This window comes from Akebia trifoliata, chromosome 3, assembly GCF_017979445.1.
Source record: "Akebia trifoliata isolate Shusen 1 chromosome 3, ASM1797944v1, whole genome shotgun sequence".
Classification (NCBI taxonomy): Eukaryota; Viridiplantae; Streptophyta; class Magnoliopsida; order Ranunculales; family Lardizabalaceae; genus Akebia; species Akebia trifoliata.
In genome coordinates this window covers 23,425,290-23,497,378 of record NC_141377.1, presented here as the reverse complement: position 1 = coordinate 23,497,378, position 72,089 = coordinate 23,425,290, and the positions used below count along the sequence as shown (strand labels likewise).

The window sequence follows — 72,089 nt, the reverse complement described above, 5'->3', positions numbered from 1 at the left end:
AACCAGATAAAAATGGCAGAAGAAGACTAGGAAATGACTGCATTTATCACGCCATGGGGTACTTTCCACTATAAAGTCATGCCATTCGGGCTGAAGAACGCAGGGGCGACTTACCAACGGGTAATGACCGCACTATTTCACGATATGATCCACAAGAAAATGGAGGTCTACGTAGACGACATGATTGCTAAATCCAGCATTGAAGAAGATCATCTGGTAAATCTAAAGAAGTTGTTCGACAGACTGAGGAAATACAGTTTAAGGCTAAATCCTGCAAAATATGTATTCGGGGCAACATCAGGCAAACTACTGGGTTTCATCGTCAGCAGAAGAGGCATCGAGATAGATCCGGCAAAAACCAAGTATATCCTCGAGATGAAAGCACCCGTTTCAGAGAGAGATGTTCGGGCATTCTTGGGAAGAATACAGTATATTAGCCGTTTCATTGCACAGCTTACGATCTGTGAGCCAGTCTTCAAACTACTCAGGAAAGACACACCGAAGAAATGGAACAAGGACTGTCAGGAAGCGTTCGACAAGATTAAGCAATATCTGCTCAATCCACCAGTCCTAGTCCCTCCTACTCTAGGGCGACCTTTGCTGATGTACATCTCGGTGCAAGAAACGTCAATGGGGTGCGTGCTAGGGCAACACGATGAATCAGGAAGGAAAGAACAGGCCATCTACTATCTCAGCAAGAAATTTACCGAATACGAAGCAAAATATTCAACGCTTGAGAAGACTTGCTGCGCATTAGTCTGGGCATCTCAACGATTACGTCACTATTTGCTGAGTTACTCGACTATGCTAATAGCAAGGATGGACCCCCTGAAATACCTATTCGAAAAACCAGCATTAACAGGTCGCACGGCAAAATGGCAACTATTGTTATCTGAGTTTGACATCACCTATATCACTCAAAAGGCCATCAAGGGGCAAGCAATCGCGGACCACCTAGCCGGGCACCCGTTGCCTGACTACGAGCCATTAAAAATGAACTTTCCTGATGAAGCCATACTGATCATTGAGGTTGAAGATGATAATGATGAACCAGACTGAAAAATGTACTTCGACGGAGCAGCCAATTAGAAAGAAAATGGAATAGGGGTAGTTCTGATCAAGCCAGGTGGATCCCACGTGTCAATCGCAATCAGACTAAAATTTCAATGTTCCAACAATGAGGCTGAATACGAAGCATGCATAGCAGGGTTGAAGGCAGCACTGGATCTCGAGGTAGATGAAATCGATGTTTTCGGAGATTCAAGCTTGGTAGTCTATTAGACGATTGGAGAATGGAAGACCCGAGAGCAAAGACTGGTCCCTTACCACGAGTATCTGGAAGAACTAAGCTCACGCTTCGATAGGATTTCATTCACGTACATGCCGAGAGCTAAGAATCAGTTTGCAGATGCACTAGCTACACTGGCCTCTATGATCAACATCTCGGAAGATTTAATCATCGACCCTATTGTGATTGGAATTCAAGATGAGCCAGCCTATTGCTTACCCGTCGAAGTAGAAGAAGCTGAAGAAAAGCCATGGTATTCTGACATCAAGGCATATCTTGAAGATCGAACACTCCCCTCAGACGCAACGCCAAATGATAGAAGGACCATTCAGAAACTAGCAGGACAATTTTTTTTGAGCAACGGTATTCTGTACAAGAAGTCGCACCATGAGATCTTACTTAGGTGTGTGGCAGAAACAGAAGCGAAACGACTAATTGAGACTGTACATGGAGGAGTCTGCGGACCTCACATGAAAGGTCATATGCTTGCTAAGAAGATCATGAGGATGGGATACTATTGGTCGACAATGGAGAGTGACTGCTATCATATGTCCGCAAATGTCACCTATGTCAGATCTACGCCAACAAGATTAATGCCCCACCTTCAGAACTACATAATATGACACTACTCCTTGGCCCTTTTCTCACTCTGGGGCATGGACGTCATTGGGCAGATCTCGCCAAAAGCTGCAAACGAGCATCGCTTCATCCTTGTCGCTATCGATTACTTCACCAAGTGGGTAGAAGCTGCATCATATGCCAATGTCACCAAAAGCAACGTCATGAAGTTTGTCAAGAGCAACATCATTTGCCAGTATGGACTTCCAAGCGGATTGGTAACTGACAATGCCAAGAACTTCAAGAACAAAGATATGATCAAAATGTGCGAAGACTTCCAGATCACCCATCACAACTCTGTACCCTACAGACCTAAGATGAATGGAGCAGTCGAGGCAGCCAACAAGAACATCAAGAAAATAATCGAGAAGATGGCAGTTACATACAAAGATTGGCACGACATGTTGCCCTTTGCGCTACACGCGCCTACTTAACCTCGTCAGAACTTCGATGGGGCAACTCCGTATTCATTGGTCTACGGAATGGAAGGAGTCTTGCCCGTAGAGGTTGAGATTCCTTCCCTCCGAATCTTAAAAGAAGCAGAGTTAGATGAAACTGAATGGATTCAAGCCCGGTTTGATCAGTTGAATCTGATTGAAGAGAAACACCTTGCAGCCATTTGCCATGGACAGATCTATCAACGACGAATAGCTCGTGCCTATAACAAGAAAGTTAAGCCTAGGGATTTCTCGCCAGGAGACCTGGTCTTAAAGAAGATTCTACCAATTCAAGAAGACGCCAGAGGAAAGTTCAGACCAAACTATGAGGGACCATTCATCGTACAGAAGGTAATGATGGGAGGAGTTCTGATTCTCACAGAAATGGACGGACAAGTCTTCCTGCCACCGATCAATGCTGACACTATTAAGAAATATTACGCTTAAGACCTGACCCTAAGATGACGAAAGGCCATTTTTGTTATCCCAAACAAACCATCACACCCTAGTCAACCCTTTTGAGCCATCACGTTCATTTGTTAACCTAAGACTGGGGCAAGTTAACAACTACCAAAAAAAAAAAAAGATCAGAAAAAATAGAAAAATCAAAAGCATCAAAAGTATTCCTGGCCCGCATGAGGATAAACTGTGAACGGCTAAAAATACAAAAAAATCAAGAAAGTCAAAAACTCGAACACTTGATCTTGGCTCGACCCAAATCTCCAGCCTAAACAAGTTCGAGAGACGCTGGGAGGAGACTTAGATCACTTTTCCGAAATAAAAATAGACGAACCCCATGTTTATTCCACTTTAGATAAACTAAGACCCAGACCTTAATCTTTTTGTAACCTTCCACTACCATAAGCCTAAACCAACGTTTTGTCCTACTTAAAGTCCTTTTTGATCAGGAAATGTTCTAAGGCAACATAATGACAGTGGCAGCACCAATGATCTTGCAACTTGGTCCGGACCTCAAAGTCTTGTTAGTCGTTGGAAGACTTGAGAGGGGAATCCAGATCGGATATTCGAAAAAAAAAAAAGAATACTCGAAGTGTAGACTAGTCGATCTAGCGGCTCAACTGGAGTTGTCGAACCACGAATAGTCGTCAGCAAGCTCGGGAGGAGAATTTAGATCTATTACTCAAGAAAAAGTGCCACTACAAGAGTAGAGTCGTCGATCTTGCAGCTCAACTTAAGTCACCAAGCCACAAAGACACAGAGACTCCGAACAAAATTGTAATGAAAAATCTAGAAAAATACAAGCATGGTCTGAAAGGGCATAGTGAAAACCTGAAAGGGCGCTATGAGTAAAAGAATCAGACTATGGCAAGATCAAAGCCACCAGCACGATGAAAATCCCAAAAAGGATGTCAATGCGTAAAAATGTGGAAACCGGGTTTGATGAAAATCGTAATTGGCATCAGGGGCAATAAAGGTTAAAAAAAAAAAAAAACTCCTGGCCCGCAAGAGTATAAACTGTGAACGGTAAAATCTTTCCAAAATCCTGAGACCCAAACAGATAATAGTCTTCCAATACCAGGGCACTGGGAATGACTCTAAAGGAATCAAAAGAGTAATTGACGTTTATATCCTCTATGATTGGTAAAAACACCAAGATCGTCTCAACCAAAGATTTTACAAACTTTGAATTTATCGTACTCATTTGATAAAGATATTTCATAAAATTTCAAAAAAGAAAAACTACTATTTTGACCGATGATGAAGATTCTAGGACTTATTCAAACTTCAAGTTTTCAAAGCATTAGATACACCTGAGGCCAAGTAATTACAAAACCTATTTTCTTTGTATTTAATCTTTCAAATATTTTGTAATAAAAAGAAAATACAAAAAGAGTTAATACAACGCAGTCGATCAAACATCATAAAAAAAAGAGTCAAGGCGTTCCTCCAAAGCACGGATCCGGGCAGCATGACTCATCATCACTTTTCCAACGTCCAAAACATTACGACTCACTAGACAAGACGCGAAGGCATCGAAGAAGGGACCGCAGGCAAGCCCCTCCTAAGATCACTCTCCGGGCCTACTGAGGTAGATAAACCATTGATCATCGAACTTACAGTTGCAGTAATGGAAGAGTTTATAAGAATGACCTAACTAGGGAAACCTTTATGGATGCGTGGCCTTAACGATGCTTATGAGATTCTAAGTGAAGATGAGTACATACAAACATTCCCGAGGGGAATTGGACTAAAACTATGTGGATTGAAATCAGAAGCTTCTCGAGAAACTGCCGTTGTTATCATGAATCACATTAACCTTGTTGAGATCCTTATGGATGTGAATCAGTGGTCCACCGTGTTTTCTAACATTGTTTCAAAAGCAACAACTCTTGAAGTCGTATCAATAGGCGTAGCAGAAAACTACAATGGAACCTTCCAAGTGATGACAACAGAATTTCAAGTCCCTTCACCTCTTGTTCCGACTCGAGAGAGTTTCTTTGTAAGGTATTGTAAAAAACATGCTGAGGGAATTTGGGTGGTGGTCGATGTTTCCTTGGATCATTTGCGTCCTAGCCTGATATCGAGATGTCGAAGAAGACCATCAGGTTGTTTAAATCCAAGAACTGCCAACTGGTTACTCTAAGGTTATATGGGTCGAACACGTAGAAGTGGATGATAAAGCAGTTCATAGTATATATAAAACACTGGTTAACTCCAGCCTTGGGTTTGGCGCAAAGCGTTGGATTGCTACCCTAGATCAACAATGTGAACGCCTTGCAAGTGTTATGGCTAGTAACATACCCGCTGGAGATGTTGGTGTGATCACAAGTCAAGAAGGGCGAAAGAGTATGTTGAAGTTACCTGAAAGAATGGTGATGAGTTTTTGTTCTGGTGTAAGTGCTTCTACTGTTCACACATGGACAACATTATCGGGAAGTGGCGCTGAAGATGTAAGGGCCATGATTGGAAAAAGCATAGATGATCCCGGTAGGCCTCCTGGTATTGTGCTAAGTGCAGCTACTTCTTTCTGGCTTCCAGTCCCACCAGAGGGAGTTTTCAATTTCCTTCGCGATGGGAACTTTAGAAGTGAGTGGGACATTCTTTCTAATGGCGGTGCTGTTCAAGAAATGGCACATATTGCTAATGGTAGAGATCCTGGTAACTGTGCTTCTCTACTGCGAGTTAATACTCCAAATTCCAGTTAGAACAACATGTTGATATTACAAGAGAGTAGCACCGATGCAACGGACTCTTTTGTAATCTATGCTCCTGTTGATATTGTTGCAATGAACGTGGTTCAAAATGGGGGAGACCCAGACTATGTAGCACTCATTCCCCCCCCCCCCCCTGATTTTGCTATACTCCCCGATGGGCTAACAGTAAATAGAGGTAGAATTACTGAAGTTGGGTCTGGTGGATCCCTATGGACTGTCGTATCCAGATCTTGGTCAACTGTGCTCCAACTGCAAAACTTTCTCTTGGATTGTGGCAACTGCTAACAACCTCAGTGCTTGCACCATTGAAAGGGTCAAAAGTATCAAGGACAATGCACGAATTGAGAGGTTTAGCTTATGATAGAAATCGGGCAAGATCAACAAAAGAAGGCAATGAAAAAAAAAAAATTTCAAAAACCTTTCGAGTTACACTCAACTTCGATTTGTCAAAACACGATCGAAGAAATAGTCGGATTTCAAAACTTATCAAATTTTTATCAAATCAAAGATCTCACACGAGCTCCGCACCATCGAGATCAATGAATTAATAAGGCAAAACTCTGTCAGACCCCGTGCTTGAGTAACCATTTTCCACAAAAATCTTCAGTACAATAGATAATTCAAGATCGTGTTTTTACAGAATTTTTCTGGCCCATACAAATAGGGGTTTAGTCTATTCTTTGCAGTTCTTTGCATGCAATTCCTGCAAAGAAGGCAGCTGTAGACACCTCAATTTGAACGGGCCACTTCTCGAAAGGGCCCAAAAATATCGATTTTCCAATAAATGGGCCAACGGGCCTTAAGGGCCCAAGTCATTGAAAAGTGACATTTTTACCAAATCGAGGCCCCTAAGACCTCTCAATGGTTTAGGAGGCCCACCAAAAGGACTCGGCCTACCTTACGCTTTCCCAATATTCACCGCTCCGCTTCCAAAATAAAAAACGCCAAATTTTCGATAAATTTCACCAACGGCCCTAAAAAGCCCGATTCGCCAACACGTGGCATTTTTGATCAAACTAATGATTGCAAAAATCTAAAAAAATTAAAAAATTAAAAATGTGAGACTTGGGATGCCTACCCCTCCTCTACTACCACCGCTCCGCTTCAACCAATCCCTAAAACCCAACACCATTTATAAAACCCAAGCCCAACACTACAAAGCCCACAAATCATTAACCATATCCAATTCATTATCCAACCCACAACCCTAACCCATAAACCACAATCCACATCAACCAATCACTCTTTTATCATCAAAAGATGACACATGTCATCACCCCATCTCACCTCCCTCACCCAACTACCTACCCCATTAATTTGCTTTAAATCCCATCTACCCACACATCAACCCATCACCTTTTCTCTCAAATCAAACACATCTACCCATACCCCTAACCTATACCTCCCCTAATCTACCCTCATCATTCTCTACAAAACCCACATCTACAACCTAAACCTACACCATCCTCTCAAGTCAACACTCAACTCTCCCATCAACTTATCTCAACCCTTCATTTCCAACCACTTTGACACATGGCATCATCTCCCTCACCCTCCCAAAATATCATCAACCACCTCTTAAATCCTCCATTCTCTTAAATCAAATACTATTTAATCACAACCACCATCTTAAACTCACCTCACCAAACACTCCACCCAAATGGGTGGGTAGGAACCAAACCTTTTGGGTCAAAACTCACCCATTTAACCCCCCTTCTCTAAATACCCTCCAATCTCCTCTAAATTACACCCACTTCTCTCTTAAACTCATAACCATTCTACCATTTTTCTTCACTTCACCCCATTATATTCCTAAAATAACTCCTCAACATCTATAAATACCCTCCTCCTCTTCCCAAAAATGGCTCCCAACTTTCACTACAAAATTATTTCCAACTCTCACTACTAACAACCATCACCAATCCTCCTCAAGTCTCATATAAAAAAAAATATTATACTCCACTCATCTCTCTCATCATCTCTTCTCTACTCCTTCAACCATACAAGAATTGTATTTTCATAAAATACTAAGGACTCAAGAAGAAGAAAAGAAGAAAAGAAGATACAAGGTGGGTTCAAGGCAATCACCCCCCTCTCTCTTCTACACCCTCTCCTCCTCCCTCTTCTATCACCCTCTCCCCTTCATTTTATTTTTTAGGATGAATGGACCCCAAGGCTAAAGGTCTATAAGGGTCTTTTCCATCAATGGAATGACCCTATGATCAAGCCGAAAATGAACCCCTATCTAGGGTACAAATGCACAACACATGGCACATCATTTTTCGTATTTTTTTTAATCAAAATGACCGAGTTGAATTGAGGTTACCACTATCTAATGGGGAGAAAAGGGTGCCTAAGACCTTCCCTTTTCTCCAACCGAGCCGCTTACCCGAATCTCAAGGGTTGATTCATCTTTATCCATCGAGAGTCACCAAATACCAAAAATGTCACATTTTCTAAAAAAAATGCACATCGGGTGACCATTCACACCCACTTACAAAAATGAATGGTGGCGACTCCAAACCATTGTAGATGTGGTCATCGTAATGGCGAAATCCCGTGTCTACACTAACTAAAATATAACTCTACCTAAAATAATTCTAATTAAAATACAACTTTACCTAAAATAATTCTAAGTAAAATACAACTCTAACTAAAAGAATTCTAATTAAACACTAATTCTATCTAAATCAACTCTTAAAAAAAATCTATAAATAGGGGTCCTCACACCCTATTTTCGTATAAAAAAAAACCCTAAGAGAAGTAAGTCAAAAAGCTTCCCTAGACTCCCATAAACCCTAATTTTGAAGCCCCAACTCCTTACCTAACACCCATACTTTGATTTTAGCTTGAAAAACACCTAGAAACCCTTCAAAAACACCCCAAAATTCATAAAACAATTTGAAGAATCCAGATTTAAGAAAGAGATATCTTACCTCGAAACTCAGAGATCAGATCCGGAGATAGAACAGAGCGAAGAATATTATACGAGGAGCTATTCTATCAGATCTGAGGGAACAAAATCGTTACGTTCAGAAAAGGTGAGTATTTATATTTTTTTTATTATTATTTAGGTCTTATTAGCAATGTAGTTTTAGCTGGGAATTAGTTGAGACCGGCGTTTGTCGGGCGGGGTTGGTGCCTGACACCTTCTAACCCCGTAACGTGATCCCCAGACTCATTATTTTTTAGTAGATTAGTCGTTTTCATCCGTTTTGAGTCTATATTCGGTTCTTAGACCGTAATAACTAGGTGGCGACTCCCAAACCTCAAAGGTGAAAAGCGGATCTGCGCACCCCATGGATCGAGGGCGCTTTTAACTAGTCATCCAATCAAATTAATTAAAATCAATTAGACTTAACTATAGGGCCCACGAGCTCAATAGAGAAATTTTACTTCAAGTTGTGTCAATTGCGCTTCGTGGTCATCTTTGGTATCTAGTAAGATTTTGCCCTTTGAGGGGATAGACTTAGTCTATTCAAGAAAGGAAGGTGATTTAAGAGTGCCCTTGCTTGTGCATTGTGCACCACCTCCGATATGAAGATCCGAATGATTTAAAATTGACTTCATAGAATCGAGTTGGAAGGCTAGTTGCGTTATTTCTACCCAGTTAGGAGCTGTCTAGCTTTAGGCAACCTATCTAGGTCCACTCTTTTCTTTTCGTGATTGTTTAATCGATTGTGTGATTTGCATGCTTGGTAGACGTTCACAGAACAACGTGTTAGAACCATTTGATCTTGAGAACGAATGTGCCATTAGTAGGATAACCAAGATACCATCAATAGTTATGATGGATGATCAAGAGCGACCTCTCAATAAACTCTTCACTCTAGCTTCCGCATCTCCTCCTATATTCATTGTGTTACCATTGAACAATGCACCTCAGTTTGAAATTAGGGCTGTCACCATCAATATGCTCCCTAAGTTCCACGATTTAGAGTGTGAACAACCTTACACCCATCTTAATCAATTCTTGACTATATGTCAAACTTTTAGAAATCAGAATCTAGATGAGGAGAGTGTCAAGCTTATTCTATTCCCATTATCCTTGGAAGACCACGCAGCTACGTGGTTGAACTCCCTAACACCCAATTCCATATCTACTTGAGATGTTTTATCCAAGAAATTTATGGTCAAATTCTACCCCGTGGCCAAAACTGAGAAAATGAAGGACTCCATTAGAAATTTTAGAGCCCGTCATGATGATGAGTTTTTCTAAACTTGGGAAATATTCAATGATTTATTGGTCAAGTGCCCACACCATGGCATTGACAAAGCACAGTTGGTACAAAGCTTTTATAGAGGATTAAGAATGAATCAACGTACCTTAGTCGAGTCAATGCATAAAGGTCAGTTCATGAATCAGACTCCCAACCAAGTGTACAATTTCCTCTTAGATTTAGTCGAGAGTGCTCAAAATTGGAGTACTAACCAGGAAGAGTTTGATAGAAATGATCCAGTTAGGAAGACAGGTATGTATGAGATGAAGGCAGACCCTAATATCAAAAATGTCATGTCTAGTCTCGTGAGTGGGATGAATAATCACACGAAGAAGTTAGATACATTTACCATCTCAGCATCCAAATCTCACCTAGACCATCATACAATTTCGCAAATGACTGTCGAATCGAGTTCTTTGTGCATCATATGCGACGGTAACGACCATTTGGTCGAGTGTTGTCCCACCTTGCCTCAAATCAAAGCTGAACAAGCATATGCAATTAATGGTTATAGTACTTTTAGGAAGCCAACTCCGAACTCTTTTAGCCAAACGTATCACCCAGATAATAGGTTCCATAATAGGTTCCATCATAATTTCTCATACAGACAGAACGAACTTATTCAATCTAGTGGTTCATCAGGTTACAATAGGAGTTTTCCTAAGCAATCTGGTTCTTCCACAAATCAAGCCATTGTTCCTCAAGTCCATTATCAACCCAAACAATCTACAGATTGTAGAGCCATCATACCAGATCCCATGACCAATTACCAGCAGCCTGCCCAACAACAGTCGTCCTTAGAATCAATGATTGTCGAGTTGATGAGGCAGCAACAACAGTTCATCCAAACTCAACAACAAGCCCATCTAAATCAAACTCAGATTAACCAAGTCACTGCGTAATCCATAGTTAAGATGGAAGTTCAGTTGGGGTAGTTAGCTCTCTCCTTGAGTAAGAGAGAGAAGGGTCAATTTTCTAGTCAAACTATCTCTAACCCTAGAGGTCAACCTTTGATTCCAAACAGATCGAAAGGTCAATACGAAGTAGGAAGCCATTCTAGAGCTCCACAAGACTCAGTCCAGGCCATCCATACTTTGCGATCAAAAAGAGGGTAGATAATAAGGTCCAACCTATTGACAAGGGAGAAAAAGTCTTAGAGAAGGACAAAGTTCAAAAAGAAGTCGTAGAGTTTCCAAAAGATAAGGATAAAGATTTGGAAAATCCTCCCATTATTTTGTCGATTCCAAAAGCTCCATTTTTCAATCGTCTTAGATATTTTTAAAAAGGTAAGCAGTTTGAGGGTGTCTTAGAAGTATTCCAACATGTGCATATTAATATCCCATTCCTAGATGCCATTAAGCAGATACCTTCTTATGCAAAATTCCTTAAGGATTTGACCACAACTAAAAGGAAGACACCGTTTCCTCGGGAAGCCATCATGGCAGCCCAAGCTTCATCACTCATCTAACAAACGATTACACCAAAATTTAAGGATCCTGGATATCCGACAATTTCCATTCATATTGGAAATCAAGTGATCGAAAAATATCTCTTAGACTTAGGGGCCAGTGTGAACCTTTTACCATATTCGATTTATAAACAATTAGGTTTGGGAGTTTTGAAACCCACTGATATCACGTTGAATCTAGCCGATAGGTTCATAAAAATTTCAAAGGGTATAGTTGAGGACGTGATAGTTAAAGTCAAATATTTTTATTTCCCTGTTGACTTTGTTGTCTTAGACACATAGCCAGTCATCAATTCGAACAGTTATATTCCTATCATCTTAGGACGTCCATTCTTAACCACGTCTGACACAGTCATTCATTGTAGAAATGGGATTATGACTTTAGTATTTGGGGATATGAAAGTGAAACTGAATGTCTTCCACAATTTCTAAGGAATTGATGTAGATGATGGTATGGAGGAAGTGAACATGATAGATACGTTAGTCAATCAAACGTATCAAGAGTTAGGGTACTCTGATCCCCTAACAAAATGTTTGGCTCACTTTGACTTTGACTTGGACGTAGAAGAGTCTATAAGCGAAGTCAATGCTTTGCTTGAATTGTTCTACTCTTAGATTCTGTGCGGTGGCACGTAAAAGCTGAAAGTCTTCCTATGCGCACATCCAATCTTGTTCTTTCTCATGTCGAGCCTCCAAAATTAGAACTCAAATCACTTCCAGAGAACTTGAGATATGCATTTCTTGGTAAGAATCAAACCTTGCCCGAGATCATTTCCTCTCACCTTAATGAAGTTCAAAAGGGAAAGTTGTTAGGAGTTTTAAGAGAACATCAAGAAGCTATTAGTTGGAGCATAGCTGACATCAAGGGAATTAGTCCATCTGTGGTGATGCACCATATTCTTTTGGAGGATTTTGCTAAACCTTCCTTAGAACCTCAGAGACGATTAAATCCTATCATAAAAGACGTGGTTCGGATTGAAGTGATGAAATTGCTAGATGCGGGTATTATCTATCCTATTTCTGATAGTCGTTAGGTGAGTCCTGTACAAGTAGTTCATAAGAAATCTGGTATCACTATGGTAGTGAACCAAGACAACAAATTAATCCCCACTCGAATCCAAAATGGATGGAGAGTGTGTATCGATTATAGGAAACTCAACTCGATAACTCCTAAGGATCATTTTCCCTTACCTTTCATTGATTAAATGTTAGAGCGTCTAGCAAGACACTCTTGCTATTGCTTCTTAGATGGTTATTCCAGGTACAATCAGATACCCGTTGCTCCAATCAATTAAGAGAAAAAAACTTTCTCCTGTCCTTTCAGAACTTTCACGTATCATCGCAAGCCTTTTGGATTGTGCAATGCACCCGCTACTTTTCAATGGTGCATGATGAGTATATTTTCTGACATGCTAGAAAAATATCTCGATGTGTTCATGGACGATTTTTCAATTTTCGGACCAAGTTTTGAGGAATGTCTCCATCACTTGACTTTGGTTTTTGTACGTTGCAAAGAGGTCAATCTAGTCCTCAATTGGAAAAAATGCTATTTCATGATAACATCGAGGATTGTGCTAGGGCATATTGTTTCTACTAAGGGGATTGAGGTAGATAAAGCGAAGGTAGGTCTAATCGAAAAATTACCACCTCCTAGATCGATCAAAGAAATTAGGTCATTCCTAGGCCATGCGGGTTTCTATCGTAGATTCATTAAAGATTTCAAAAAAATCTCGAAGCCTTTATGTGAGCTATTGGGAAAGGATGTTTCTTTCGACTTTTCAGAGTCATGTCTCTCTGCGTTCAACAAGTTCAAGTCAGAGTTAACCTCGGCACCCATTATTCAACCTCCAAACTGGAGCATTCCATTCGAAGTTATGTGCGATGCTTCGGATTATGCAATAGGCACTGTTTTGGGTCAACGAATTGAAAAAAAACCTCATGTTATCCAATATGCTAGTAAAACCCTTAACGATGCTCAGCTTAAGTACTCTACAATATAGAAGAAAATGCTAGTAGTGGTCTATGCCATTGAAAAATTTCACCCCTACCTCATAGGATCTAAAGTCGTGATCTACACAGACCACGCAACATTGAAATACCTTCTATCAAAGAAAGATGTTAAAGTAAGGTTAATTCGTTAGATTCTACTTCTACAAGAGTTTGATCTTGAGATCCGAGATAAAAAAGTGGTGAGAAAATGTCGTAATTGATCACTTGTCTAGGATAGTTAACAAGCCATCCAAGGAGTCCTTACCCATCTCTGAATCCTTTCCAGATGAGCAACTTATGCAAATCTCTCAAGCTAATGCTCCATGGTATGCAGACATTGTCAACTACCTAGTTACAGGTCAATTCCCAGTCGAAATAACTAATCAAGAGAAACTCCGTCTTCTGTCAAAAATAAAATGATATTTCTAGGATGAGCTATACTTATTTAAGCATTGTCCCGATCAAATCATTAGACGTTGTCTTTCAACCTGTGAGCAAGTCAATATCCTAGAGTTTTGCCATAATCATGCCTGCTGAAAGCACTTCAGTGGTAAGAAGACCGCTATGAAAATCTTATAATGCGATTTTTTCTGGCCTAGTATTTTTCGTGATGCCCATGAGTTTAGCAAATCTTGTGATAGATGTCAAAGATTAGGAAAATTCTCCAAGAGAAATGAAATGCCTCAAAATCCTATCTTGATCATCGAAATTTTTGACGTGTGGGGTATAGACTTCATGGGACCCTTTCCTATCTCCCAGGGTTACCATACATCCTAGTTGTCGTTGACTATGTGTCAAAATGGGTCAAAGCTGTGGCATGTAGAACTAATGATCACAAGGTTGTGATAAAATTCATCAAGGAGACGATTTTTTCAAGATTCGATACTCCGTGATCTATCATAAGTGATGGTGGCTCGCATTTTTGCAACAAAATCTTTGCTGCGTTGGTGAAGAAATACCTCATAACGCATAAGGTTGTCACACCTTACCACCCACAAACAAGTGGTCAAGTGGAGATTTCTTACAGGGAAATAAAGACTATCTTAGAAAAAAAAACATCATTCTTTAAGGAAAGATTGGTCTTTGAGATTGAATGATTCACTCTAGGCCTATAAGACTGTATTCAAGACAACCATAGGGATGTCTCCTTACCGGTTAGTTTTTGGTAAGTCCTGTCATCTCCCTGTAAAACTCGAGCATCGTGCATATTGGGTGATCAAGCACCTCAACTTTGATTTTGATAAAATCGGTGAGAAGAGAAAGTTACAACTAGATGAGTTAGAAGAGAATAGAAATGACTCGTATGATTGTGTGAAAAAGTACAGAGAGCGTACCAAATTATTTCACGATAGGCACATTCTTAGGAGGAATTTCATTCTTAATCAAAGAGTTTTGTTGTATGATAACAGACTCCACCTTTTTCTAAGAAAACTTAAGTCTCGATGGACTGACCCATATATTTTCCAAACAGTCTACCCCCATGGTGCTGTTGAAATCCTTAATCCTAAGGACGAATCCACTTTCAAAGTGAATGGCCAACGTTTCAAACATTTTCTTGAGTATGTTTCGCAGAAGGAAGTTCTTCTCCTCGATGACCCCGTATATCAAAATTAACTATATTTTCGTCTGGCTAAAGACGTTAAACTTAGCGCTTCTGGAAGGCAACCCACGCGCGGTTCAAGGGATATTGTGTTAAATATCAACAGGATTGTAAGGTTTTTCTCAGGTGCTATCTAACCCATTTCATTTCATTTTGTCAATTTTAATTTTACCTTTGCATATACATGTTGAAATATTGAGGATAATATAATGTTTAAGTTTGGGGGTGTATGGGTCGGATTTCCACTTATTATTTTTTTCTTTTATACAAAAAAAAAATTGAAAAATATTTGGTTGGCGACTTTGTTGTATTTTGCTCAAAATCTTAGCTTGTATCTTTAAGCACTTAGTTAAAAATATTTAATCAGTCTTTCATTGGAAGCTATGATCTGGAGTCCCCATTTGTGTTTCTTTTAGGCAAAAGTTAGAGCAAAGTTATCTTTTTGTTTATAAGCACTTCTAATAAGGTTATCAAGAGTCTAGATTATATTAAGAAAGCTTGTTACCTTCTTTTTACCTAGAGTTTAAGGAAAAACTAGGTTTGATGAGCTTTGACTTCCTTGTTGAATTGGTTGGCTGATTAGAAGAAAAACAGAACTGGTTTGTATACATCTTGTACAGCAACCATTGAATTAGACTGGGTACCTTGAAAATGGTTGTATACTTTTCTTAGAAAAAGAGTGAAGAGGTAATAGAAAAAAAGAGACTTTTCAGAAAAAAAAATTAAAAATCCAAAAGTTTTGTAAAGTTTTAGTAAGGTGAAAGCCATCAAGTGTAAATTGTGAGTATACTGGAATATCACAGATAAAGTCTCTTAGAGGTATTAAAATGAATATCCACGCTTCTCACTACCCTAGACAGGATGCTAAGTTTTGAATTAAACTCTAAGTTACTCCAGCTATTCTTGAGTAGTTAGAAGGTTGAAACTCATTTTAGGAAATCGAATCTCTTAAATTTCTGAGTTAGAATCACTATCGCTCAAAAGTCAATTGAAGTCTAAGTTTTGTCGTAGAGAAATAAGGGTTGGGACTCTATACTAAGCAGTACTTCCATTTGATTGACAAAAAAAAATAGACTTGTGCTTTTCAATATAAGTTTTGATTTTGACTATTTTTACTTCAAAGTTGTTCTCAAATTTTGTAGGTATATTTTTTACAAATCCTCACGAATCAAACTCGTCCACTAGGGGTAACCTAACGGTTCAAGGGCTTGCTGCATTCGCTAAATGCAGTCGAGGTGCCTGTGAAAGTGACCATTTTATTTTCTAGGGACTAGAAAAAAGTAAGTTTGGGGTTGTGATGAGTGTCTCCAAACACTCAATTATACGCATATTTTCTGAACATTTATCTTAATCTTTGTCCCTATTTCTCTATAATAAGGTAATAATCATGATAAGCCTCAAAGCACCATGTTGCATGTTAATTAGGCTTAATTATATATAAATAAATTCATTTACTAGATAAATCTAATTACGTGTATTTCTTGTGCAGAAAATCAACAATTTGGAATGCCTTAATCCTTAACTCATGTTCTCCTCTTTTGTCTTTTTGTGCAAAGAAAAGTGGAGGCTACTTTTAGACTCTTCTACAAACATTTTTCTCTATAAATAGAGCCTCAATCTCTAGAGAAGGGGTCCCATCTTGGTTCTTTTATCAAAGACTCCTTTAATCTAAGGCTCTTAGCCTATTCTCTTATTTTTTGTATTTTTATTTTTTAGTTATTTTCTTTTGGCTAAATAGTCTTGTAAGAAATAGAAGAAGAAGAAGTTGTAAGTTTCTCCATTAAATGAAAAAAAGTTATTTCATCTCTTATCTTCCCTCTTTTGCAATGACATTAGGCTAAGTTCCCCTCCATTGGAGAGTAGAAAAGCCTAGAGCAAGTTTTTGTATTGTTTCTAATTTCATGCCTTTCTTTTATATAAAATGCTTATGAGTTCTTTTTAAGATTTCTTACACCTTTTATTCTTAATATAGATACTTTATGCTTAGATTAGATCAAGATAAAGTATGCTTAAACTAGATAATTGGTAGTAGGAAGTTTTCAAAGAATTCTATTTTGTTTATGTACCCTCGTTTGATTTAATTTGCAAAACTTTCCGATCTAAGGAGCTAGCACCAAATCCTTACAATTGAGTTATAAAAAGGCTAGAGATTAGGAATTGCTCATCAACATGTTCTAGGTAGATCTACCTCTAATGGTGCTTTAATTTCATAGGTTTACTTGCTTTTAATTTCATTTACTTTAGTTCATTTTCTAGCAATTTTACATCTTCTTATAAGTTCAAAAATACAAAGAAAAAATAGTTTTAATTCCTTTTAGTTAATTTGAATTTTATCATCTTAGCTTAATTCTACTCCTCCTTTCTCTTGGGTTTGATCCCCTACTTACACCACAAGTAAGGTAAAAGTAAGATTATTATTAACTCCGGTAAGAAGAACAACGATAGTCTCATAAGGACGGAAACTTTATCATAGCCTGAAGAGGATGGGATTCTACTGGCCTATTATGGTGAAAAATTCTTTAGACCATGCAAAAACGTGTAAAGCTTACCAATTTCATGGGGATTACATTCGTCAACCATCGGAGCCATTGCATCCTACAATCGTATCTTGGCCCTTTGACGAGTGGGGACTTGATGTTGTTGGACCACTCACAAAATCTTCATGACAACATCTTTATATCTTCGTCGCAATAGATTACTTTTCTAAGTGGACTGAAGCAGTTCCCCTTCGGAAGGTCAAGAAAGAAATGGTAGTCGACTTTATTAAAAATAATATCATCTTCCGTTATGGCATTCCACGATATATCATGACAGATAATAAGAAGTCTTTTAGCAATATGCTGATGGGTCAATTCTGCATGAAGTTTGATATCAAGCAAAAATGCTCTATAATATACAATGTTGTAGTAAATGGACTTGCCGAAGCCTACAACAAAATGCTTTGCAAGCTTCTTGAGAAGGTTATTTCAAAATCAAAAAAAGATTGGCGTGAACAAATTGGGGAAGCACTATGGGTATACAAAACCTCATACTGCACCCCTACTCAAGCAACACTTTACTCATTGGTTTATAGAGTTGGGCTATCCTCCCTTTGGAACGTTAGATACATTCACTAAGGATTACAATCCAAGAAGGTATAACTTGTGCGAGAATACCTAATTACGTCTAGCTGAATTCGATGCATTTGATGAAAAGAGATTGGAAGCACAATAATGACTAGAGTATTATCAAGCCCGTCTATCACGTGCATTTAATAATAAAGTTCAACCACGTTCTTTTCAAGTTGGTGATTTAGTCATCGTCGTACAACAATGAATCATCCTCTCACAACATTTTGGAAAGAAGTTTGATCCAAAATAGAATAGACCTCACGTAGTAAAAGATGTATACACTAATAATACGTACCTTCTTATAACACCAGAAGGATTACGTCTTGGTCCAATCAACGACAAATTCCTCAAATGACACTATGCTTAAAAGAATGTTGCTTCTCGACACGAGCCTAAACTGTTTGACAATACTCCTCGACACGAGCCTAAACTATTTGACAATGCTCCTCGATACGAGCCTAAACTATTTGATAATGCTCATCTACACTAGTCTAAACTGTTTGACAGTGCTCCTTAGCACGAGCCTAAACTGTTTGATAATGCTTTTCAACACGAGTCTAAACTGTTTGATAATGCTTCTTAACACGAGCCTAAATTATTTGACGATGCTCATTATTATACGAGTTTAAACTACATAATACTCCTAACCCGTATGAGTTAAAATTGTGAACGGTCCAAATTTTTTTTAAGAGCACGCTAGATTGAAAACCCAAAAGGGCAATCTAGGCAAAACTTAGAACATTATCCATTTGAACTATGCTATACTTTGATCCCATTTTGGGTACGTAGGCAGACTGTAAAGTTACTTCAGGTTCAACCACAGAAAAAAAATATATATACTTGTATAAGAAAATAAGGGAATTTTATTAATTTCAAATGAAATAAACATTGTCAAAATTTCCTAAGTCCTATACAATGAAAATAAATAAATAAGCTTAATATAAAGAAGTAAGGTTCCAAAACTTCTTCTTCAAAGACTCCTTCTCTGTTTCGCAAGCAGCTACTTTATCATCATCATCAGTGATTGAAACATTAGATAAAGGAGTGCATTCCATCTCAACAGTAAGTAGAGCCTCCCTCTCTTCTCAAACTTGGGTACTACGAGACTCTTCATAAGCAGTGGCTTGTGGTAGTAGTTCTTTGATTTGAGTCAACTCAATTTCTAACTCAGCTTCTCGTTTAGTCAGTTCAACTCTTTTCTCCTTAACTTTAGTCAGTTGTGTGCGTAAACTATCCACTGATTGACGTTTTAATTGAGCTTCCTGATATAAGATGGATAACTGAAGATCTCTATCATTTCTTGACAAATATGATAAAACTCTCTCTTGTCTCAAATGCCTCTACTCCAGTTATAAGCAACTCGAAGAAATTTACAAATATGTAATGTTTGTTGAATGCATAAGTCGATATCATTATCATGCAAGGAAGCTTGTCGAGTTTGGGTAGAAACAATAAGCATTCCACGCAACTTCGAGGCAATCACAGATGAATCAACTAATTTATTAGAAGTAGGTAATGCCAATCCGATAGGATCCGTATGTGTAGTAGAAGTTGATGGAGTGCCATGAGAACTTAGACGATGACAGGAAGAAACCTTGTCCCCATCACTCTTTGAAGGGTCTTTAGTACCAACCAATTTTGAAATCCCTCTACTAAGATGGTTGACATTTCAAAAATCTCCCATACCTAAGAAAGTAGGGAAGTTTACAAAATCCTCTAGGGCAAACAAATCGGCAATAGAGTGTTTATTGGTTGATGATCATGTAGAACAATTAAATCATAAAAAATTATATATATATATATATATACACATAAGAATATGAAATTTCCAACAAAGAGAAAGTGTGTAAAATTACCTTTCCTAGGAGACACATCATTTTCAGCTTCAGCTTCTTACCTATCCAAAGTCACACCCGTATTATTAGGCTCAGTCTGAACAACATGCTTCAAAGAATCCACGGGGCTTGATCTATGAACAACTTGTTTTGCATCTACCCCAAGAATGTTGGCATGCTCCGTTTGAGTAGTCACTGGAGTCGGTAGTATTTTTTTGAAACGTAATTTCAATCCAGGCTTCGTGATAATCTTTTGCGTATATTCTATTCTTCTTTTTCTAGAAGGTTTTGGCGTGGCAAACAAAGTACGATGCGCCTTACGATCTTCAACTCCTTTCCTTTCTTTAAAATTAAAGTTCGAAACGGAGATGTTATCCTCAAAAAGACGAAAATCAAGGGCATCCAAGTGAGGCACTACGTCTTGAACCCACCAATATTTGTAACTCTTATCAAATTATAGACTCATGTCTTGCACTTTCAGAAGAATAAAAAAGTTGACTCGACTCTTGGTCTGGGTCAAAGACAACTACAAACTGTATAACTCTATCACATCCACAAATCTTATAAAAGGAATCGAGTTCCAGGGATACGTTGACGAGCAAACCTGTGAGGACTATACATTTTCACCTCGCAAGCATTACCACATGGAAATACGAAAAATCCAAGACGACAACTTATCATGAAAGCTTGAATCTTAGAAGGGTCATCATTATTATCAGTCCGTATCCTTCTATGACCTTTTGGAGGTCAAATCTCCTCAGGATTCCATTTAAAATCACTAGAACTCTGGTGATGGTTAAATCCCTCGCATCCTTAGCACTATCTTCCCAACAAAAGTACGAGTTGGAAATACTAAATATGTGAATCAAATACAGAGGTCCAAAGTCAACATCAAGGTCACCAAATACTCCTAAGAAAAATGAAATCCAACCCAACCAAACAAATAATGAAGGGGATAATAACTCTTAGGAGCACTTACAACTACCTATGTTTTCAATAGGTCTAAGTTAAATCTTTGTACAAACAACATAGAAGTCGAGGTACCAAGCTAAATGTAGTACCTCGGGTCATCAATGCTGCTACCTTGAAAGTGCCTAGAAGAAGAACATCACCATTCTCGCAAGGGAGAACAAAGTGACACAACCACAAGGAGAGATATGCAATTATCATAGCTTCATCTTCAACATTCTGATTTACAGGAAAATCGAACCTGATAAATGGACTTTCTCCCTCTTTACGATTCCCCTTAGTTAAAGTAACTCGAGAAGAAAATGGTCTTCGTAATTTTATTCTAGAATGCTGACGGCCAATACGATCAAAGTAAAATGATTTTACCCTTTCTTTATACTCTACTGTAAGACGATGATTAAAAATCCATTCAGTTTTGGTATATCAGAAATCAAGCCATTCACTATAGCTAACGCAGTCACTTCCTTTTTAAAAAATCAGTAAAGCATATGCCTTAGACAGATACTAATAAGAAAGAGGAAGTCCTGAAACACTGTTGTGACCTATAAGTTGATCAAAACTAGGTACCACTTCTTCATAATACTCACTCGTGATAGAAAGCCCATAAATCTTCTGCATTTCCCATAAAGAAATGTCAATTTTCCTACGACCCATCACAAAAGTATTGATTTTGGGACACAAAAATTCATATAAAGCCTGATACATGCCATTAGGACAACTGTACCCCTTACTAGCTACAAATATAACTTCACCAAGGAAATCTATCGACTTTTTGCTCTATAGTTTATGGCTCACATCCGAATTTCAATCTCAAAAACCATTGAATATTGAATGTTGCTTCGAGGTTCAATATTCAAATCCCATTGATCGAAAAAGTTGCATGATTTTCTGTGTCAAAATAGCCTATGGACAATTGTGAGTTTAATCATGATGTGGATAATGACATAAAGATGGTTGACGTTCTGTATCAATTTCATCTCCAGGGAGTACGTCAGCTATTGAAGGATATTAACTCAAAGCTGTCATCTTAAGTGATGTGTCCCTTTATGTATCTTGTACCTTCAAAGAACTAGTCATCGATGTATGCACAACAACCTTCAGCTCTACAAATGAAGTGTTTCCTCCTCTTGAATGGTCAGTTGTTATAACATGGAGAAAACAAAGTCATTTTCCTTTCTAAGAAAGATCTGTAGGGTCATTTACCCAACCTTCACGTGGTAAGCTCTATTTGAAACGATTCTTATTCCTTGAACTTTTGGAAAGAATGTCCCTAGTCATTTCTGCAGGATTCAAAAAAAAAGAATAAACACACTTATTAAAAAATAGCATGTCTCACTAAGTACTAGTGTCACATTGATTAAAGATATATATAAAAGTATGAATAAAAAAGCCATCATGTTTAATAATGCTCTGATGTTAAAGATTGGCCAACCGAACGTACAAATAATTCGTCGCATGGTTCTTCTTGCCAGTTGACGTTGTGCACTCCTAAGCATTACTGATAAACAGTTGCTTTAAAGATTGGCCAATTGGTTGGACAAATAATTTGTCACATGGTTCTTCTAACCAGTTGACTTTTGTTAGTCAGTTGATGTTATGCATTTTGAAGCACTACTGATAAACAGTTACTTTAGAGATCGGCCAACTGGCTGGACAAATAATTCGTCTTATGGTTCTTCTAGCTAGTTGACACTGTCCACTCCTAAACACTACTAATAAACAATTACTTTATAGATTGGCCAACTGGCTGGATAGATAATTCGTCGCATAGTTTTTCTGCGTGTACAAATCTTGCATCCTGTGATGCTGCTAACTAGTTGACGTTTATCAACCAGTTGATGTTGTCCACTCCTAAGCACTATTGATGAATAGTTACTTTAGAGATTGATCAACTAGCTGAACAAATAATTCATCGCATGGTTCTTCTACGTGTACAAATCTTGCATCTTGTGATTCTACTAGCCAGTTGACGTTGTCCACTCCTAAGTACTACTGATAAATAGTTACTTTAGAGATTAGCTAACTGGTTGGACAAATAATTCGTCTCATCGTTTTTTTGCTTATACAAATCTTGCGTCTTGTGATTCTTCTAACCAGTTGACGTTGTCTACTCTTAAGCATTACTGACAAACAGTTGCTTTAGAAATTGGCCAACTGGCTGAAAAAAAATTTCGTTGTATGGTTCTTCTACATGTACAAATCTTGCGTCATGTGATACTTCTAGCCAGCTGACATTGTCCACTCCGAAGCACTATTGATGAACAGTTGCTTTGGAGATTGGCCAACTGACTGGACAAATTTTTCGTCACATGGTTCTTCTACAGGTACATCTCTCATCACACAACTCTTCTGACAAGTTCCTGATTTATAATTCTTGGTACAATTTATCATAAAAAAAGAAGAAATATGCGAAGATGATAAAATTTAAAAAAAATGAGAGGAATGACTAAAGTCTATACCTTCCTATGATTTCAAAGATGTAGTCGAGTTGCAATCGGTTCAAAAGAATTAGATCTTTATATCATTGCTATCGATAGTTTTAGATCTGTAAGAAAAAGAGAAGTCATAAAGAAATTTTAGTGGTAGATAGATTAAGCTGTAATACACAATGTTCAAGTATTTGTTGGTGAATAAATTGATGAAAAAGAAGTTGAATGTTATTTTCAATAACCATGTTCTAGTGACCAACATCTTATAAGTCTCAATTTCAAAACTCAATCACTAACTTATATCAATATCAAAGATGATTAGTTTGAGGTCCTGATGTTATAAGTAAAAAAAACCCATCTGGTAGCATGTACTTATACTTCTACATATTAGTGAGTATGACATGGGCCTCGTCTTGTTGTCATTAACTGGATGAAAACATATATCAGAAGAGAGATAAAGGGAGAGATAAAAAAAATCATTCATCATGAAATTGCCGATGTCCCAATTACCATGATAGACATGACTCATGCGAGGGATGAGTTCTACTAAAAACTACATTTTTGTATTTCGGTTGAAATTGAAAAGTGGTAATTGTTTTGTTTTGGGATTCTCTGAGTTTGGGATGCCTACCCAAATCCTCGTCTAAATCTTTGTCTTATCCTCAACTACACTTGTTTGACCAACGAGGTGTCTCATACGGGCTCTCTTGTGGGTCTAAACTTTTAAAAGTAGGAGTTTCCTGACTCTTCCTTTCTCTCTCTCTCTCTCTCTCTTCAAAACAAAATAAAAGAGGCAACTCTCTTACTTGGTCTCTTTTACTCTATAATAGAGAAACGTACTTGTAAGCTCTATTTCAAAAGCTTATCTGATGTAGAGCTTTGGGTAGTCACATGAGGCCTCATATGCTCATCCTTCAACCTTCTCCCCTATACACCCAACTAACTCACCAATTCAAAGACCAAATCGAAACAAAAATCGAGTTCGTTTCCTCTTCATCCTCGTATTCTTCATTAGAAGAAGAAAACAAGAGTTTGTGTTATGGGTTGAGAAAGAATCCAAAGAAGAGTTTTCGATTAAAAGATCTCTAGTTTTCTTCGCTGTTGATGCTGGGTCTGTCGTACAAAACAGAGAAAACAAAACCAAGTTGTGTAAAAAAAGTCCATTTTGAAGATGATTGAAACAGACTTGTAAAGTTGAGTCTCGATAGATTAAAAAAAGAGGCAAAGAAAAAGGAAAGAGAAAGAAGATGAAGAGGTAAGAGGACATACCTGTTGATGTTCCTTTCTCAAAATCTGAAATGAATTGTCGAAAGTGAACCTGCTGCAACCATCTTGCATTGATTATGAAGAAAAGATACATGGAGTTATACAACTCTACGCTAGTGTTTGGGTTGAAGTAGAAGAACATAATCAAAGTTGGACTCTTTGATATGTTGGAAAGCAAAGGAAACTTGGGTTCTTCAAGTAGATAATTTTCTAAATTTAAAAACCCAATCTTCCGACGTAAACAATGGCGATCTCAACTACGATTTCATTAAAATAGAGCCTTAAATGAGTTGAACTCTCTTTAAAATCTAGTTTTAAATGAGTTGAATTTACTGTCGAGGTAGATTTATTTCGATCGGACTGACCACCAACAACAGCCATGCGCTATGTTAGTATAAGGAGAATCTTTCTTGGAATCGTTGTTGGTATTTAAGACGGAATGAAAAATATTTAGTGGATGTTATAAAAAAAAAGTTTCATCTAGATTCTTTATGAATAAGACTAGCCTCACTGAAAGCGCCCTCGATCCGCGGGGTGCGCGGATCCGCTTTTGACCCTTGAGGTTTGGGAGTCGCCACCTAGTTATTACGGTCTAGGAACCGATCAATGACTCTAAACGGATAAAAACTAATCTAAAACCAAAAAAAACTGAATTCGGGGATCATGTTACGGGATTGGAAGGTGTTAGGCACCAACCCCGCCCGGCCAAAGCCGGTCTCTACTAAATTTCCAAGTAAATTACATTGCTAAAACCTAGATAAAAAAAAAATAAAAAAAAAATACCTTTCCGATGCAAGGACTTGGTTCCCTCAGATCTGACAAAAAGAGCTCCTTGTACCGTGCTCCCTTGCTTCGTTCTGCTTCCGGATTTGACTTCGGATCTCCGAGGCAAGGTATCTTCTTGTTTTTGAATCTAAACTCTTCAAGTTCGTTGAGGATTTGGGGGTGTTTTTAGAAGGCTTTTAGGTGTTTTCTAGACTAAAATTGAAGGAGGGATGTTAGATAAGGAGTTGGGGCTCCAAAACTAGGGTTTATGGGGGGCTAGGGGAGCTTCTAGACCTACTTCTCTTAGGGTTTATGATTTGATACGAAAATAGGGTGTGAGCACCTCTATTTATAGAATTTTTTTAAGGTTGATTTGGATAGAGTTAGTGTTTAATTAGAGATCTTTTAATTAGAGTTGTGTTTTAGTTAAAATTGTTTTAGGTAGAATTGTGTTTTAATTAGAATTTTTTTAGGTAGAATTGTTTTTAAGTTAGAACTCTATTAGATAGAGTTATTATTTAATTAGAATTCTATTATGACTTTTGGTCTTATTTGATTGACTTTTAATGTTTTGACTTTAGTCTTAATTGATTGACTTTTAATATCTTGACTTCAGTCTTGTTTAATTGACTTTAATTTTGACTTCAGTCTCACTTAATTGACTTTACTACCTTGACTTCAGTCTTGCTTGATTTACTTTTAATTTTTGGAGAACCCCCCTCTATTCTTTCTTTAATTCTTTGGACCCCCAAATGGAGGGGTCCTTAAAGAAATATCCCACGAACCCTCAACAATTTTGCCTGAGAGTCCGATTAATCAATTTTTTAGGTTCAACTTTTTAAATTAATTTCATTAATGTTTAAATTTAATTATTTAATGTTTTATTTATTAATTTCGGAATTTTTTATCATGAAAATTGTGAAATTACCGTTTTACCCCCGGCGAGGACTTTTCACGTTTTAAGTCGATTTTTAATGTTCTAGGATGTTTTAGAATCGGTTTTTCATAAGGAATTCAATGGAAATATTAGTTTTTGTTATTTATGAAATTTTTTGTGTGAAATGGTTGTGAACTTTATGAGGGGCATTTTCGTAATTTTGTCAAATTCTGTTAAAATTGGTGAAATGATTTATTTGATTCCGATTTGTCATTTTATGTGTTCGAATGGGTTTTCCTAAGCGTAACGTAGGCTCTAGGGTTGTTTTGAGGTTAGGGGTATTTCGGTAATTTGATAATTTTTAATGATTTTTATCGTGAAGCTTCTTTTTAGTCTGCAAGATGATGATTTCTATGTTTCTGGGGTCGTACTTTCCTAGCGTAGCGTGGTTTCTAAGGTTTTGTCAATTCGAGATACCTCATCTGGATTTCTGAAACAAATCTGGTAACAAAGTAAAGCAATGGAATACACATCCATCATTGGGAATCCTTGCGATCGGGTTGACGAGTTGATTAATCAGGCGGATGTAAAAATGGGGTGTCTACACTCACCCATCAAATGAGTTGTTAATTCTTACTAAGGGTGTTGGCTCTCACATAAATTACCACGTTGGACAATTTAACAGAGTATCATGTAGTTTAAGCTCGTACGATAATGAGCATTGCTAAACAGTTTAGATTTATGCCGAGGAGCATTATCAAACAGTTTAGGCTCGTGCTGGGGAGTAACATTTTTTTAAGCATAGTATCTTTTGAGGAATTTGCTGTTGATTGGACCAAGACATAATCCTTCTGGTATTACAAGAAGGTATGCACCATTAGTGTATACTTCTTTCACTACATGAGGCCCATCCCATTTTGGATCAAACTTCTTTCCAGAACGGTGTGAGAGGATGATTGGTTGTTGTACAGCGAGAACTAAATCGTCAACTTGAAAAGAATGTGGTCAAACTTTCTTATTAAGTGCACGTGACAGACGGGCTTGGTAACATTCTAGCCGTTGTTGTGCTTCCAATCTCTTTTCGTCCAATGCTTCAAGTTCAACTACACGTAATTTGGCATTCTCTTCGTAAGTTAGATCTTCTTGGATTGCAATTCTTAATGAAGGTATCTGACATTCCAAAGGGAGAATAGCTTCAACTACATAAACCAATGAGTAAAGTGTGGCTTGTGTGGATGTGTAGTATGAGGTTTTGTATGCCCACAATACTTCCCCAATTCGTTCATGCTAATCATTTTTCAATTTTGAAACCACCTTCTCAAGAAGCTTACAAAGAGTTTTGTTGAATGCTTCGGCCAGTCCATTTGCTGCAGCGTTGTACATTGTAGAACATCTCTACTTAATGTTAAACTTCATGCAGAATTGATCCATCAGCGTATTGCTAAAAGATATGCCATTATCTATCATGATATATCGTGGAATGCCGTAACGGAAAACGATATTATTTTTGATGAAGTCGACTACCGTTTCTTTCTTGACCTCTCGAAGGGGAACTGCTTCAGTCCGCTTAAAAAAGTTATCAGTTGCAATAAGGATATAAAGATGTTGTCTTGAGAATTTTGGGAGTGGTCCAACGACATCAAGTCCACACCCGTCAAAGGGCCAAGATGCGATTGTAGGATGCAATGGCTCTGGTAGTTGACGAATGTAATCTCCATGAAATTGACAAGCTTTACACCTCTTTGCATGGTTTAAAGAATCTTTCACCATAATAGGCCAGTAAAATTCCATCTTCTTCAGACTGTGATGGAGTTTCGGCCCTGACTGATGTGAACCGCATACTCCAGAGTGTGCTTCTTCTAAAGTATCTTGGATTTCATCATCTCCGAGATATCTCATTAAAATATTATCGAAAGAGCGACGATATAACTTATCGTTGAAATATAAAAATTGAGGTACCCTACGACATATTTCGATTTTTTGCTTTAGGTCGTCTGGTAGCTTCCCATGATGTAGATAGTCAATAAGTGGCTGTCTCCAATCTTTGACTTCGACTATTTCGACAGCGTTTGCTTCGTGAGACTCACAATTTTCATCTATTAAAGGAGGTAATACCCACCTATGGCAGATAAGGATACTCATTGTCTCTCCTTCTAGCATAGCCAAATTTGTAGTAAGATTAGCTAAAGCGTCAGTCTACTTGTTTTCAACTCTTGGTATATGCCTAATGATGACGTTTTCGAATTGTTTTACTAGTTATACAACATAGTAGTGATAAGGCACTAATTCATGCTTTCGAACGTCATACTTTGTTGAGAGTTGGTTAATGACAAGTTGTGAGTCCCCATACACATAGAGTTGGTGTAACTTCATCTCTAGCCCGAGTTCTAAACCAATGATCAGAGATTGGTATTCTGCAACATTGTTTGAACATAGCTTTGTCAAGACAAACGAGAATGGCAATACTTCATTTTGTGGGGTGATAAAAATTACACCTACTCCCATTCCATTTTTTCTAGTAGTCCCATCAAAGAACATTCTCTAAGCTGGAAGTATATCAATAGAGAATAGATCTTCGTCGGGTAAGTCGTGAGACAATTCCCATTCAGTCGGAATAGGATGATCAACAAGAAAATCGGCTAACGCTTGCCCTTTTACAGCCTTTTGAGGGATGTAAATAATCTCGAATTCTGATCAGAGAAGGGCCCATTTAGCTAGTCTTCCGGACAAGACTGGCCTTGTCATGATATACTTGAGTGGATCAGCTCGCGCAGTGAGTCGGATTGTGTGTGATAACATGTAATATCGGAGTTTCTTTGTGGCAAAGATGAGCGCTAAACATGTCTTTTCGATGGGTGAATAATTTATTTCTACCCCAACAAGAGTTCGACTCAAGTAGTAGAATGCACCTTCTTTTCTTTCGTCATTTTCTTGAGCCAACAATGCTCCTAGTAACATTTCTTGTGCACTAATATAAAGAATCAGTGACTTTTTAGGAATTGGTGTAGAAAGAACATGAGGCTTGACAAGATACTCCTTGATACTTTTCAAAGTATTCTCACAAGCTTCATCCTATTCAAATGATGTATTTTTCTTCATCAATCGACTAAAAGGATGACAACGCCGAGCTAAGTTTGAAATGAACCTACGAATGTAAGTAAGTCAGCCTTGTAGACTTTTGAGTTTATGAATGTTCTTTGGTGCCGATATCTTTTGAATGGCTTCAATCTTGTTTCGATGGATTTCAATACCACGATGCCGAATCACGAATCCCAAAAATTTACCCGAGGTAACTCCAAAAACGTATTTTAATGGATTCATCTTGAGCTGGTACTATCGTAATCTGTCGAAGGTATCACGTAGATGTTGTAAGTGATCTTCTCTTTTCCTGGACTTTACTACTAGGTCATCAACGTAACATTCCACCTTGTCATGTAGCATGTCATCAATGATTTTCTACATAGCTCGCTGGTAAGTGGCATCAACATTCTTAAGTTTAAACGGTATAACATTGTAACAATATATACCTTTTAGGATACGAAAGGCTGTAAGTTCCTTATCTTTTGGAGAAATTCGAATTTGATTGTAACCAGAAGATCCATCCATGAAAGACAAGGCTTCATGTCCTGTAGTCGCAACAACCATAAAATCTATGATTGGGAGCGAAAAATCGTCTTTTGGACATGCATTATTCAAGTCGCGAAAATCAACACATACTCGAATCTGTCCATTCTTTTTTCTTACCGGAACTATGTTGGAAATCCTAGTTGGATACTTTACTTCTCGGATGAATCTAGCTTCTATCAACTTGTTGACATCTGTCTCAATCTGTGGTATCAACTCTGGCCGAAAATGACGTTGTGCCTGTTTTATTGGACGAACTCCATGTTTAACTGCGAGTTGATGAACAACGATCTTTGGGTCAAGTCCTGGTATTTTTTTGTAAGTCTAAGCAAATACATCTTTGTATTCTTGTAGCAACTTGAGGTACTCAGATTCTTCATGCTGGTTTAGAAGAGTGCTGACAAATGTGGGTCGCGGCTCTTAGATTGTCCTAAGATTTATTTCTTTCAAGTCGTCGACAGTAACTTGTCCACTTTCTTCAAAGATCGATGGAGCATTTTCGAGCTTTTCATTTGACGACATAGAACCTTCTTCAAGGAATTCCTCAATGGTAATATGATTTATAGAAACAATATCTTCAGAATTGTTTGTTCCAACAGTTGAAGCTCGGCTGTTGCTCGTTTGGTTTGTGAGGATGATGATGCGTCGCTTCACAACCAATGCATCTGATATCTAGACCTCTAAAATTGCTTGTCGTTTCATGCAAGATGGAATAGTGCTATGCAAGTTACTACTATCTTTATGCTCCACATGTTTATTTCTTTGCTTAGGTTGACGTCGTGATTTTCTTCTTATTTTTACTCCAACATTCTGACCAAGTCTAGATAGAGCAGACACACGAGGTTTATGAATTTGTACATCATAATAATCATCTAAAGCACCCAATCAGTCAAATACTGACGTGGTCGAGATGTGGCCACCAATTCGATCAAAGATCGATGTTCGTGAAACTGGTGTTTCTTTTACAGACTCATCGATGACTTCTATTGTAGTATGTTGTGAAGAAGTCGTCTCCATTTTAGAAATTTTGATTGGAGCCTCTAGCGTATACCCTAGCCCTACTCGTGTGAATGAAACTCTTTCTCCAACTCGAACGAGTTTGACTTGTGTTGCAGTTAAACCATGAATTTGATCAGTTTGTGGTAATTCACCCAACTGCACAGGTTCACCTTTTTCATAACCGACAATCTTGAATAACTTTGAAATTTTAGGACCGAACCAACTTTTGGACTCTACTTTTGCAAGGTTGTCTTCATGGTTCTTCGCGATTGACGTAGTTGGGACAACGTTTTCCACGGGTGTCCTTACTATGTATGATTTTTGGAGAGGTGTAACCGGAAAGGTTAACTCTTCTTTCAACATCTCCAATTCGATTTTAGAGACAGAAGGCTTGGTCTTTGAAGAAATCTCTTCGAAAAGTGATTGTCTTAGCTTCCATTTTGATTGCGATACGTAACGAAGCATTGGGGTTGACAACACAATTGTCGATGTCATGTCCACCATTGATTGACCCACCTTGATCTGTCGACTTTTTGGTTATTGTTTTTTACTACGTTTTTTCTGAAGCAGAGGACCAAGAGAAATCTCCTCGGCATCATTCATAGTATGTTTTCCTTTGTTGGATTTTTACTTACTAGAATGAGGTACCGAAACTGGAAGTGCTTCTTGAATGACGTCCCCTCCAAAATAAAATTTCGCATCTGTAAAATATGTTTCTGCCTTGTCAAACGGTTGATCTTCAGTTAGTACACGTTTTTTAACACCATTTTGGTAATACTTGAAGCATTGATGTAACGTGGATGGTACTACTCCAGTTTCATGTAGTCATGGTCGACCGAGAAGCAAGTGATATGAAGTTTACAATCAATCACGTGAAAGAGCGTTGTTGACTCCAAATCTGTGATAGAAAGCTTGACTCTTATCATGCCGATAGCTCTCTGACCACCCAAGTTGAAACCTTGGATCATCAACGTACTACGAGCAAGTTGATCCGACGAGATCCCAACTTGTTTCATGGTACGAATTGTCATGATATTGACCGTAAAATCATAATCTAGGAGAATTCTTTGAACTTTATTCTCCCTCACATAACCTGTGACGTATAACGGCCTATTGTGAGGTCGAGACCCCAATTGGAGATCCTCATCAGTGAAGGTAATTGTGGCCATACACATACTGTCTTGTTGTGAATCTATGTCAGGTTGAACTTCCTATTTTGAATCAGTTGAGCTTTGCTTTGAAGTAAGCTAAACTTTTTGGAATTCATTGGACAAATCCAAGTCAACCTGTGAATCTTCTATTTTCAAGGTGATATTGTCTTTCTCAAGTCGTTGATCTCCATCATTGGAAGTAGTAGGATGTTCTTTGGACCTATCATCAATATTATCTTCTAGCATTTTCGCTTCCACTTGATGACATGACACCGTGCAGACTTCCTTCAAGAGCTTCTTGGTTAAGAATTCTATAAGAGTAACCAGCACACGGGGCGGTTGCTGAAGGATGTCTTCAAGTTCTACGGGCGGAACTCGAAAAGCCTTCTTTTTTGTTGCTCTCTTTCGTTTCTTTGATCCTGTACTTGGTTTTGACTTTCTTATCTTTTTCTTTAACTTCGAAATAGAAGGAGTTGGCACATATGTAAGGCATCTTTTTCGACAAGTGACAACTGTCCACCCTTCATCATCAACTGAAGTAGACTCTGAGATGTCTGACTTTGAATTTGAAGCCGAATGTAATGATTTTTCTTTGATTTGGCCTTGCCCCAACGTGAGATGGGCCTTTTCAACATCGGAATGTACGGATATGAGTTGTGATGGTTTAGGTAAAACTTTGGTGATCGGAGGAGATAGAGTTTGCGTAGCATACTGACTTGCCAAGAGTATTAGATCAAAATATCCAAAAGTGAGAGGTCATGTTGGAAGTAGAAACATTTTCAACACAATCAAGTTCAATTTTTCCTTGATATGCCAAATCCATAATCTTCTCTTTGAAGACGAAGCATTTTTCAATCGGGTGACTAATCATCCTATGATAGCGACAATATTTCGGATCATTGTCGCGACCTGCTTCCTCGGGTCGTTTGGGCACTAGAAGTTCAATGAGCTTTAATTTCAACAACTCTTCGAACATGCCTAAGACGTTAGCATCATGAAAAAGGTACTCTTTTGCCTCAAGCTCTTTGAGAGTTTTCCAAGCTTTTCCTTTTTCTTATGTTGAATCAGCTTGTGACTGATCTTCTCTTCTTTTACCTGTGATCTTGACAGGTTTGCTGGTGGTGGTAGACAAGACTTCTTTAATTTTGAAGGACTTGCCATCCTTCTTTTCCTGTCTTCTAGGCTCGCCTGGTCGTGGAGTCTGATGCACAGCTATACTCTGCTCCATGTTGTGGGCTCGAGTAGCTAGATCTTCGAAAGTATGTGGTTTAATTCCTTTCAAGATGTAAAAAAGTTGCTAGTGCATCCCTTGAACACATATTTCGAAAGCAGAAGATTGGGAAAGTTGATACATGTAGTTGAGGGAAAGATTTCTCCATCGCTCGATGTACTCGATAACTGATTCATCCTTCCATTGTTTGACGGCGACGAGTTCCACCATATTCACTGTTCTTCTAGTGCTATAGAAACGATCAAGGAACACTCTTTCTAGTTGATCCCAACTGTCTATTGAGTTGGGTTCCAAGTCAGTGTACCAATCGAATGCATTGCCGTGGAGGGAGCGAATGAATTGTTTCACCATGAAATCACCGAATGTACCAGTATTATTGCAAGTTTCGATGAAGTAGGCAATATGCTGCTTTGGATTGCCTTTTCCTTCGAACTGTTGGAATTTTAGTGGTTGATATCCTGCCGGAAGATGTATTTGTTTGATGCGTTGAGTGTAGGATTTGGAGTAGACCAATAAGGACTGTGGCATGCCCCCATACTGAACACGAATGGTGTCAGTAATCATTGCTTGCAACTGCTGAACGGAAAGTAAAGCAACAAATCCCTGTGGTGGGTCTCGCGTAGCTTTATGTGAACCAGCATACTCTTCTCGTTCTTCTTCATGCGGAGTCATGTACGCTTCAGGAGTAAATCCTGGAGGATGTGAGGGTCCAGCGCTTGATTCATTCTCCTTGTCTTTATGCTCTAAATGACTAACAAGGGTTGCGATCAGAATGTCTTTGTCTTCCATTATTTTTGTTAACTTGTTGATGGTGTCTGCCATCTGAGCAACTTGTTCTTCCATTGTTTGTGCTCCAGCCGTCATCATTGCTCTGATGGATCTGTGAGTTTGTGAAGGAGAAGTGATCGATAAAGATCTAGATGATCCCTCGCTTGACTTTGAATCAGATCCAAAATCTGACGAGTCGTCTTCTACCTCGTCCGCCCACGATTCCTTCGTGGTAAGTACCGTTTTTGTGGCACGTTTCTTGGAGTGATGCTAGAGAGGCTCAACTAGCTTGGATCCACTAGTCTTTGTCATTGTTCATGTCATATGGTGATTGCGATTAATAACCTGAGTAGATTCAAGATTGGAAGAAAGGATTTTCTTACCTTTCTCAATAGCAGCAGATGTGATAGCGTTGACGTTGCGAGATGCCATCGATGCTTTAGTTGATGTTCTTGCAGTTAATTGAAAGATGAGAGGTTGAGATGGTCCTACCGGGTGTGCCAGAAATTTGTCAATAATAAATTTCAATGGATTTACCTCGAGATTTGTGAAATATGATTGCAAATGATTTTATTGATTTTTTTATGAAAAGGAAATACAGATCTCACCTCTGATTAACAGTCAAGTACAAAAATAATGATGATGACGTGTGTAGCTTTTCTTCTCTCCGAACTTCGCGCTATATCGGCTGAGAAGGATGCTTTGACGTTAACTTTACTTTGTGCTTGATCTTCTGTAGATTTTCATCTCTCCGGGCTTCACGCTTTATCGGCTAAGAAGATTTTCTTGACTTCTGGAAAAAGGCTTTATGCTTGATCTTCTCTTTAGTCGGAGTCTGGATCTTTGAAGAACCTTGATTTATCTCTGGAAGAGGGCTTGAGAGCTTCTTCTTCTCTAGAGGGAGAGCTTCTATCTTTTGAGATAAAGTGATCCAAATCCCCTCTTAATGAGAGAGGCTCTTGTGTTTATAGACTTAAAATAATTTAGCTTTCCAATTATACCCCAACTTAAATAGGCTTAATTGATTTGTTGAAGAGGCTAAATTTGTCCAAATCCCATTTAAGGATTCTATGGATTATTATTGGGCCAAACTCATTTATTTAGGTATAAGGCCCAATATTTAATATGGATCACTTGGATTTGCTGGATCACGGGTTTTATCTGCGAAACCCAAATCCAAACCATATGAGGCCCGTCCCGATTAACGGACAGCCGATTTAGATTTGTAGGCCCAATTTTAATTTGGTGGGCTTCTTGGTTAAGTTAGAAGGCTGTAGGGGCCCGTTTAAATTTTGATGCCTACATCGGCATCTGCCTATATTCTTTATATACGTGTTCCACTTAATATGTGCCACATACATCAACAATATTGACTCGTCAAAGATAGGAAAAACTAGCCAAGGTTTAAAATCTGTTTCCCGACATTATTTTGGTCAAGAGAAAATCGAAACTGATACGACTAAGACAATAGATTCCAAGATGAGTTCATAGTAGACATTTACTATATCCTATTTTTTTAAAGTGATTTAATATTTATCTATTAATTTTAATCTAGGAAACTAAAATGGAGCAAGCCAAAATTGTAATTTTTTTTGCAATTTTGGTTCAGACACTCTTACTAGCTACCACTATCACACAGAAACAGGGGATAACAACTCTTGATTAGTTGGAAGAACCTTTTGAGATTGCATCATTAAGAACCTTTTGATTAGTCTATCCATCCTTGTTGATAATAAAAACCAAAGTAAAGAAAATGGTTGTTGTGAGGTATTTTTTTAGCCATCATTATTTACTAAAGCTCTTCCTCTCTATGGGTGCCATTATTAGAGATGAACTTCATTTACTATATCTTTGTTCTATCTAGATTAGACAATTAAAAATAAGCTACCACTCCCAATTTTAAAAAAAAGTTGCATAACAGAGTACAAATATTTTGCTAATTCAAATGCTTTTCTTAGATCAAAGAGCACAATTAACAGTTGAATTATGATTGCTATGATGCAAAGGAGTTCTATGATCTCAGTGCCACTACCATTAAACTATCTAAACTATTTTTATCCATTATGATGGTTCTAACATGGGGTAATACTCTATGATTAGAATAATCACATTGTGCTAATGCTCTCTGTGTTTAGAATAATCCATCCTCTGCTAGTAACAGATGAGTGCATTAAGACTATCAAACAAGTAAAGAATAAATAAAACATTATAAATATAATAAAAACAGAGGACATGAGCTTACTTAGATCGTCAAGGGAAATATTGGCAGCCTTTTCTCCTATTTTTATTCAATGAAACCTTCCTACAGGGATAATTCATGAGGTGCAAAGTTTAAGAAATCTCAATATAACAACAAGGGAAGAATGGTTATGGATAATATTTGACCTTTCAAGCAACATAATCTAACCATAACAACCCAAGTGGAATACAATTGCCAATGTAAGAAATGAAGTACGAGCATAGAATATTTAGAGCATGTTGTTATACATAAGGGGGGCTAATGTCTTGTATGATCATCATTATCAGCAAAGTTTCTTTCAATTTTGTCTAAAATCATGTCTTTTTGTTAATTCAAGTGTGATTGTATCCATTAATTCTCATTACCTCAATCCAATTTCTTTTTGGTCCAGTTTGAAATAAAAAATTATTAAATAACAAAAAAAATATATAATCACTAATTGGCAATTTGGGTCAATCCTCTTGAGGATTCACCGCAACTTTGTGAAATTAAATAAAACTAGCCTAAGTAGACAACCAATACCACTAAAAGGGTTAATAATTCAATAGTTATTCAAGGAATTAGATAATGAAAATTAAGTATAGAATTAATTCCTACGGGGATTCAATTGATATGTTCTTAAAACTAGCTAATAGATCAACTACAAAAAAAATCCCAATAATTATTCAAAGAATCTAAAGTTCCACCTAGAAGACTCTTGGATAATTTCTAGGTTGGCTCTGATCAGTAGAAAATACTCAAGATTTTTATTATTTGAAGAAAAAAAAATTATTTTTTGAAAAAAAAATCGCAACAACCATAGAGGGCCTAAGATTTTCCCACAACCACAAACAAAAATGGAAATTTTCCTAAATTTCTAAATCAACGAGACATCAAATTTCCATATAGATAGATCAAACTTAGATTAAACTATGCCATAAAAATCCTCTCTAGTTCATCCATCTAAGAACAAGGATCAAATCAAACTTACTCAAAAAAAAGTTGTTTGATATAAAACGCAGAGGCTGATACAACAAATCCCAGGTCAAAAGTTCAAAATAATGAATCAAAAATCAGTGGAAGACGATCAGAGAACAAAAGTTAAGAAATCAAAATGAGAGACAAAGAGAATTGTAACAAATCAATCCAGATTGATTTAGGTTTAAACAATGTACATTTGGATAGATTTCCTCACCAACAAAACCCTAGATGTCTTAGAAACCACAATTCCAAGATAGGAACAACTTTGCATTAACTACATTCAGATAAAAAACCTTCAAGAAAGTTACAAAAACATATTCTAAACCTAATCCTCAAAAACTAACGTAACGGAGAAAGAATTGAAGAAAACTTACCATTAGAGAATCGTTCCAAGATTTTTGTCAATTTGGTTTTTCACCAATTGGACCACATGACATAGAATTCTAACAATGGCACCACGTCAAATTGGGATTTGGTGGAAGATCCCAACTGAGACATTTGATCCAGTGTCCCAAGGCGACATACTTGGACGAAGGTCAGATGTTAGGGTATTGCACAGGACACGTAACTAAACGGTCAGGGAATCCATCCAGGTAAGTTACTATTAGTCTAGTAAGAAGCTTGGAAAATCAAGCATATGGGAATGCATTAGAGATCAACATTTTATTTTAAACAGTGGTTCCAGTAAGTTAACTTGGTAAAGAGGAATCGTCGGATGGATGGACTTCTAATTGGGCTAAGTTTCCTTACTTTGATAAGAATCAATTGGACAATTGAATCAAGATCAGGAATTTCCTTGTTCTTCTTTAAATAGGTCCATCAAACAGACAAAAAACGTATGTATTTTCTCTAGTCTTTGTAGAAATTATCTCTCATTGACTTGAACATTGGAGATCGTTTGGTGTAAGCAACAGAGCTTGAGATGCACCTCAGCCATCTCTGATTCTTTGAGGTGGATTTAGGTTTTTTGCATCTACAACAAACATTCAATGCTAACAATACACGATATTAATCAATCATATTCATATATATAGTTCTGAACATTTAACATTGTATTATGTAGAGTATCAATAAAAATTTACAAATCAATATAAAATATATAGAAAACTCAGAGCATTTTATTAGTATGAAATCAGCACTTTTATCATCATTCTCTCTAATTCAAGTCAAGAAGATCTAATTATATCAACCAGGACTTTTCTTGCTTCAACCGCCAATAGTTAGTGATTCCCAAAAGGGGTCTCTAGATAAAATTATATTGATCTCTAGAACACCATTACAGATCTTTAGTGAAATCTGTACTATTTTTCTCTCATAAGAGGACTTAATTAAGATTGCTAGCTGCCCTCAACATTCAAAGTAGAAATAAAAATCCAATGGGCAAAATTGAACTACATAGTTGGTACCACCAGGACAAGTGAAAGTGCTGGTGGCATCATCCTTAGGATAGCTGTAAGCAGCAGGGCATCTCTCCTTGAAGAACCTTGAATAGTTGGTAGGCCCACATTCACCGGAGTTGCAACAATACTCATCGGTCTTAAATACGGTGCACGGATTGTTACAACCTCCCCGTGACTGTAAGACATTCGGGCATTCGCGGTTGATGTCAGCAGTGCATCTGACTCTTCGGCAACCAATCAACTCAATGGGAATGTTAAATCCATCGACAAGAGCAATGTCTATGAAATCCTAATTATTGAATTGGTTTAGACCATATTCAACCAGGGTGTTTGGTGGTAGGCCGTAGCCTTCGCACTCAAGGAGTCCATTGCAGTCACCGGTCAGACAAGTTCCACGACCATTTGAGTCAAAGCTACAATTGGTTCGAGCCCAAATGCGAGCTCCTTTAGTGCCAGGATTGATATCCAAGATCCATGTTTGACCCACATCAAGTTGTCGGCCACCACCAGGTATTGCTGCCGCCCAGACTGTGAAGGGACAACTGTTTTGGATCTGGAAGGTAGCTTCATGGGGAAGGGAGAAGAAGATGATGTTACTAAAGAACCTCATTTTCGTAACGGAAAATCCAGGCGGGACTTCGTTTTTCACTGTGATTCTCACTGCGTTGATGTGATAGCCATAGATTGTTTCCTCCATATACAAGCATCCACAATTATGTGCGTATCTCCATGTCAGAAATGTTAATATGAGCCGAATGTCACCCCAGCACTACTCTTTGGTAACTAGGAAGGATCTTCTTAGTTTCTGATATGTGTACGGTGTTGAGGGACAACATTAAACATAAGGCTGAGGCTGGAATTTCTGTGAAACCGGTGTCATCGAATAAGTGGAATTTGGGCTGAGACGCTTTTTTGTATTCAATATAGACGGCAAGTTTGACTTGGAAACAAAACGCGTCGAAATCAAGGCAGAGAGCTACATTTACGAGGACTGTAGCAGATTTTGGTTTTCTGTCAGAATTAATCGGGGTAGGCCCAGCTTTCTATTGGACAGCCATCGATGAAATGGTTTTCGAGGTGGGAAAAGCCAATATTAATGCCGCACCTTAGGGAGGTCAAGTCATGCATTTGTCATGACCGTAGTCCTCTTCGGTTTGTAGGAGGCTTTCTACCATACATTCACATTCATAGACTGGAGATGTACGTTTGGTCTAGAGTCAGAAAGCGTTTTAGGCGGGGTATCTAAGATTTGTCTAGGAAAGTTCCTACCCTTTATACCTTATATTATTCCTTTACCATTCACGGGAATCTAAGGAATATACATCTGTAATATCCCTCGGAGTACAAAGAAGATATCGTGGAAAAAAGAACAGTTATGAAAAGATCTAAAGAGGAGATCCTCGTAGAGGACAACCTTTTGGCATCTTTGTAGATATGTGATCTAAAATCCTAATTAGAACATTAACTTGAATGGTGGAGATTCTTTGGGAGGTATCACACTAGTACCCTATAATAGAACAAGCTTAGAAGATCACACTACTACAATCAAGTGTTCGAGGTGAAAGTAGTCAACCACCATTACAATAAAATTAGAGGGGTGTTATTGTAAAGGGAAGGAGAAAAAAAAAAAAAAAAGACATTAAATTTGAAAGACTATTATTGAAAAAATACAAAAAAGAGGAAAGGCAATATATAAAATTAAATGAGGTCTTCTTGAAAAAAGGGTAATAGAAGAAGAAAAATAATAAAGTTGAAGACATATTCTTTGAAGGGTTTTCTTAACGTGTGCCCTTAAAGTGCAATAAATACACTTTTGAAATTGAATTTTGTATCGAAAATTACATTGAAAAAATTATTTTTTACTAAAATACTCTTAGACACCAATTTTCAAAGTGTATTTCTAGGAGTTTAATGTGTGCCCTTAAGGAACACGTTAACAAAATCCTTCTTTGAAAAGTAGATAGTAAAAAAATAAAAAATTACAATTTTTTTACGAGATTTGTAGTGAGATTAAATGTAATAAGCCATTTTTTATTAGAAGGTTGCATGTTTAATTAAATAGTGTTTAAAATTAAGGCTTCTTGTGCATTAGAAAATAGAAATGAAATTAATAATATTTATTATTGAGGTTATTTCAATGAGTGTGAGTTGAAGATGAGATCATTTAAGTCAATTTCTTTATTAATCTATAAGTGAAGCCCAAGGTCAAATGTTTTAAGCTAGAGAATGAAAGAGAAGGCCTTTTTGTCATCATATTAGGTTCCATTGCAAGTATTAGAAAATATAATAAAAGAAAAAAAGAAAAAAGAAAAAAGAAAAAAGTGAGTCATGCTACTCACGCCTACTATATAGTGTCTTGGCACCTATTTAAGTATTTTTTTTTAAGTAAAAAAAATAAAATAAATAAGTTACATTGTTATCCTTTCTATATCCTTACTATCTTCTCTATCCATCTTTTCCTTACTTTTCCATCATCTACCTCTCTCTCTCTCTCTCTCTCTCTTTCAATCTTCTTCTTCTTCATATTCATCTCATTTTGAATTTTGTGAGAGGTTGAATCAATGGAGATTAGATTTTAGGAGTTTTTTTTTTCAATTATCTTATTTTTAAAATTTTTTTTTTTTTTTGTATTTAATCATAAAGGAAGATGGGAAAAACACTATTAAAATCTTCAAAATGACGATTTTGAATTAAACTCGGAGATTTTTTTGACAAATTTTGTTTAGCAGGTTAAGATTGAACTTGTTTTATTAGATTCGATAAATATCCTACCAAACATAAAGTTGTATCGAACATTTCTTATTCAGAGGCTTCGACTACTCCATTCATCTTTGGTCTGTAAATGACTGAGTTGTGATGGGTGATCTGAAAATCCTTGCACATCTTAGACATGTCTTTGTTCTTGAGATTTTTGGCGTTATCAGTTATTATTCCGTTTGGAAGGCCGTACCAACAGATGATGTTGTTCTTCACAAATTTCAAGACATTGTCCCTTGTAACATTGGCGTAGGACGCAGCTTCTATCCATTTTGTAAAGTAGTCGATGGCAACCAAGATGAAGCGATGCCCATTGGAAGCTTGAGGATTAATCTGTCCGATGACGTCCATGCCCCAAAGTGAAAAAGGCCAAGGAGAAGTCATATTGTGTAATTCTAAAGGTGGTGCATTGATTTTGTTGGCATAAATTTGGCACAAATGACACTTCCAAACATGTTGATACCCGTCACTCTCCATAGTCATTCAGTAGTAACCCATTCTCATAATCTTTTTTGCGAGCATATGTCCATTCATGTGAGGTCCACAGACTCCACCGTGCACGGTCTCGATTAAGCGTTGAGCTTCTGTTTGTGATGCGACTTTTTGTATAAGACTCCACTACTCAAGAAGAACTGTCCTGCTAATCTCTGAATAGTCTTTCGGTTCGTTGTTGTGGCATCGAGTGGAAAAGTTCGATCCTCTAAGAATGCCTTGATGTCTGCATACCATGGTTTTTCCTCAGGTTCTTCGACCTCCACAGGCAAGCAATACACAGGCTCGTCTTGAATACCAATCTCAAGATGGTCAATTACGGTATCTTCAGAGATGTTGATCATTGAGGCCAACTAGCTAGTACGTCTGCAAACTGGTTCTTAGCCCTTGGCATATAAGTGAATGAGATACGGACGAAGTTTGAGCTTAGATACTCGAGATATTCATGATACGGATGCTCTCGGATCTTCCATTCTCCCGTTGTCTGGTAGACTACCAGACTTGAGTCTCCAAATACATCTAGTTCATCTACTTCGAGGTCGATCGCTACTTTTAACCTCACAATGCATGCTTCATACTCGGCTTCGTTATTCGAACATTGGAACCTTAGTCTGACAGCAATAGGGATGTGAGTCCCGTCTGGCTTAACCAGAACTGCCCCAATTCCATTTCCCTTTTAATTTATTGCTCTGTCGAAGTACATTTTCCAACTAGACTCTTCATCGTCGCTCTCAGCTTTAGCAAACAAGATGGCTTCATCAGGAAAATTTGTCTTTAGTGGCTCATAGTCGGGCAGAGGATGTTCTACTAAGTGGTCAGCAATGGCTTGTCCTTTGATGGCTTTTTGAGGACATAGGTGATGTCGAACTCAGATAATAATAGCTGCCATTTTGCGGTGCGTCCTGTTAGTGCCGGCTTCTCGAAGAGATACTTCAAGGGGTCCATCCGAGCAATGAGCATAGTCGAGTAATTGAGCAAGTAGTGGCGTAGCCGTTGTGATGCCCAGACAAGGGCACAACACGTCTTTTTGAGGGTTGAATAGTTCGTCTCATAACTTGTAAACTTCTTACTAAGGTAATAGATGGCTCGCTCTTTTCGACCTATTTCATCATGTTTTCCCAGTACACAGCCCATGGAGTTTTCTTGCACAGAAAGATACATCAGTAGAGGTCGACCCGATGTAGGAGGAACTAGAACAGGCGGGTTAAGCAAATATTTCTTGATTTTGTCAAAAGCTTCCTGACAATCTTCATTCCATTCCTTCGGTTCATTCTTCTTCAGTAGCTTGAATACTGACTCACATATTGGCGTGAGTTGTGCGATGAACCGACTAATGTACCGAATTCTCCCTAGGAATCCCCTGATCTCTTTCTCTGACTTGGGTGGCTCCATATTTATGATGTACTTCATTTTAGCTGGATCGATTTTGATGCTTCTTTTACTGACGATGAACCCCAACAGCTTTCCCGACGTGATTCCAAATACACATTTTACCGGATTAAGTCTTAAGCTGTACTTCCTCAATCGATCAAACAGTTTCTTCAAGTTTACCAGATGATCCTCGTCGAGATTTGATTTAGCTATCATGTCGTCCACGTATACTTCTATTTCCTTGTGAATCATGTCGTGGAACAAAGCAGTCATAGCTCGTTGATACGTTGCCCTAGTATTCTTGAGACCGAATGGCATAACCTTGTAGTGGAATGTACCCCAAGGTGTAATGAACGCAGTCTTCTCTTGATCTTCTACTGCCATTTTTATTTGGTTGTAACCCGAGAAGTCATCCATGAACGAGAACATACCGTGCCCTATTGTGTTATCGATCAAAGTGTCGATGTGTGGTAATAGAAAGTCATCTTTAGGACTGGCTCTATTCAGATCTCGGTAGTCTACACACATGCGTACCTTTCCGTCTTTTTTTGGTACAGGGACGACATTTGCGAGCCACTCAGGGTAGGTGGATACTGCGAGAAACCCTGCTTGGAACTGCTTCATTACTTCGTCTTTGACTTTAAGTGTCCACTCTGGTTTCAACCTTCGTAATTTTTGCTTGACTGACTTGCTTCCTGATTTGATAGGTAAATTGTGGACGACTAGATCTGTGTCTAACCCGGGCATGTCTTGATAGGACCATGCGAAGACATCTTGGTACTGCTGTAAAAACTGTCATCTCTTCTTTCTGTTCAATCGTTAATAGGACTCCAATTCTGACTATCCGTGGGTCATCTTCGGTGCCTAGGTTCACTGAGTTTGTATCCTCTATATTTGGCTGAACACCCTTCTCGTGACGTTCCATGAGTTCTTTGATTTCTTTTGGAGGATATTCAACCTCTTCCTCTGATTTTTCTTCAATCCTCATGAGATCAAAGTCGAGCTCGAGGTCAAAGTCGTATTCATCTCTTTCATACTCTGTTTTGTCACAAGATTCATCCAACTGAGGAAATTCTTTGAAAACCTTTAGTATTTTGAAGATTTTTGATTTTTTAAAATTTTTTAAAATATTTGATTTTTTTGAATTTTGTAGAGTTTTTGATTTTTTTGAATTTTGAAAACTTTTTGATTTTTTTAGATTTTGTAGACTATTTGTATTCATGAAATAAGATAAAGAAAAATCATGCAAATTCATTAGCAACGAAGGTGAGCCCCCAAAATAGTCTTGCTCCGAGGACGAGGGCTCATTACGGTCCTCAGGCAAATGAGATTTTACTAATGGCATTTTTTTTTGAGGTCGTGGGGTTCTAGAGCCCATGGCGGCCTCGTAAGTGATTGGGTATTCCTCCCAATTCTTGAAGGCGTGCCCTTCTTCTGCAGGGTAGATATGTCGGGAGAGTGGCTCCCTTGATGGTTCAGATATGACCATCACTTCCGGATGATTGTCGTCAAGTTCGGGTACTTGTAGGGTGTGTGGAATTACGACAGATCCCCAATCGATTTGAAAAGGGAACAGTGATTTCTCTTCTTCGCACATGGCGACTTCCGTCTTGGCGGGATCTCTTTCTTCTTCCTTTTGACTCCATTCGGAATCCCCTCTGAACAAGATGTCCATGCCATCTGTAAAGAAATGTGGGGACTCAACGAATGAGTCTTCTTGCGACTAAATGGACTAAATACTTACAACACTTGGTTCTCCTGTGTGGTTTGTTGACAATGATTCTAACAAATCATCTGGCCTTTTTTGTGATTGTGGGAAGTTGGCGCTGATGTGCGGTACTCTGCCCAAGTTTCATACGTTAAGCTCACGGTTCTGTCTTCGTGCAAGTCGAAACTCCTTCTTTTTATCATTCATATCAGAGATGTCCTTCCTCGTAGGCTTGAATCCAAGACCAAAGTATGGAGTATGTTTTTGCATGCTGATCAAAGTGGTCCTGCCTTTTCCTTTAGGCCCTAACCCTTGTTTCGGATGATATCCCGCTTTCTTTATCAATCGTCTAATCATTAGATTTGTTTTTGACAGCTCTGTCCTTGTCTTCTCTTTCCCCCTTTTGATATGATTGACAAATATGAACTGAAAGGAGTGGTACCCCTCGTTTTCCCCGGTCATTTCTATGTCAATATATGGTACATCCGGTGATAGATCGACTGGTATGAGATTTTCTGTGAGAACCGATATCACCTTTTGTCCCATGATGAATTTGACTCGCTGGTGAAAGGAAGAAGGGACTGCCCCTGCGATATGGATCCAAGGTCTTCCTAGAAGGAGATTGAATGCTAAGGGTATGTCCAGAATTTCAAATGTCACTTTAAATGTACATGATCCAATGGTAACTAGGAGATCCAATTCCCCTAACGACTCAGTTTTCCTACTGTCAAAAGTTCTTACGGTCCTTCTAATTGGCCTGAGGTGAGACAAATCTACATTTAACTTGTGTAAAGTTTGTAGAGGACAGATATTAAGAGTCGAACCGTTATCGATCAATACCCCTGCTACCATCATGCCTTTGCACATTACCATGATGTGCAATAGTTCAATGTGACCACGCCCTCCACTGATGAACTCGTCTTCTATGAAGGTAATAAGATTGGGGGTTATAATTTGTCCAACTGTCTTTTCCAATTCTTCCGGTGAGGTGGTCTCAGGAACATGTGCACCACTAAGAACCTTAAGTAGTGCTTCCCGATGTTGCTCTGAATTTAGTAGCAGGTCAAAGATACTGATTTAAGCTGGCATTCTGTTCAACTGCTCTACTACGTTGTACTTACTCTTTCGAATGAGTTTGAGGAGGTCAGCTGCCTCCTTGTCAGTTACTCTACTCTTTTTCTTCTCTGGATCCTTTTGTGGTACTTGTTCATCTTCTACAAGTTTTTCTTTTCCCTTTTCTTTCCTTCTTTCTTCCTTTTCGTTCTGCTTTTTCTGTTCATTTTCTGGTATTTTGTAACATCTTCCTGATCTAGTCATATGACCAATGTCTGTTACCATGGCCTCTTTCGACTTCTCAACCCCTGCGGATGTCACAATCATCGTCTCATAACTCCATGGAACGGTTTGATTTGAGCAGTACGGAAATGGTTTGGGGGACATGATAGTCATGGGTTGAGGGTCCGATTTTAGATGAAGGACGAGAGGTAGTAGATTGGGTTTGACAGTTGGTGTAGTGATATTTGGGGTTTGTGGATTGGTATAAGATAGGATGAGGGGTGGTCGGGAGGAGAAGCTTGAAGCTTGAGGGGTCGGTGCAATACAAGATATGATAAGAGGTGGTCGGGAATAAGGGCCTGAAGTTGGTATGGTGCAAGGTATAATGAGAGGTGGCCGAGAGGAAGAGCTTGAAGTTGGTAATGTGTAAGGTGTGATGAGAGGTGGTCGTGAAGGATTTGAGATTTGGGAGTTGGAGTGATTGATGAAATTGGCCAAATTGATTGGAAGTTGGGATGATGATTGGTTGCTTGTATCTGGTGGTAATGTATTGATGCTTGATGATGTTGGTTCTTTCCTCAGATTGACTCTAACCTTAGAGCTAATTGGTGCTTTCAGAACTGAAGGGTTGAAGCACGGTTTATCCCTCTCTATGGTATTGACTGTCGGCCCACTACCTCCCCCATTATGCGTCGATAACGGGTTCTGATTGATATTCTGTTGAGGTGCTTGGGTTGCCGGACCATCCAAGATGATCATTTTCCTGTTGATTACATTCTAAACTTGGTGCTTGAGTTGCCAATATTGGTAGGTGGCATGCCCTGGTGCCCCCATGTGAAACTCGCAGAATTGATTAGGGTTATACCATGGTCCCTTAATCGCCTCAGGGTTTGGCTGCCTTTTGGTGAGATATTCTCCCATGAGTAGTGCTTGGAGTAGTTCTGATAAAGTCATAGGAAGACAAGTGAAGACTCGTGGGATCCTGTTGGGTCTACGCTACTCGGTTTGATTAGTTTGGACTAACTGTGGGTTTTGACCAAATACTGGATTTTACCCAAATTGGAAGGCTTGCGGAATAGGTGTTACTTGAGGTAGATTAACTCTGAATGGTACGTGAGGTCGAACAGAAGCTGGTGGCCTTTGGTTCGTTGTCGGTGTAGGGATGAAAAGAGGTCGAACAGGTTGTATATTGTTAACTTGGGCTTCATCCTTCTTATTGTTCACAACCACTGGTTTCCATTGGGTGAACCCCCCTGTTGGTGCCTCTAGATTGGACAAGTAGTAAATCAGACCTGACCGAATACCATCTTCCACCCGATCAGCCACTTGGACCAATGACGAGAAACTTGCAGTTGTATGACTTACTAAATGTGTGTAGAATGAGTGGCCCAACGTTGAGATGAATATGGTATTCATTTCTTGTTCCGTCATTGGCGGCTTCACTTTGGAGGCCAATTCCTGCCACCTTTGGGCATATTCTTTCACACTTTCCTTTGGCTTCCGAGTCATCTTTGCCATGTCATTCCTGTCCAATCCCATATCTGTATTGAATTTGTACTCTTCTGAGAAAATCATAGCCAGATCCTGCCAGCTCTTGATTTGAGAGTGATCCAATTGTGAAAACCATGAAAGAGCCGCCCCTTTTAGACTCCTTTGGAAGAGTTGAACCAACAACCTGTCGTCATCCCCAAATTGGCACATGGATCCACAATAAAGCTTCAAGTGTGACAGAAGGCATCCGATGCCGTTATACTTCTCGAAATTATGACACTTGAACTTTGGTGGTAATGGTGCATTGGGGTATAGGCAGAGGTCTCTGAACCTCATTCCACTTATGGAGTCCTTGCCTTTCATCTTTCTAATCTCCTCCTCGACTGTCTTGAGCTTGTTGGCAAGTTTCTCTTCTATGGTCCTTACTTCAGTCGCCCTGAATTCACATTCTTCCTCTTGAATGACCTCAGGTCGTTGTTGATTACAATGGATGTGAATTGGGAGCCCCTGATTGGCGGGAGCCATGGGTGGTAAGGTATTCTACGCTGGTGGTAGTTGTGGTTGTTCTAGCATGGCCTGATTCGAACCGGATACCTGATGTTGTACAGATTGAATGATGCTTGGATTTGCCATTAGCAGATCTAGAATCTTGTCGTGTTTTTCCAATGCCTTCACCATTATATCTAGTTTTGAAGTAAGATCTGTTATTACTTTTGTCACTGTCTGTTGAGGTTGCTCTGAAGTGCTCATGATTGGTTGCGAGCGTAGAAAATATGAAAGATTATCAGGTGGTAAGTACTTCTTTCTAGGTCGTTTGGCCACCTGTGGATAAGAGGTTAGGTGTTAATATATCATTTACATAATGAAGATGCATGATGATTTATTAAGTCAGATTGGATTAATTGGTAAAGTTGTATTAAGAAAATTCTAAATTTTGTTGAGGTTGGATTTTTTGTCAGCACGGAGCTGGGGTTCGTCGGCATGAAGCTGAAGGTTTGTCAGCACGGAGCTAGAGGTTCATCGGCACGGAGCTAGAGGTTTGTCAGCACGGAGCTGGAGGTTTATCGATACGGAGCCGAAGGTTCATCAGCACGGAGTCGGAGGTTTGTCAACACAGAGTTAGAGGTTTATTGGCACGGAGCCAAAGGTTCATCGGCACGGAGCCGGAGGTTTGTCAGCACGGAGCCGGAGGTTTATCGGTACGGAGTCAAAGGTTCATCAGCACGGAACTGAAGGTTTGTCAGCACGGAGTTGGAGGTTTATCGGCACGGAGCTGAAGGTTCATCAGCACGGAGCCGAAGGTTTATCGGCACGGAGCCGAAGATTCATCAGCACGAAGCCGGAGGTTTGTCAGCATGGAGCTGGAGGTTTATCGGCACGAAGTCGAACATTCATTAGCACGGAGTCGAAGGTTTGTCAACACGGAGCTGGAGGTTTATCGGCACGGAGCCAGAAAACACATTTTGTAAAAATGGATTACTGTAGAAAGATTAAGTCAAAAAATCATTTTGTTAGTCCCTCAATTCAATTATCTGAAATCAAGATCGGCCAATCAAATCCCCAAGGAAAAGGTGACGCACAATGGCACTCTTAAGTCACCTCATTCCCTTGAATAGACATAGTCTATCCCCCTCGTATCAACATGGTAAGATCGTTCTTAGGCACCGACTTTGATCAAAAATTACAATTAGTGCTGTAAAATTTCTTTGTTGTTTTTTTTTTTTCAAATCTAGTTTGTTGGAAAATGATCGGATTGATTTGAATTGATCGACCAATTGTTGATCTTGATGGTTCACACATAAATTATGGATATGGTTGAGATTGAAGGATAGATCTGGTTTGGGTTGGGTTCGGGTTGTAGATCCAACTCGAAATAGATATGGGTCGTGAACCCATCTGAAAGTGGGTATGGGTCATGGACCCCATTTGAAATAGATATGGGTTATGGATCCATTTCCATTTGAAGTGGATATGGGTCATGGACCCATTTGAAGAGGATATGATTCGTAGACCCATTTGGAAGTGGATATAGGTCGTGGACCCATTTGAAGCGGATTTGGGTCGTGGACCCATTTGGAAGTGGGTATGGGTTGTGGACCCAGTTGGAAGTGGATATTGGTCGTGGACCCATTTGGATATGGATATGGGTCGTGGACCCATTTGGAATGGATATGGGTCGTGGACCCATTTGGAATGGATATGGGTTGTGGACCTATTTGGAACGGATATGGGTTGCGGACCCATTTGGAAGTGGATATGGGTCGTGGACCAAATTGGATATGGATATGGGTCGTGGACCCAATTGGAAGTGGATATTGATCGTGGACCCATTTGGATATTGACATGGGTCGTGGACCCATTTGGAAAGGATATGGGTTGTGGACCCATTTGGAAGTGGATATGGGTCGTGGACCCAATTGGATATGAATATGGGTCGTGGACCAAATTGGAAGTGGGTATGGGTCGTGGACCCAATTGAAAGTGGATATGGGTCGTGGACCCAATTGGAAGTGGATATGGGTCGCGGACCATTTTTTATATGGGTATGGGTCGTGGACCCATTTTGGTATGGATACGGGTCGCAGACCCGATTCGGAGTAGTTATGGGTTGTGGACCCGATTTAAATTAATCCTCCATGATGGATGATAGTAAGATTGATAGTACGTCACATTGGGTCGGGATCAATTTCGATAGGTAGAATGTAGGCAAGCTCTGTTTGGATCAAACACCAAGTAGCGAGTGGTGGGCCCTAAGTTTAACGGTAGAAATGATGTATTTAACTATTTTTGAACCTTAAAACTTAAAAGAAAAATAAAGTCCAAGAGAAAAGTTGTTAGGACTGATGTAGAGGATAAAATGAGCAAAATATATATATATTTTTAGGGTCTGTTTTTAATGAACGGACCGAAGAGCTTTTGTATTGGTCCGCTCTTTAAAAACGAACCAGAACCTTAATTTTCGCAAAATATATATATATATATAATATATATATATATATATATATATATATATATATATATATATATATATATATATATATATTATATATATATATTTTTTTTTTTTTTTTTTTTTTTTTTTTTTTTTGAGATTTTGAGGCACATAACCTCTGTTTTTTGGCTTAGGATACAATTTTTTTTTTTTTTATGATGCAAAGCATTAAAAAAAATATAGATTTCCCCCTTTACCTAGGGGGACATATAAGGAAACAAAGAAGAAAAAAAGAAAACAAGAAAAGCTTAAAATCTATACAACTTTGCCTTCAAGGGCTAAAAAAATAGAAGATTACATGATACCCAAGGGTTGATACATCTCGACATTTGTGTCCTATGCCTCTAATCATATTTTGATGCATGTGGCTATAGGTGATTTGAGGTTACTCAATCTTCAAACCTCTATGCACATTGAAATGTACACTTCTTAGGTTGGTGATTGATGTGGAAGTTCTCCTCCCCGCCTCCCCAAATGAACGATCTAGAGGGCTTGAGAGTACCGGCATCCGGGGTTAGATTTTAAAATAGGAGAAGGTGGTTTGTGCAATGAACTATGAATCGAATGTGCACAAGTGCATTACAAATGTGTATCAAGCCTTACAACTTTGAATCACAACAAAATAAGAAAATAAATATTACATGCATTCTCACAAAGAAAAGAAAATCATAAACACAACAAAGTGAATCAACCAAAAAAAAAATGTTAGTACCAAAAATTAAATTTAGAAAGAAAGTTGAATATTTTTTTTTGAAAGAAAAAAAGAAAGGACAAGAAAATGGCCAAGTCAAATTGGTTTGGACCCACTAAATCCCCAGTGGAGTCGCCAAGTTGTAGACATGAAATGTTTGCCATGAACTTCAATGCTACATTGTTTGGAGTCGCCACCATTCTTTTTTGGAAATAGGTGTGAATGGGCACCCGAATCAATTTTTTGAAAATCATTTTTTCCATGGCATTGTAGTGACTCTCATTTGTTGGAAAGGGCAAGGTCTACCTAAGATCTAGGTAAGGAGGTCCGGTTAGAGGATGGGGAAGGTGTTAGGCATCCTATCCTCTCCACTAAAGTTGGTTACCTTGCTTGGCCATTTTATTTTGTAAAAACTTAAGATAATAAATAATAAAATGCATGAGAATGCATGCTAAAAGTGGTGTGTGCATTGGAGTGAAATGTCCAATTTTCAAAGGATTTTTGATTTCAAAGTGACATTAGGGGCATTCTATGGAAGAGAATGACCCATGTAGTCACATTAAATTTATAAAATGAATGTTGGTTTGAGCTCTTAGAGAGACTCCATGATGGAGTTCCTTTGAAGCCACAACCTTGATGCATGTATGCATGGCTAGAAATTTAATGTTTCACCCCATCAAAAGGGTGACACATTTATTCATCATTGCCATGCATGAGTGGGTGTGTGCATTGTGTACAATATGATACATGAAACTAAGGTTAAAAGGACTTCAACCCCCATCCTTTCGATCGAACCTTAGTCCAATCTACCGGGGATGGGAGAGGGTATTCATTACATCCTAAGGGATTTCTAAAAAAAAAAATATGAAAGGATTAGAAGAAGAAAATGCAAACTTTGAAATAAATAGACTATATGTTAAACCTCACCTTGTCCCTTGATCTGCTTGAAACTTTAAAAGTAAACTTGAGAGTTGAGTGAGATGGTTGAGGGTTGAGTGGAAGTTTAGAAGATGAGAGAATGATTAGGAATTTTTGTAGAGTTTTAGGTTGAGAGATGGGGGTTTGAGAGCATGAATTGCTCTTAGAAAATGAGGGTATTTATAGAGTTTTTGGAGAATTTTTGGAGATAAAGTGGTGCAACCCTAAAAATAAAGAAAATGGACATGAGATTTAGGTTGTTTCTTTTTGGATTTTTCATTTTTATGAGGGTAAAGATGACATTTGTGAAGAAACCCTAAAATCATTTTTTGATTCGTGGTTTTTTGATAAATAGAGGTGAGAGATTAAAAGTACTTTTGAGAGGATGAATAGGGGAGTAACATGTGTAAAGGTGAAGTGGTAGGTGAAAAGTAGACCTTGGTTCATTTGTAAATAACACATAAAACAAGGGTGGAAGTATATTTTTGAAATTGATCAATGGGAGAACAAAAGTACTTTTAGGAATATGAGTAGGAGAATGACATGTGTAAAGGTGAAGTGGTAGGTGAAAAGTAGACCTTGGTTCATTTATAAATAACACATAAAGCAAGAGTGGAGGTATAATTTTGAAATGGACCAATGGGAGAACTCCATGTATGTACTTGAAGATTCCCACCTTTCAAGGACATGATTGGAATTTCTCTCAACTTTATGAATTATTACCAAAGACCAAATAATCTTTTTGGTTTAACTAAACTTTTTGAAAAGGGCATTCTTGAATTTTCACAAAGGGGAAGTTGACTCTCCAATTAGATGAGGCATTGGGTGTTGGGGGCTTATGAGGTATCAACATATCATCTTTTGATGGGGTGTGAGAGAATGGGCTTAGAATGGACTTGGTATTGGGTTTAAAGAATGGACTTCATCTTGGGCTTAGGTTGGGCTAGAAAATGGATTTAGGTTATGGGTTTAGAATGGCATTGGGTTTTGGGCTTAGGTTGGGCTAGGTAATGGATTTGGGTTATTGATTTTAGAATGTCATTGGGTTTAGGACTTAGAGAATGGGTTTAAATTTAGGTTAAAAGATGGACTTTGTTTTGGGCTTAAATTTGATTAGGGAGTGGACTATGGTGAGGGTATGGGTGATGGATCGGTTAATGGAGAATGAATACGAATTTGGAGTGGGTTGGCGACAAGGTTGAACATACAAACTATATGATATGATGCATGTATGCATGTATGCATGGGAATGATGCCACGTGGCAATGTGGGCCCGTGATAGGTTTGAGTCCTAAATCGGAATCAATTAAAGGAAATTTGAGTTTTCCTATGGGTTCGTGCAAATTGGGGTGTCTACAGTCTAAACATATCGAAGAAAATTTGTCAAAAAATCTCTGAGTGCTTCAGTAGGTGCTCACCGAATCAAATTTTTAATGCTCGAACCTACTGTATAAAATCTGTTAAAAAATTCTGACTTTTTCGATTTGAAATCTTCATTTTGAAGGTTCTAATTGTTGTTTTTCCATCTTCCTTGATAATTAAATGCAAAGATGTAAAAGAAAAATCAATAAATAAAATAACTTGAAAAAAATATATTAAAACATAATCTCCATTGATTCAACTTCTCAAAAAGGAGATGAATACAAGAAGAAAAATAAGAAGAAGATTGAGACAGAGGTGGATGTGAACGAGCTGTATCTAACTAGGTATGCCCAAATCGATTTCCCTCGATTCGGTGGAATTTTTTTCTTTAAATCTTACAGACAAATGGAGGAAGGTAGAGCTGGCATCATTGCACCTTGAGCGAGATGCCCTTCAATGGTTCCAATGGTTTGAGAAAACTACAAACAACATCACCTGGATTGTTTTCATTGATGCCCTTTTTGTTCGGTTCAGACGAGTGCTTTTGAAGATTGCATAAGTGCACTTACCAAATTATGCCAAATCACTATTGTACATGATTACCAGTCTCAGTCTAAAAAACTAGCAACATGAATGTCAGGCCTTTCGAAGTCATTCTTTGTTAGTTGCTTTGTTAATGGGTTGAAAAAATAGGTTTGTCATGACGTACAAATGTTTTCCCCACAACACTTGTTCAGGCCATCGGCTTAGCTTGATTGCAAGAATACAAATTGACATCTTTCAGTCGGTGTACCCGATGTAATACGCCATAGCTGAGTGGAGTAGCACCTACACCTCCAAACCCCCTTTACCTCCTGTCAAATGGCTAATATCACTGGAAATGAATGAAAGACATGATAAGGGCGTTTGTTATAATTGTGACAAGCAATTCACACCCGGGCACCGTTGCAAGAAGCAACATCTTTTCCTTCTTGATGTTGTGTATAAGAAGTGTGAATTTGATAAAGATGGTGGTATGAATGAAACTGAAATGAAAAAACTTTAAATCTTAGTGCATCCACTAACAGGAGCCAGTTAACCTCGAACAATGTGAATATGTGGGTTTATCAAACGCCAACCCATAGTCATTCTCATTGATTCAAAAAGTACTCATAATTTTCTTGGTCTATGGGTTGCTATATGTATAGGGTGTGCGAACAAAGAAAGTGAGCTATTTGAAGTTATGGTAGCTGAAGGAGGGAAAAGTATGCTGATTTTTCTTGGACCATGCAATGGTCTACATTCTATGCCGATGTCCATCTTCTCGCTCTTGGTGGGTGTGACCTCATCTTGGGTGCCCAGTGGTTGAGAACTCTAGGCCTGATTCTATGGATTTTGAGGAGCTTAGAATGCAATTCCAACTTCAAGGTAAACGTTACACATTACGAAAGGCAAAGGAGAACACCGTTAAGCTTGTTAGTAGCCACAATATGGAACGCTTGCTTCATAAAACATCTAGTGCTGTTATTGCTCAATTACACTCAATTTTTCTAGCATCTAAGGAGCATTCAGATATACCTGATTTGCAAGCAGTTCTTGCAAGTTTTCCTAATGTCCTTGGAGAACCAACTAGGTTGCCTCCTAGAACACATAACCACCGCATACCATTATTAAAAGGCAAGTCAACAATAAATGTACAGCCATACCGTTACCTACATGAGACGCTTGTAGCTGAAATCAATAGTCCTAGCACTAGCCCTTATTCTTCACCCATTCTTCTTGTCCACAAAAAAGATGGCACATGGCAGATGTTTGGACTATCGCTCTTGAAATCATGTCACAATTAAAGACAAGTTTCCAATACCTTTCATAGATTAGTTGCTACATGAGCTTCTTGGTGCTCGGTTTTTCACCAAGCTTGACTTACGATCTGGATACCATCAAATTCAGGTACACCAACCTAACATTCTGAAGACTGCTTTTTGCACACACAAAGGTCACTATGAATTTTTGGTAATGCCTTTTGACTTATCTAATGCTCTATCCACATTTCAAAGTTTAATGAACGAGGTATTTTGCCCTTTTTATGCAACTTTATCCTTGTTTTCTTTGTTGATATTCTTGTGTATGTTTAGCATAGTTGGATCCTGTAGAGCATGTATAGCTCATGTTAAATACGTTGCGTAGCCACCAATTATTTTTCAAAATTTTCAAAATGTCTATTTGGCAAGATAGAACTCAATTATCTTGGCCATGTCATTTCAGACAAAGGAGTTACGGTTGATCCTGAAAATTTCCTATATGGTCCAATGGCCGAAACCCAAAATTTCGAAAGCCTTGTGGGGATTTTTTGGCTTGATGCAATATTATCGGAGGTTTGCCCAAAATTATGGCAAGATTAATATTCCACTTACCTTTATGCTAAAAAAAAAGGATACATTCTCATGGACGCCCAAAGCACAAATAACATTTGGCAATCTCAAAATTTCCATGACTACCACACCTGTACTAGCCCTTCTTGATTTCTTAAAAATCTTTGTTGTTGAATGTGATGCTTCAGGTAATGGTATTAGTGATGTGTTGATGCAATAAGGTTGCCCCCATTGCCTTCACTAGTCCCAAGTTGTCCATGGGCAGATGGGGGTACTTATGAGAAGGAAATGTTAGCTATTGTTCATGCCATCACTAAATGGCTTCTATACCTTCTTAGCCGACATTTCAAGGTTAGAACAGACCATCGTAGCTTGAAGTACATTCTTGAACAATGAGTTTCTACGGTCATGCAATAGAAATGGTTATCAAAGCTTCTTGGATATGATTACGAAATTATTTTTCGTAAAAGGGGTAGATAACATTGCCATCGACGCATAATCTATACAATATGAAGAAAATGACATTGGAATGGCAAGCTCCTTTCCTTATACTAATTGGGTGAATAACAGAAAAATAGGGTTGGAACTTGACCCTAACTTGTGATCCATTGTTGATAAACTTAAAGAACATCCATCGTCACTTCCACATTTCACTTGGGAACCCAACACCCTTCGTTACAAAGGACGGTTGGTACATTGTTCTTCTCTTGCCAAGAAAGAGCTACTACTAATGGAATTTCACTCATCCCCTCATTTTAGAGTACAAAAGACATGCGAGGATTGCTCATTATTTTATTGGAAGGGAAAGATAGGTGATGTTCATAAATTTGGGTCAGAATGTGATACATGTCAACATAGTAAAGGAGAAACTATTGCCTATCCGGGTCTACTTCAATTGTTACTGATCAATGTATTAAAATACTAATTTATTCATATTTCCCTAGAAATTTATCTCAATTTAAGTATTCATTTTACCATTATTAGCAAATAATCATGTTATGCCTCAAAATAAATCATCGTGTGTTTTTATCATGTTAATTAGGCACAATTGCCTGAAATTATGTATTTGTCAGAAAATTGATTACGCGTGTATTCATTATGCAAGTCAGAGATCAGAAAGTCAAGAATGAACACCAAAACATCAGATCGACTTTGCATTACAAATAAGAGGAAGATTTAAGGACACCATCCAAAGACCAATCATTTCAGTGTTAACTTCTCCGTGGCACAACACGACCAACTTGTTCTATCAACCAACTGATCACACCTTATTCCATAAGTCCGATTATGTCACAAGAGTAGAGAGAGGAACATGGTCATTTTGTGTCTTGTGTGATAGTTATGATCATATGGCTGAGTATTGCCCAAGTCTATCCATCCTAAGAGATAGGCAGTCCCAAGATTTTCATGAATACAATTCTTATTAGACACTAACACTTAACTCGTTTAATCAACCATATCATTTAGAGAATTGGTTCCCTCCAAATTTCTTATATAGGCAGAACGAGTTCACTCACGATAATTACCCAAGCATCGACAATTCACTCTACTATAATACCAAATCATGATTCCTCAAAAATCTTAGTCGCCCCTACAATCATTCATTGAGCATCGAGTAGTACAAACTGAAGCAATGTACAACTGCATTGCTCCTATTTTTCAGCCATCTGTTAATGTAGAATTCATGATGATAGAGTTGCTAAAGCAGCAACAACAACAACTTCTCCAACATCAATAAGAGACTGTTGAAGCCATCGTCAATATGGAGACTCAATTAAGTCACCTAAAAGAAAAAAAGGTTTAGAATATGATAGAGAAGTATACATCAGTCGGATTTACCTTCACAAGTTTTATCAATGATTTTTGGCCCTTTATTTATCTCAATCCACTAAATAAAGTTAATGTTTGTGGATCAGAAAATCAAATGGTTATAATAGAAAATAAATTGAAAGTATGTGATTAATAAATTAAGCAACGATTATGGGACACATATTAATTGTTCTCTGTGAAGCATGGCTAATTTTGAACTTATCAAAGAATGAACCATCAAAACTTTGAGAAACAATCAACATTAAATCCGAAAATATCTACTTAAAAATTATCACAATAAAACGATTAAAAAATTATCATGAGAATAGTAAAAACATTAACAAAATCTTGCTTCAACTTCCTCAATCGATGTAACGGAAAAGTTAGTCGATAATCATTATAAGAAAAATAAAATAAAATAAAATAAACTAAACATGATGTAAAAGAGAAAAGAAAAATGAGACAAACGTGAATTTTTTATTGTTTCTTGAACTTCAAAATCGACAAAGATTATTTGATTGCAACTCCTTCTTTTAAGAAAACTAAGAATAAAAATAGAAAAGAAAAGCTACTATTATTATAATTCTCTAGATATTTTTAACTCTTGGTCTAGTTTTTTTTTATAGAGACCAGATTAGGATTTCTAAAGGAATTAGGGTTCTAGAAACTTTCTGTGATTACAAAAATGCATCAACCCTAATTTATTACGAATGCTTTTCAACCGTTAGTCTTCAACACTAAATACAAGGCTTGACTTTCTATTTTGACCGTGCCACCATAGTCAACCTGGGCCCACAAGACTTGGGCCTTGCTCAGTTGACTACTACTGGATCTTAAATCGTAATGCATGCTTCAAGTTTTCTGAATTATTCTTGAAATTTTACGATATTTTTCTGTTACATGAAATTAAAAACAATTAATTTCAAAATACATTATTTAATTAAAATCCATGGTAAATATAGGCTAGCTATGCATTATGTCTCATAAGGAGATTTAGTATGCAATTTATCCATAAAGTTCATGTAATAAGGGCTTTAAAAATCATTTTCTAGACTTCAATCACACCCCTAAACTTAGATTTTGCTAGTCCCGAGCAAAAATAAGAATAAAAACTAAGTTTAGGGGTGTGATCAGGATTTAGAAAGTGGATATACCTACAAAATTCCAATACTTTACAAAAATATCCATAAGTTACCAACCACTTTCATAGGTCACATAATTACATTTAGCGGATGCAGCAAGCCCTTAAACTCTTAGGTTATCCTTACTGAACGCGTTTGACTCGTGAGGGTTTGTAGTGAATATACTCACAAAATTCTAACACTTTATATAAATATCTAAATAAAACTAAATGGATGTAATGTAAACATAACGACATTTTACAAATTAGTCACAGGTCTTTTACATTTAAATAAACTACTAATTTTCATTCCCCACTTTAAAATTTTCAAGAGTAACTTGAGTGCTCATGCAATTTTTTCTAATTTTTTTTTAAAAGCAATATCTTTTTAGGAACAAGATTTCACCTCTTAACTACCAAGAATGGTCAGTTCTACCTAAGTTCTAATTTGAAACTAAGCATCCTATCTGGAATTATGAGAGGTGTGGATGTTCACTTTTGAGGTTGAATATGATAAACTTCTTGCACTTGGATTGCATTCCTAGTCAGTTCTTGTACGATTCAAATGTAGAACCATTATTTTGGACTATCTTCTTTCATTTTGTTGTCCTTGCCCCTTTGGTTGTGGGGGTTGGAGTTGTAAAATACGTTACAAGAAATCATCGAGATGAAAAAAGATCTGAGTCTTCTTTTGTCTTGGAATATTTTGCTCCTTGATGTTATCTTTTACTTCTGAATTGATGATCCTCTACTGCCTTGATTTATTGGAAAAATGGTGAATCTTTCAGATATTTAATCATCAAGCGAGAAAATTGTTCTGTTAACTTTCCTTTTCCTAACGTCATTAGTACATTGAGTCTTTCTTCTACTTTTTCAATATCAAGTCAAGTTCATCATAGTTGATTAATTCACAGTTGTTTTTTCCTTACTTTCGACAATTTTGCTATTAGTCAATCTGTAGTTTTTTATTTTGCTTCTCGAGCTCGCGCAGTATTTTTGGTCGACTTGTTTGGTATTTTTACCTCCTGTCGTAAATTCTCTTGGAAAGGGTTATTCCCCACTCATATTGTTCTACTTCAGGATTGTGCACATCATTCATGCCTTGAGACAATTCTACCCTTAGACCATTGAGTCAAGTTTGCAATCTAGCATGCTCTTAGTGTAAGGTTGTCTTTATTTCTTATTATCTTGCATATGGTTTTGCACCCTTTGGAGTTGATCCTGTAGTGTTTGAAGGATCTCTACCTAAATGGAGGTAATGGCCATAAAAGAAGATGATGAAGAAGAAGATAAAAAGTTTATTGAGTAGCAATCTACTTGTGTGAGATCACTTACGAATAATGTTCTACTAATTGACTTTGGTTAAATAGATAGTTTCCTCGTCAAGGACTGAAAGTCTTCTTAGTTGAGAATGCTACTTTGCAAAGCAAGCCTCTAATTTGATCGTATATTATGTGTGCAACATGTGTTGTGAATTTCTTTAAAGGAGAAATTAAATGGTATGATCGATGAAGGCTTTTGATTTAAGAAAGAAGTAATGAAAGGTTTTGTTTTAGAGAAAAAATATAAAAATGCTAGTAATGTAGGGTGGTGAAAGCTTTTGGTTATAGGATCCTTGGGTATGTTTTTTGTTTCCGACAGACGTTGCTCAAAAAGTGGGGGATTTTTTGAATCTCCCACTCCTTAAGATATGTGCTACAATAAATTCTTAACTCTGATCTTCTTCTTCAGTGAAACTTTTGAATTTTGGTTATCTTCTCCGTTGAAGCTTAAAAGTTTCCGATTGTATTCTTCTTCCACCTTAACCTGAAAAGACACTGGTGTGGTGTCGGCCAAGAAACCTTCGACGATCGTGGGGTTTGAGTGGGAGTACTCTCCCTATTTATAGATTGGACTCATTAAAGGAGGTAGTAAACTCAGTTGTAATCACTTTCCCATGTTGTCTAGCATTTATTGAAATCAATGCCCATGATGCTTTGATGGTAATGAAGACCTACTCCTTATGATTATTGTAACTTACATGAGGGTAGCCTTAAATGTGTAATTGTATTAACTCGGTGGCTACTCAGTTCTCGAGTTGACTCAGTCAAGTTATGTAGTTGTAGTTCTTTCGGACACCATATGTAATTGCTGCTACTAGGATAGCTTGGCATAAGGTTACCACTTTTGGCACTTTGTGGATTTCTCCTTGGCCTAGGTTGTTGAACCATTTAGTATAGAGTAACACATTGATAAAATGAATCGGCTTAATAACCAAACCTTCTAGTGTTTGAAGAACTAGTCAAATAGATGGGTTGGCCTTGGTGGCCAAGCCACCTATTGTGAGGGAAATCGTTGGCCAAACTACTTAGCATGAGGGAACTTGTTGAGATGATGGGTCAGCCTTGTTAGCCATACCACCTTGGGACATATGGCCGAACCACTTAATCTAAAGGGGGACGTTGTCCAAACCACTTAGTGTAAAGGGGCACATTGGCCAAACTGATTAAGGCCTAGAAAATTGTTTTTAGGGCTCTATTTACAGAGGCTTTAAGGTTTAATAATACATAAAACCATTGAATAGACATACTTTATTAATAGTCCATGTTTATTATTATTTTCGAATAAATTATGATTTTGGCCTAATTTTGATTATTTATTTATGATTGGTCAAAATCACAAGATTCAAAGGGATTAAGCAAAATAATTAGAGAAGTACATTACGATTCAAGACCCAAGACAAGACCACGGACCAAAAACCAAAGTCATTGGGCCCACAAGAGCCTTGGCGCGGTGAACACCTTGGGCGGCAGGATGGTGTCAACAATATTTTTCTTGAGATTCGTGCAATGTTAAGGCGGCATGATTTGTGACGTAACAAATTAGGATTTAGAATCTTTGTAAAATGCGAAAGTGCTCCAAATCCTAAAAATCCTAATATGGTCTCTATAAATAAGAGACCACACAAGAGCTTTAAATCTCTAGTCTTCTCTTATTCTTTTAGTTTTCAGTTTTTAGTTTACTTTTTGTTCAAACTTTGTAAACAGAAGGAGTTCTTTGCCAGTTTCAAGTTAAGATTAATAAAATTAGCATTTCTTTCTTCCCAATCTTTTCTCTGTTTATTTTTATATTTACTTTTATTATTCTTGCAATGATCTGTGGCTAGACTTCCATTAGAGAGGTCGATGAAGCCTAAGCAAGATCATCATAATTAATTTTATTTGTTTCTAATCATGCTTCAATTCTCTATTGTTATACAAATTTGTTAATGATCATTCGATATAATATTTCTTCATCTGACTTTGATAGTTTAATCTTAGATAAGTTCAAATTAAATTATGCCTTGTTAGAGATTTTATATTTGATCTTTTGATTTCGTCTTATTAAATATCATCACAGAATATAGATTCAATATTTGGATTAATAGATATCATCTTCTGATCCAATAATATTAACTTTCTTAATTGGATTGAGATAGTTTATAAACAAATAAATTAATGAGATGAATTATTTTGGTGGACTTGACTGATCTAATTCTTTACATTGTAATTCTTGTTCATCTCAAATTAGTTTAATTTCAATTTTCTTTAATATTTTGAACTGTAATCATTTTAAGTCTGAAATTGTTGATCAATATCATCTCTGTTGATCAATCCTTACTTGCCAAGGCTTATTATTTTATTCTCTATTTTTATTGATAATCTACACCGAACACAAACCACTTAGTATGAAGGGAATGTTAGCCGAAGCACCTAGCATAGAGCACATTAAGATGCAGGGTTTGTTTAGTTGATTGAACCACCTAGCATAGAGTACATTAAGATGAGGGGTCAGTCTAGTTGGCCGAACCACCTAGTGTGGAGCACATTAAGATGAAGGCTCAGCCTAGTTGACTGAACTACCTATCATTGAGGCACAAATTAATTGAAGCGGCCTAGGGGCCTATCCATTAAATATTTGATCCGACTCGTATTGGTTCTGGTTAAACTAGGCAATACCTTGATTTGGTAACTTTACTAATCCCAAGGAGTGTAATTTTTCTTTTTTTTTATCCCACATCTATGATTCAATTGGACTTGCAAGGGTGGGTTGTTTAATGAAGCTTAAAATAGTTGGGGATGCTCGTCTATTATTTCAGTGCAGCAGCCCATTCATGTTCGTTGGACTCCGCCCGTGAGGAGTCCGTCAAATCTAAACACAGACGGATCTCTCTCAGAAGCAAGAGCTGCATAGCCATACTGGAAACCAAAGGGTGGTCGTTATGCGATCAGTTGTTTGGAGAAAAAATTATTGGCTTCTTGGAAGCATACTTTTGTTATTAGCGACAGTGAAGAGCTAAATAATCAGTTTAGCAGCATCAATTTCGAATTTTATTGGAGACATTCCAATCAAATTGGCTAGCTATGAAGGGGTGTAAAATTGTCAATTAATCTAGTTTCCGTTGATTTGTTAAATATTCATGCGTTGTCTCTTATTCTTCTAGAGGACCCATTCTGTAACTTCTTGTGGCTTTAGCCTTCTTTAATAAATTGGTGGGGCCACTTACAGCCCCTATGCTTCGTTTTTTTATTATATACCAAAATCACTGTTTTTTGTTTCTTTTTTCACCAAACACTTTAGAGAGATAATAATAATAAATAAATAAAAAGTAAAATTGTACAAATCTGTAAAATGCGATTGTATTCATTGCTGGCAATGGAGAGACAGACCAATGACACCTTCATCGCGAATCTTTGTGAATTTGGACAAAGTAACTATCATTCCAATGTGTAACAAGAACATTGGTGCTTGTATGAACATTTTTTTTCTTTTTGTATTCTTCATCGTTTTTTGTGGATAAACTACCAAAAGCCTTGCTGCAATGATGTCCTTGAGTTTAGTTTATCTTCATTGCATTTTTTTTTTTAACAACTCAATTGAAGAGGAACTTGGTTCAGAAGCAATGTAATATTTCTAAATTATTTGAGATTTTTATTTTTATTTTGGTACAGTGAAAGAGAAATTGTGATGGATTCCATCTAAACCCAAGGTGAAACTTAGAATTGAAATTGACAAATACCCAAAGTTGTGATCGATTCTAGTTCCACTTATTTTAGAATCAAAACTGGACCAAAAACAATAAGAAACGTAACTGGGACAATATGATTGTTCTCCCGAACCAACCTGTTAACCCCCTCCTGGCTAATGAGTCTCTTTGGCCACCTTTGTTTTGAATTTTTTTTGCATGATCACCAAGCCTTGTTTAGATCAACCGCAAAACCACCTGAAAATTTACTTTAAAATATGTTTCTCTTCTAACCTAAACCCCTAACAAATCAAGAAGCTATTTCATAGGTAAACCCCTTATTTATAGCACAACTATCCGTACAGCAGGAACCCGAATCTGTGGTTTTGTTGACCCAAGACCTTGGAACAAGATGCCATCAATGGGAGGGGCCAACCGTTTGGATTCTTGCTGTAATTTCGTCCAACTACATATAATGAAAATCAAAGCTTAAAGACCTAGAAATGCTAGGTACTAGCTCTTCTTCCATTATTTGCAAATATTACATATACATGAGCCACAACATTATGCTGAGATTCAAATAATGCCTGGCCCAGAAAAAAAAAATTGAGGGGCTAGTAGAGCAGAAAGAATTGGAGAAAGAAAATTAGAACAATTATATCACTTTTACTCCGCTAGGGCGTTTACCTTCCATGGCATCCTTCTTGTTACGGCAGTCAATACAAAGAAAGGGACCTTGCCAAGGCTTTGAACTTGTGGAGAATATGGAACCAGCATGAACAGAGATTCCCTCAGTTGGAGAAAGGTCTACTTGGCAAACAGCACACGTGAAAAGACCAGATGTCGATTGTGGTGCGGATGTGTCATTTCCAAGTCTGCACCGCATCATTTAAACAAGGATTTAGTATTATTATATCTTTAATGTTGATGATGATCTAATGAAATATTTGAGCCAAGGTGACGCTCTCAAGGAGAGGTTACCAAACCTGGGCATGCCATCTGAAATTTGGAGAGGAATTAGAGGAAAATAGATACGCTGTTTTGGAATATTAGGGGCTTGAGAATTATGGATAAGAGAGCCATTGTTAAATGTACAATCATGAACGGAAAGAAAATGAGGTGGGTCTTTAGGAAACAATATTGGAAAAAGTTTACCCAATCATTACCAAAGATGTTTGGGTGCAAGTAGTTTAACAGTTTCAATTGAGTAAAAGCACAATTTGGAGATTGTTCTCCTATTTCAACAATGAAATTCCCTACTCCATCTGACTAATTCCGAGTTCAAGTCCTGAGCATCCAGTTATCATAATAGGGAAAAACAGAAAAGTATTTCTTCATTCCAATTCGCTGCAGAAAAATCGCATTCATTCTTGTGAAAGGAAGGCCAGAACCTTTAGCACTTTAGCGACACTACCTCTCATTGCCCCCCCATACCACAATGAATCATCACTCCTGAATAGGCATTCGACCAACTAAAGATTTTTGGACTGGTTAAGATCTAGTTGAATAAACAGACAAAAAAACAATCGGTGTTCCTGAGTCTCAGCTATTAGAGTATATTATAATAAGGTGTATAGTGATACTCCTAATCATCCTCTCATGAAGATTAAGATAAATATTAGATTGGATTAGTACTATATTAGATAAATTAGAAATTTTACTTCTAATTAGGACTCTTTCCATTATTTTCAATATAAACTCTATTAGGGTCCTTGTAATTTGGGTATCTAATAACGAAAGAACAATTTCTTTATCATGGGTATAAGAGCTATGGCAAACTTCAATCCTACAACTAGGCCAACAATGCTCCTAACTCTTATACCCGTATTGGGAGTGGTCGAGTCAAGTCTGGTTTTTCTGGTAATTAGACTGGGTTAAAGGCTCGAGAACTCAAGTCCACGTATGAATAGGCTCAAGTAGTTCCCAAAGTTAGATACGTTGGGAATCTAACTTGGTAAAAAGGTTGGATTTTTCAGCAAGTTAGGCTCAAATTTGACTCATTCAGGGAGTCCTAGGGAGCGACTATGACTTAGACAGGCAGTCAGACTTGGATTTGACTCCTTCAGAGAGCCTTGAGGAGTGGGTTTGATTTGTTGGGGAGTCAGCTCGGGAAGTAACTGGGTAGAATTTGATTCTCTCAGTGAGACAAGTCAGGATAAAATTTGTCTCATTCAATGAATCATGGGGAATGAGTCTGACTTGTCAGAGAGTCAAGTTCAGACTTGGCACTCGAGGGCTTGAAGAAGTAAGTTTGACTTGTCAGAGAGATGGACTCAGGAGATATTGTTACACCTAACCATGGAGATTATTCTGTTGTAGGTTTAATCCAACTCAACCAGAATCAGATTCAATTTTTCCTCGGAAAAATTGTTAGGTGATCAACGTGTAAAACTTGGCCAAAGCATTTGATATTCTCAAAAGTGGATATCAATCAGATCAATCTCCAACTTCAAGAGGGAGCTAATGTAGGGGGATAAATTAGAGCCCCATCTAGACTGATCATGTAGCACCAAAATTGTGAATCTCGAGACAGGTATGGTCTAATGCAGATCTAAGTGATCAAGCTGGCATGTATCCCCAAGTTCTGCACTAGACCGATCTATCATGCCGTGTGGCACATTTGGGTCCCATCTAGTTAAGAAAAGAATCTCAATATGAATATCCCTCATTGAGAAGAATTACCATATTTGGATAATATGATTAATTGTAAGATTGATTGGAGGCATAAGAAAAAAAAAAAAATTTTGATAAGTGTAAATGATATAAATGATGAAAAGGAGATGAGGAGGCTGAGGAAGCCCCTAAACAATCAAACACAAAAAGCGACAAAAGAAAGAAACAAAAAAGAGCGAAAACAAACAATCGGCAAGAGACTACAAGTCACAAAATTGCCCCCACAATAGCATTTACTACAAATTATTCTCATTCGATTTATTTAGAGACTACATACTGTTGAGAGCTATTTGCTCTGGTGCAGATGTCCTATCCTATTCTATTGGAAAAAGCCTCTAATAGATAATATATAAGAAGTGAGCAAAAACTACAAAAATCTACATAATGAAAATCCCAAAATTTCATTGCAAATCAATATGCATATTGATGGGAGCTATAAACAATACTGACCTTTCTGCAAGCATTGCTGATCCTTCTTCAAAAAGTTCTTCCACCATACCTACGGCCGATAGCTTCTTTGCTAGTTTATTTGCAGAATCACGGGACCTCTTCCGGAAGATAAGAGATCTAAGTTTGTTTTTCTTTTTTGGAGGTGGTGAAGGTGGTACTGAATTATCAGGAGGAATTATGTCAACAACAATGCAGGTTGTGTCATCCTTCAGCCCTCTAGTCCTCAAAGCTTCCTAATAATTGACCCATCAAAATGAGTTTCTATTTATTGAGTTCATGGCATATCCATGTCATTCAAAAGAGAATATATTTCAGAAGTATACTTTAGATGGCTAATGCCAATAAATCAATGAGTACAAGAAAAGAGCATAGTGACAAGTTTGAATCACCTTAACTACTTGCCTAGCCGCAAGTTCTGCGGGCAACCCGCGGCAAGATTTTGCAACCATGTCAGAGGATAGTGCATCCCAAATGCCATCAGAAGCAATTATAAGCCTTCCCCCAGCATTAGACAGCTGGTTCACCAACTATGAGTGTTAGGATTTAGGACTGATAGTGGACATTGCGGCAATTCAGCTCAAAAAATAAAATAATATAAAAGGTAGAAATAGAATAACTACTGATTGCCCAAGAATGTTGTGTACCCCTCAAAAAAAGAGAGCTGATACTAGCACCCCAACTTTTAATTATTAGACCCCAATTTCTTAAATTATTTATCACACCCCAATTAAAGATCAAGACACACTTTCAAACATTACAAAGGTTTGGCTCAAATTATTATCTCAACATTATAACACTCGTTCAAACAATTTCTGTAGTTGTTTACAGTGATAAACTGATGATTAGGCTCATATAAAGTCCTAAATCAAAAAAATGGAAATCTAGAAAGAAAAAAATAAATAAATGAGAGAACTAATATTGGCACCCCCAACATTTACTTATTCTCAACTATTCACTCATTTTCTGTATTTTTAATTGGGGTGTAATGAGTAAAAGTTGGGGTGCCAATAGCAGCTCTACAAAAAAAGAAGATACATCAATTAAAGAGTTCAGGAAAGTCAAGAAAACATGTAAGATGAAAATATAAGCAGTATAAAATAAATGAGATTAGTACCTTCACTTGTTTAACATGTGGTATCGGAACTATAAATTCCCCAACATCCATGTCTCCAATAGACCTTGAAAGGCATAAACCGCCTGGCCAACAGCGAAGGGGACCAACCTGAATGTAGAATTTAAGGAGTTGCTGAGTATGGTTTGTCCAGCATCTTAGAGAGTAATCATGAAAGATGTTCATCAAAACCCTACAGAAGTTTGAGATTTTAACAAATTGTCAAAGTGCAAAATTATTAATTGTCTCACCTCAGCACCACCAACAATGCTGAGCCTTCCAACTTCACCTCCACTTGCAGTAACTCGTTCTCTCCTGCAGTTACAGAACAAGCATTTTAAGTGCAACTCCACAAGGCAAATAAGTAACATACAAGTGCTCATAACAGATATATACTCCTCCACATTTTCTTCTAGCCTATGATCAACAGTCAAGATGGAAACAGCACCACCCTGAGCATCCAAGATGCAACGTGAGTCTCCTACTGATGCAACTGTGACAGTCCAAGCATCGACTATTACAAATGTAACTGTGGTTCCAGAAGTTTCTCCTGAAAATAAATAGATCGTAAAAGATGTGCATTAGTTTATCTCTATGCATAACTTTCATAAAACCTAAGGAAGCAAGTAAAAATAAAAATAAGGAAAAATATAGTCCATGCCTCTACTCTGGAATTCCTTGTCAGTCTTCACAAACCCCGCAACTAATGCCCGAGGCAAAGCCTGAAGCCATTCCTCCCTCCCAAGCCCACGGGGAATTGCACTTAATACATGATTTAACAAGTTTTCTTTAGTAAAAATTGCTGCCGCATTCCCATTGTGACCATCAAAGATCTGAAAATTAGTTCATCATATAATTAATTACAGACCATCAAATAGATACAGAAAGGAAGCAAGAAGAAAGGACCACCAAAACAAAGTGCTTAAGATGCAATTTATGAAAACAAATGAAATATTCTAAAATGTCCCTAAAAGAGGTAAAATATTGCATATTTATCAAACTAGATCATTTATTAAGCAACAAACAATAATCTTGGTTATCATGGTCATAGTTTACCTTGAGTAAAATAAAATACAAAAGGGTATTAGAAATAAAGATGATCTACTGCAACAAGATTAAAGAATCTGAAAAGATCATGAATTCTTTGTATTACAACAGTTAAATTTATTTATTTGATCCTAATTTTCAAGCTTCAAATGATTAATAGATCACGAGTTCAATTAAAACAAACAATTGAATCGAATTCACAAATGCAGGCAGGCATGAAAGAAAAGTAAATAAAGAGAGAAAGACAGGTTACATACAGCGAATACAGAAAAGTTAGATAAAGAATTCCCTGGAACACTCTGACAATCTGTCTTCACAAGGAAATAGTCCTCACCCTTCCTAGATTGTGCAGCGGACCCATATCTCACACTCGGCTTCTCCATCTTCTCACTCCTCATCTCTCTACTGATCAATGCAGCTAGAGAAACCAGATTTTGATGATGATGATGATGATGACGCCTCCCTCCTTCGGACGCCATATCAACCAAAACCCAAGTCTTCAATTCACATACACGGCCTCCAAAACACAGAAATTCTTGATTTTAAACAATCATTCCAGCCCAAATTCACAATTATTCCACTCCCTACCGCAATAAGAAACACAAATTCCCTAATTCGAACACATAGAACCAAAATTTTGCAAATCAACTCCTATGTCTCCAACCAGATCTACATCAATTTTAACATAACAAACTAGAATTGGCATATATCAATTAAAATAGAAATTTTGAAATTACCTCCCCTCGATCTTCGGCAAGCCGCAACACTTTTATCTGTTTTGGCAAGAAAACTTCAGAGATTTGGTCACAAAGAAAGAAAAAGAACAAGTAGAATAAATCAACGCGGAGTGATGACAAGATATGAACTGTAAATTTAATAATTTAAACGCAAATCCCAAATTAAAAATGGAACAAATCCTAGATTTCTTCAGACCAAGCCAGGTCATCTACCACACCCATTAAACATCCCTCACCAAACTAAAAAAAAGTCCCCAAAGTTGAGAATAAAAAAAAGGGAATCTTGATTAGTTCAAAAAACGACCCTTTTTCCAAAATAGGAAAAAGGTAGGCTTTGTTGCGGAGCAATTTGTCAACAAATCCTCAAACAAGAAACCCTAATTTTTTAAAAAGATCGATAATTATTAAAAGTTAGTTCATCAAAAACACAGTAATTACAATGACATAATGGCATTAAATAGTCCTGGATTAAAGTTAGGGTTTATATATCTGGTTATGTTTTACGTACCTTGTAGTTTCAGATCTCTTGTTTCTTTGAAATTTCGAGATTACTTCAAGCTTCAACGGGAGAAATTGCTGTTTATTCAAACGAACTTTCGAAGCTCAAACTGGAAAAATACAGAACTCGGCCGAGTACGAGCAACGAGATAGAGAGAGAAATGACCAGGAACGAGTTTGCCTCATGGTTTTAAAACCAGGAATCTCGTCTCGTCTCTTCCTCAACGGATACCGAGTTGACTGGTCCGCGACTCCGCGTTATATTATATTGGATGATTCGGTTATGGTCCTCCACGTTTTCATTAAATTTTTTTATATACCCCGTGTTATAAAATTGATGGCATGCCCCTTGAACTAGGTCTTCCTTGAGAGACTAGTGTAATTGACATAAATGCCTTCATCTTCAAGCTCTAACATACCCCCACATAAATGCCCTTTTCTTCAATCTCTAACATACCTCCAATGTCTATTAACCTCTTGGTAAATTATTTTTAGATTAATATTGGAGTGACACAAGGGGATCACATCTGACATGGTGGCACACACACAATCGTAGATGCTTTTTTACTTTTATCTCAAGGAAAAGTATCGACAGTTATGTGCACACCACCATGTCAGATGTGTCACCCATGTGTCCCTCCTATGTCACCCCAGCACAACTCTTATTTGTAACTTATTCAAGTTCGTCTTTAATCCCCACATACCCTTCGATTTTCTCCTAGAAAATATGTCCATTAACTTCTAGTTAATTGATTTTTAACTTATTCAAGCTCGTTTTCAATCCCTATAGTTTTCAATGTATTGTATAAAATCCTTGATTTTTTTACCCAAAAATCCTATCTTTCTTTAAAGTATTCAATCTCATTCTTTAATGTCTTTGTAGAAATCCTTGATTTTTTTACTCAAGAGATCATATTTCCCCAATAATGGTATCTTGTTCTTGGAAATTAAGAGAGAGACATAAAATCTTAAGGTTAAAGATAAGTGGTTTTGGAAAAAAACAATCAAACGGTTCACAACTACATAGAATATTTAGGTTGAAGACAAATTTGCAGCTAGAGAAAATTATAAGGATGAAATGAGTGATTTTGGGGAAAATATCAAAGAGTCTACAACAAGAAGTTGAAGATGAGGTCATTTAGGTCATTTATGTTCATTTTTCATAAAAGGCCTAGGAAAACGGGGCATATCATTAGTTTGAAAACATATTGATTATCTCTAATGTTGACCAAAACATGGAGGACATGCCTATATTGTAAAACCCCGAATTTTTAATTCGTATCTCGAGGAAAAAAATAAATAGTGGAATTTTAAGAAAATCTTGAAAGTGGGACTTAGGGTAAAACTGTGGGACCTTATTTTGATCATTTTTAATAGAATCTGACCTCACCATTAGATTCAAAATGATCGAAAAACATAGTTTAGCCTGTAAGCACGCTCAAATGCGAGTCCAAATATAAAAGTTGCAAAATCCTCGATTACCGGGTCGAACCAGGCTAAAACAGTAACTTTTTGTTGGAGTAATAATTTTTAAAATTCGATCATACCATTGGTTTCATAACGAAAAATTATTCAACATAGACTATTTATTTGTCATTTTTGGAGATCAGGAAGTTGAATTATCGTCAAAAACGAAAATGACATCAAGTTTATGGGTCACATCAGGCCAAAAATGTAAATTTTTTATGGAGACATAATTTGTAGAAATTGACTATACCATTAGATCCGGAATGAAAAATTAGGCGAAATAGAGTATTCGTTTGTCAGTTTTGGAGACCGAATGACCAAGTTATCGTCGATCAAAACAATAGGCAAAATACCGAATTCGTCCCA

At 37.6% G+C, this 72,089-nt stretch overlaps 2 protein-coding genes and 1 pseudogene across 5 annotated transcripts; all 3 read right to left on the bottom strand.

Annotated features, from left to right (window-relative positions):
- Positions 1-38,054: 38,054 nt before the first annotated feature.
- LOC147406164 (protein P21 pseudogene) lies at positions 38,055-39,326 on the bottom strand (annotated as a pseudogene).
- A 5,565-nt stretch (positions 39,327-44,891) lies between these two features.
- Positions 44,892-48,038, bottom strand: LOC147406163 (uncharacterized). Its single transcript, XM_086432505.1, has 5 exons — positions 47,510-48,038; positions 47,109-47,347; positions 46,888-46,963; positions 45,869-46,108; positions 44,892-45,793 (listed from the first exon to the last, which is right to left on the bottom strand). The coding sequence occupies exons 1-5, from the start codon at positions 48,036-48,038 to the stop codon at positions 44,892-44,894; spliced, it is 1,986 nt and encodes a 661-aa protein (XP_086288631.1).
- Positions 48,039-64,244: 16,206 nt separating this feature from the next.
- LOC147406162 (putative protein phosphatase 2C 3) lies at positions 64,245-70,413 on the bottom strand. 4 transcript variants are annotated; one of them, XM_086434081.1, is made up of 10 exons: positions 70,267-70,413; positions 69,759-69,794; positions 69,356-69,631; positions 68,636-68,807; positions 68,371-68,524; positions 68,226-68,289; positions 67,978-68,085; positions 67,253-67,378; positions 66,864-67,096; positions 64,245-64,615 (listed from the first exon to the last, which is right to left on the bottom strand). In XM_086434081.1, the coding sequence occupies exons 3-10, from the start codon at positions 69,380-69,382 to the stop codon at positions 64,396-64,398; spliced, it is 1,104 nt and encodes a 367-aa protein (XP_086290207.1). In that variant the 5' UTR covers positions 69,383-69,631; positions 69,759-69,794; positions 70,267-70,413; the 3' UTR covers positions 64,245-64,395. The 4 variants fall into 4 exon arrangements, with proteins under 4 accessions (XP_086290207.1, XP_086290204.1, XP_086290206.1 ...); XM_086434078.1 differs by having other exon boundaries at positions 69,279-69,631; positions 70,267-70,412; XM_086434080.1 differs by having other exon boundaries at positions 69,279-69,631; positions 69,759-69,811; positions 70,267-70,374.
- Positions 70,414-72,089: the final 1,676 nt, after the last annotated feature.

Coding starts and splice junctions, on each gene's coding strand:
- LOC147406163 (XM_086432505.1), bottom strand. CDS start 48,038: ATGGCTCCCGCCAATCAGGGGCTCCCAATTCACATCCATTGTAATCAA. Junction 47,348..47,509: donor GACTCGGAAGCCAAAGGAAA/GTGTGAAAGAAT, acceptor CATTGGTCCAAG/TGGCTGATCGGGTGGAAGAT. Junction 46,964..47,108: donor TCAGAGTTAATCTACCTCAA/GTAACACCTATT, acceptor TGACTTTATCAG/AACTACTCCAAGCACTACTC.
- LOC147406162 (XM_086434078.1), bottom strand. CDS start 69,500: ATGGCGTCCGAAGGAGGGAGGCGTCATCATCATCATCATCATCAAAAT. Junction 68,525..68,635: donor CAAGGAATTCCAGAGTAGAG/GCATGGACTATA, acceptor ATTTATTTTCAG/GAGAAACTTCTGGAACCACA. Junction 67,097..67,252: donor CGGCTAGGCAAGTAGTTAAG/GTGATTCAAACT, acceptor GTCAATTATTAG/GAAGCTTTGAGGACTAGAGG.